This window comes from Ips typographus, linkage group LG5 (genome assembly GCF_016097725.1).
Source record: "Ips typographus isolate SLU linkage group LG5, UJ_Ityp_2.0, whole genome shotgun sequence".
Taxonomy (NCBI): Eukaryota; Metazoa; Arthropoda; class Insecta; order Coleoptera; family Curculionidae; genus Ips; species Ips typographus.
In genome coordinates, this window is record NC_138426.1 from 2,890,207 (window position 1) to 2,948,863 (window position 58,657).

At 37.6% G+C, this 58,657-nt stretch overlaps 4 protein-coding genes across 5 annotated transcripts; all 4 read left to right on the plus strand.

Moving 5' to 3' along the window:
• The first annotated feature begins 8,786 nt into the window (after nt 1-8,786).
• Nucleotides 8,787-9,512, plus strand: LOC145729266 (uncharacterized). The gene has a single exon (XM_081979947.1). The coding sequence runs from the start codon at nt 8,787-8,789 to the stop codon at nt 9,510-9,512; it is 726 nt and encodes a 241-aa protein (XP_081836073.1).
• Nucleotides 9,513-19,489: 9,977 nt separating this feature from the next.
• On the plus strand, nt 19,490-36,671 carry LOC145729001 (glutamate receptor ionotropic, kainate 2-like). The gene is made up of 14 exons (XM_081979598.1): nt 19,490-19,660; nt 19,720-20,010; nt 20,185-20,392; nt 22,918-23,116; nt 23,719-23,848; nt 23,908-24,032; nt 24,089-24,310; nt 24,363-24,563; nt 34,808-34,892; nt 35,099-35,375; nt 35,428-35,635; nt 35,695-35,920; nt 35,981-36,096; nt 36,147-36,671. Exons 1-14 carry the CDS (start codon nt 19,591-19,593, stop codon nt 36,540-36,542), a joined length of 2,754 nt encoding a protein of 917 aa, XP_081835724.1. The 5' UTR covers nt 19,490-19,590; the 3' UTR covers nt 36,543-36,671.
• Nucleotides 27,236-28,802, plus strand: LOC145729002 (dynein regulatory complex subunit 5-like). Its single transcript, XM_081979600.1, has 2 exons — nt 27,236-27,769; nt 27,824-28,802. Exons 1-2 carry the CDS (start codon nt 27,319-27,321, stop codon nt 28,756-28,758), a joined length of 1,386 nt encoding a protein of 461 aa, XP_081835726.1. The 5' UTR covers nt 27,236-27,318; the 3' UTR covers nt 28,759-28,802.
• Nucleotides 36,672-38,440: 1,769 nt separating the features above from the next.
• On the plus strand, nt 38,441-48,393 carry LOC145730005 (uncharacterized). 2 transcript variants are annotated; one of them, XM_081981028.1, is made up of 8 exons: nt 38,464-38,521; nt 38,583-38,665; nt 43,584-43,739; nt 43,806-43,901; nt 43,956-44,107; nt 44,154-45,122; nt 47,703-48,201; nt 48,254-48,393. In XM_081981028.1, exons 2-8 carry the CDS (start codon nt 38,623-38,625, stop codon nt 48,340-48,342), a joined length of 2,004 nt encoding a protein of 667 aa, XP_081837154.1. In that variant the 5' UTR covers nt 38,464-38,521; nt 38,583-38,622; the 3' UTR covers nt 48,343-48,393. The 2 variants fall into 2 exon arrangements, with proteins under 2 accessions (XP_081837155.1, XP_081837154.1); XM_081981029.1 differs by having other exon boundaries at nt 38,441-38,665; nt 43,965-44,107.
• The last annotated feature ends 10,264 nt before the right edge of the window (nt 48,394-58,657 follow it).

The following is a 58,657-nucleotide window of genomic DNA, read 5'->3' on the forward strand; positions in this document are numbered from 1 at the left end:
AACTAAAGAACATTTATGTAGGGCCTCGACGTCGGCTTTCGGGGAGGTTCCCACCTTCTGGAGGAGGGTGGACTGAAACTGAAAGATCGGACACAAATTGGATTTCATGGAGGGCCTGGACATCTCGAAGGAAATAGCGTCCAACAGGCATTGTTTGAATATTCAAATGAACCTCAACAGATGTTATGTCCCTCTTCACTACAGACTCATGAACTAGAAATTAAAATATCGATTTTTGATAGGCGGTACCATGTTGGTTGCAGATCGATCGCAACTACCACTCTCGGTCAACTGCTTCTTCTCTTAAACAGATGGAGCGGTTATCGCAGTCTATTGATTTCCATTCCTTTAATTTTGATATGGTTCTGAATTTTTCGATATACCCTTTAATTGACCCAGACGGTCTTAGATCAGGATTAGAACCGGCCAAGGTTGCCCTTAGGATAAATTGCCCTACTCCACAGGGTACACATGTCTGTCACCTCTGCGGGGTGTCTGTACCACACGACATATACCGAAAGTTACATACAGGTCTTGTAAACATTAAGCATCCACGAGTTTGGTCACCAAATTTTTTTTGGCAACGTCGCATAATCCACAGAAGGTCAACTTCAGATGTCATTCAATGTTCCTTCAATTATGAGGTTAAAGCATAGTTGCCGCCTTTTTCCTTTGTTTACAAGAAGGGTGAATCAATCACATAAGTGTGTTCTAAGTTACTAATGAAGCAAACAGCTGATTTATGTTATTAAGTGATAAAATTTTGTCAAATCTTTTGTCAACTTCACTTCTCTTTAGAGACCCTATTTTATCCGATTTTGGAGGACTGTAAAATGTTTTTTATTATACTTAACAGAAAATACTACATTTTCAACTGTTTATAAAATACAGTAAATATGACATTTTCGGAACAGCGCACGGAAATTTTTTCCCGATCCCTCTTTCCGTGCGCTTAATAATAAACATAGATATCCATGATACTAGATATCCTATGGCAACCCGAAGAAAAAAAAGAAACGAGTAATGTGTCTATAGCAACGATTTATTTATTAATGACAAATTTTATTTTCTGTTAGTGAAAATTAAGTATTTATGTTTTTATTACATTTTGCAAAAATGAATTCAGATTGTGAAGAAAATCGGGATATTCCCGAAAATATCTTACAACGAGCGGCAGAAGTGAGTGCAGATTTATTACCAGTGAAATCCAGGTTGAGATATGAACAAGAATATAACAGTTTTACCGAATGGCGGACTCAGAAACGAATCAAAATTGTGAGTGACGATATTCTTTTAGTATATTTTTCTGAAAAAGCCAACACTATGAAATCCTCCACTTTATGGAGTCGATTCTCTATCTTAAAGAGTTGTTTGGCAATAAAAGAAAATACTCACCATCAATATCCAAAAACGATTGCTTTTTTGAAACGACAAGCTGTAGGATATATACCAAAGAAATCCAAGATTCTTACAGCAGAACAAGTAACCAAATTTTTATGTGAAGCTTCAGATGGAGAATATCTACTAGCAAAAGTAATTTTAGTGTTTGGCATCTTCGGTGCATGCCGCAGAGATGATTTAATACGTTTGAGTTTAGATGATGTGGAAGATAATGGGCGTTTCCTTGTCGTGTTCTTACGAGATGGAAAAACTCACAGGTCAAGAAGTTTTACCATTACCAATGAAAATTGCAAATTCGATCCCTGTACAATTTACCGTAAATACGCAGATCTCCGCCCTAAACATATGGAGAGTAGAAGATTATTTGTTGCATACCGAAACCAAAGATGTTACGCTCAACATGTTGGGTGCCATACTATCAGTGGTATTCCAAAACTTGTTGCAAAATACCTAAAACTAAAAAATCCCGAAGAATATACCGGACATGGGCTAAGGCGCTCTTCGGCAACCATGTTGGTGGAAAACGGCGGTGATTTGCTCACTTTGAAAAGACACGGAGGATGGCTTTCTTCCAATGTAGCAGAAGGATATATAGAAGAGTCCATACAAAGAAAAATTGAAGTATCACGGAAGTTGTTTAGCCCTTGTAACTTGGAAACTACAACATCTGTAACAGTCAATCAAGAGAACCAAAGCACACAGGAACACTCCGCTTCAACATCTTTAGCAGAGTCTTTAGTTCAACAAAAAGAAATGCAAAAGGGATTGAGCTCCAACAATAATACGAATTGTACAATAAATATTACTATTAATAATAACGGTTCTGTCCAAAATTAATTTTCTTAGAATTACCTACTTGTATTTTTTTTGTTAATTTGAGTTGTATGTACTTACATTTTTACTGTTTTAAAAATAAAAATAAATATTCCCGATTTTCGATTAATTTTTTGCGATATTTTTTGTTTATGTTGATTTCAGGTACCTAAGTATAATAAAAAATATCGTTCATTACTCGTCCAGAAATGGATTTTCCGTTCTTGCATGACTCTCGTGCCTCACACGAGAATTTGTCACGCGCGCACGGAAAAATCCTCATTTCTGTACTGGTAATGAAATATACTATTTTGCGCTTCTAAATCATTTTTGATAGTCTAACGTAACCTAATTGTGTACAAAGTTATCATCACGCTTAAAGTGATGTTCTTTAACGCTCATTAAATGGATTTAGACAACGAGAACAAATCAGCCTCTTCCTAAATATGCAACTTCAATTTGAAAAACCACTGATCATCTATGCAAGAATTTTGTACTAAAATAAACTATTAAACTAGTTTCGATATTTCTATTCCGGTCTTTTATCTTAAATACGGTAAAGTTTATTTGATGACCAGTCAATTATGTAAAACCGGAATAATCTCCGGCTTTTATCACAAGCTACCAGACCGACATTCTTCAAAGTAACTAGTCCTGTCTTAATCAACAGTGGCCGATCTGACTTTGAAAAAGAAAAGAAAGCAACTCCATAACAACTTAATGAATTAATCATCGTTTTACCCACATAGTTTTTGAAGCAGATGAATGAGTGGACCGGAGAAACCATGCATTAACGCATTACAAGCGAAATGAAAGAAAACAATGGAGGTCTAATAAGTAAACCTTTTAACCAACTGGGTTGATTTCTGTTTGATAGATTTGTGAGATGATTTTCGGTTAAAGATGATTATTTTTAAAAAGAGTCACAGGAAATGTCTCAGAAATGAATTCATTATATCTTGTGCAGCATGGAACAACACCCCAGAAATAGGTAGAAGAACTATCCCAAGGAAATACGACATCTTATAAAAGAGAAGAGGAGAGCTAGAAAAGAGTGGCAAAGGTCCAGAATGAGAGAAAACAAAACTGCCCTAAACAACCTGACCCAACCACTAAAAAGGGAGAGAAATTAAAAATCAGTCAATAAACCTGAGAGATCTAACTGATCATCAGAGCTCAGAAAAACTCTGGAAAGCCACCAAGAGATTAAACCGACCAATACCTCCAATTCCAGAAGAAAGTGGCACCTAGGCTAGAGACAACAAACAAAAGGCTGCTCTATTTGCCACATACCTAGAAAGTATTCTCCAACCAAACAAGAAACAGGCAGAATGTCATCAAACAGAAACAACACAAAAAAAATCAAAAATCTTCTTCTTCTGCTACGTGTCCATTGATGGATATTTGCGACCACATTTGTCCACTCTTTGTTGTTCTCAGTCCTGTCCACTGCCTAACGTTGCGGAGCCATGACATCTTTTTCCTGCCGATTCCTCTCTTTCCCTCAATTGGTACCTCTCGTTGCGTATTACGTGGCCCAGGTATGCTGTTTTTCGACGTTTAGTTGGGTTAACAGTTCGCGGTCTTTATTGATTATTTTCAACACCTCATCGTTGGTTCTTCTTGCAGTCCATAGAATCATCAGTACACGCCTATAGACCCACATCTCGAATGCTTCCAGCTTGTTCATAGTGCTCATCTTCAGTGTCCATCCCTCCATGCCATAAAGCAACACACTGTCCAAACATAGCATTTGACAAATCTAATTCTCAAGCCAAGATCGAAATCAGTATTGGTAAGCACTTTTTTGAATTTCATTTGGCCATTTTCAATCGGGCATCTGAATTCTGTGTATGATTTCCAGTTTCCACGCAGCCACGTTCCTAGATTTTTACATTTATTTACTCGCTCTATGGGTTGATTCTCATATGTTAGGCTTGAGTTTTGAAATTCTTGTGGCTTTCGCGTAATTATCATGAATTTAGTCTTCTTGGTGTTGATATTGAGGCCCATGTTCTTACTTCATTCCCCGACAGTCCCAAGCATATCCCGCAAATCCTCCACGTTATCTGCAATTAGAACTGTGTCGTCCGCATAACGAATATTGTTGACCCATACACCATTCACCTTTACGCCCACGTTGCGTCCTTCTAGGGCTTCCTGAAAGATGGCTTCAGAATATAAATTGAAGAAAAGTGGGGAGAGAACATACTCTTGTCTGACCCCTCTACAAATTGGTCTTGTTTCTGTGAGATCGTTACCAACTCGGACTTCAGCCATTTGGTTCCAGTATAGGCTTTGAATGCAGCGGATGTCTTTTTGGTCTATGTCCAATCTATTTAGGATTTGGATCACTCTATGATGTTGGACTCTGTCGAACGCCTTTTCAGAATCGATGAAACATAGCATTATGTCCTTTTTCTGATCGTTGCAGTTCTGAATCAGTACTTCAGTCGCAACTAATGCTTCTCTCGTACCTAAATCTCGTCTGAATCCAAATTGTGTGGATCCGATGTTTCTTTCGCTCTTTATTGATATTCTGTAATGAATAATCTTAAGGAATATCTTCAGTGTGTGACTCATGAGGCTGATTAGTTTGTGGTCCTCACATTTGGTTGCATTCTTCCTTTTCGGCAAGGGGACAAAATTCGATGTTAACCACTTGGCGGGAGCAGTTCTATTTTACAATATCTTATCCATTTACTTATGCTTGAAAAATATCTTTGCAAGTATAAATGTAATCATTATGAATATGAGAAGAAATGCCTATACTCCTACCTTGTTCTTCAAATCCTCAACCCTAGTTAAAAACCTTTATGCTCACAAGGATTTTCATCAGTTTTTTCAATACAATCCATTAAATTAATGTAATCTCTCATTGCAATAATGGCTTGCTCTCTCTATTTCTTTTCGTATATTAGAAATGACAGTACAGGTGGTCAGGCTCTAAAAACATTTAAAGATAAGTATAGTTGTTATACGTGGATGATGACTAATTCTAGTTACATAATGTCGATATTGATGGATAAATTGTAGTTGTGCAACTTTCACCTAAAAAAAATCATTCACAATCCATATAATACGAGAACCCCATAATTATGGATTCGGTAATAAAACGTTAGTGCCGTGAGTGCAACCTCCACGCTGATTTACAACCGTTAATGGCATACTTGAAGCGAAACTAAGAGGAAAGATAAAAGAAATCTCAATGGTAGCGACTCTTCTTTTACTTCCAAACTGCATTATTTATCACCTGGGTGCCGTATAAGAAAAATGTTAATGTCGAACCATTGTCCGGCTTTTACCCATTAACTTGGTTCTTTGGGAGCTCAGACGCGTCCAACCGTATATCTTGCTACTTAAGTACATTTGCGAGAATTTTTTCTGATAATTTTGTTGTGGCGTTCCACTTATTTCAAATTACCTACTTTTGTAATTGAGAGTAAAAATTGCCAGTTGGTAATAATTCCGAAACATTTTTGATACCCGCATTAGTTTTCAACAAAGAAAGTGATTCCCGCTAATTAAAAGTTAATTAAAGTGAATTTAATAATAGTTCGTAGAAAGTATGTTTTACAAAGTTGTGAACTGTGTGTGATAGATGCAAAGAAAATATAAAATTCAAGAGATAATGCAAGCTAATGACACACGTAGTTTGAAAGCGATTATTTTAGAATTTAGCGGTTAATTAGACAATTCTTACTCCAGATTTGTTCTACTTTGCTGAATCATTTGGATAAACAAATATTTGAATCTTATAATATAAAGATTATCTTTATGGTTTCGTTCCTTAACCTACGTTACCTTAGACGTTTAATTTAAAGGTTCTTACATCCTTCTCCCAGGACATCCTTCTCCCAGGACAGAGGATGCCGATGGTATAGGTCTCGGTGCTTCCCTCACAGTACTCGTTTTAGTTAGTCCGTCCGCAACGTTTTACGAATAGAGCTGATAGCACCTACTCTACCTTGGCCACTCTCTTAGTTTTTACTTTGACATTCAAAGCACTCTGCTGAAATCCGCATCAGAAATGATCTTATCTGCCATGCTTCTACATCTATGTGGAGAAGATTTTGATTCGGAAGGCGTGAACGCTAGAATAAAAGTAAACAGCAAACCCATTAACAACGTTCGATAAGCGGATGACACTGCGATCCTGGTTAGTAATCTGTAAGATCTACAAGATACTAGATAGAATTACAAAGATGGGTGAGCTGTGTGGTCTGAGCATTAACATCACAAAAACTAAATTGATGGTCGTCAGTAAACAGGAATCAAATTACATCAACCTTACAATCAACGTGAAGCAGTTGAAAGAGTCTTCTTCTTAGAGTGTCTATCCGTTCCGGATGTTGGGTATCATGTTAGCTATTTGAACTTTGTTAACAGCAGCGCGGAACAGTTGAGTGGTTGATTGGTTGAACCACGTTCTTAAATTTTTCAACCACGATATTCTCCTTCTGTCCACTTCTCTAGCACCATATACTTTGCCTTGGAGGATCTTTTGTAAAAGGACATATCGGCTTTCATTGCGCATTATATGTCCCAGATATTGTAGCTTTCGAGTCTTAACTGTATTCAGGACTTTTTCCTTTTCCATCCTTCTCAGCACTTCCGTATTGGTTATTCTCTTCGTGGTGATTCTTCGGTACAGCCACATTTCAAATGCCTCAAGTTTTTTGGAGGTGGCCTCCGTAAGCGTTCATCGCAATAGGCGAATTTTCGTTGCCAGCTATAGCTGTTTCATCCTGATAAATGCTGTTCTAGTTTTTCCAATACGCGATCTGATCTCCAGAGAATGGTCCCAGTTATCATTTACGTTCGTGCCCAAGTATGTGTATTTGTTGACCTTTTCTAAAGGAGTTCCGTCTACCAATAAAAAACCGCGGGTATTTTGCTTTTTACTTATTATCATGAACTTTGTTTTGTTGGTGTTTATTTCCAGATTTTTTGTATATAGCAAACGCTAAATAAAGTGCATTATTATTATTTCCAAACCATATTGTCGACTGTACGATGTGACTTTGTCCATTAGAAGTTGCAAGAAAGCTAGGTTATATTGCAAAAATAACGGTATCATCTGCATACCTTATGTTATTCAATCGTTCTCCATTTAGCAGGATTCCAGCTTCAATATCTTGCAGGGCTTCTCTGAAGATATATTCCGAGTACAGATTGAAAATTACAGGAGACAGCCTCCCTGCCTTACACCACGTGATATTTGTATCTCTTCCTTTGGCTCTCCGTCTACCCTGACACAAGCTCTCTGATTCCAGTAGAGATTTCTGATGATTTTGAGGTCCTTCCCATCCAGGCCAGTTTTTTGCAGAACTTCCATAATTTTCGTGTGCCACACTTGAACTTGTTGAAAGAGTGTTCACATTTAAATACCTGATATGTTCCTTACGCGCGAAAAAGAAGAATTAGAACTAAAATTCTAAAGGCATCAATCGTTTTTGAGATGAAGTACTTAATATAACCAAACTTTGGCAAAATAAATCATATAAGATGGATACAATATTTCAATATTATTTGTTATGCAAATTTCATATAACATGCACTCCCTTTTATAATATAAGCCTTTTGTTCGTTGATTGAACTACGCCAACACAACCTTCCAGGTGATTGGTAATATCCATTGTCTTTTAACTACATGTCCTTTGATCGTAATCGTTTACAGTTATATTCAAATTGTTAATATTGTATATTGTAAAAATATAAAGTGAGTCTGAAATGTAAAAACTCTTAATTACCTTTTGTTCGTGGTGTTTTTAAGATTTTTAGGACTGAAACGGAATATAAGAAAACATTTCTTCCAGTTGGAGATATGTTCTATATGTTTGTTGAGACGAGTTACTCATTTTTTTCTTTGTTTATTGGGTCTTCTGTCTCACACAAAAAAGGTTTGTTGGGAAAATGGAATTTCGCACTATTTAAAAAAAAAAAAAAAAATTTCTTCCAGTGTTCCTCAATGATGGAAATTTAAAATTAACCGCTTCATTCAGTGACAGCTAGCTTAGTTTGTGTTTCTGTCATTTTAACTTTGATTTATGAATGTTTACCTACGACCTCAGTGTAAATAGCTAATTACTCATGGTTTTCCGTTACGTAATGACCCTCTTAACGCACAGTTGTAGTTTGCTATTGCAGTTTCAATATCTACTAAAAAAATTCTTCGAAATATGCTAAACTTATGGTATATTTTGGTAAAAGTGATAACCTGAGTTTTCTCTTATTTCAATCACATTTTATCGAAATAAGTTAAAACGAGTAAAAGCTCCAGTAAACACTAACTTAAATAGCTTAGTAAATGTTTTTTTTCTATTTTCCTTAACCGGTAATTTACACATATACTTTATTATAGTTCATCCATTAATTCTCAACATATGTTTGCTTTAATAATACCTGCGGAGTAAATTATTAAAATCTGTGTTTTGAAAAAATAAATAATTCGGCTTTTCCATTGTTAATGGTAATGGTAAACTTCAGGATCTTGAGTGGGTCTGTTCGAGGTATTTCTTCCACAGCCAGCTGGGGTGCAGAGACTTGCATGTCTTTGCATAACGGGAGCAATGAGATCGACTCCCACGGCAGCAGTAGAGGTAATTCTCGACCTCACACCGCTCCACATCATGGTGAGAAGAACTGCTTGGGGAGCACATCTCAGGTTGGATAAGGCCGGATTTAAAAGGAGAGCACACAGTGCAAGGGACTCACTGCCTACTGACAGTGCACACCTCGCCGATCTCCCAACCGACGAAATCATCAGGAAGTTTAGTTTCGAAAAACAATTTCGAACGGACCTGAGCATCAAGAGAGATTGGAGCAGAGAATCCATTCAAACATTGGGAAAAAACACCATAATATGGTATACGGACGGATCTAATACTCCCGAGGGGACTGGAGCAGGAGTCTACAGGCCTCGCACCAATAACTCAGAACCCATGGGCCAGTTCCCTAGCATTTTTCAAGCGGAAATTTACGCCATAGAAAGGTGTATTCAGTTTAACCTCAACAGGAAATGCCGGAACAAGGAAATTGCCGATAGCCCAGCAGCCATCAAAGCGTTGAGCTCATCTAACATCAACTCGATGATGGTTCTGGAGTGCCTAGAAAAACTCAATGATCTAGGAAGTAACAACAAGGTAACCCTCCTCTGGGGTCCGGGGCACGTCGGAATAGAGGGTAACGAACAAGCAGATACTCTGGCAGGAAAAGGAGCATCAGCGCCACTGATCGGGCCAGAACCATTCTGCGGCCTTAGAAAGCAGCATATGTCCAGGCTGGAGCTGAACTGAGAGCAACGCACTGGCAAAGACTACCAGGACTGAGGCAGGCCAAAGATCTCCTAGGCAATTTTAACCGACCAAGATCGAAGACACTGATTAACCTCAGCAAAGTTAGTCTCAAGGCATTAACGGGGTTTCTAACGGGTCATTGTCGACTCAGAGAACACCTAAGGAAGCTAGGCCTAGAAGAGGACAGTACCTGCAGGTTTTGCGGAGAAGAACCAGAAACTCCCCACCACATCTTGCTGGAGTGTTATGCTGTACGCCACAGAAGATTAAACCTCACTGGGATTTCCATTGTTAAACGGGTCTTACCAAACGAAAACCATTACATAACGATGACTACTTATTTTCAATGTCAAAGCATCACATAATCGCTTGCATATAAGGCAAACAATGCACTTTCGTTACAAAAATATGAAAGCTTTCGTTTTCGTCGACATTGTTCTATGAAGAACAATGACCGACAATCAACAATTACTCTGAAATTAGGACAAAATTTATTATTGTAATTTGTTTTATTCCCTTGAGATTCTTATATGGAAAGACGACTCTTAACAATAACAGGATTAGTCAAATTTAGATTTTTCAGATTTAAAACTGAAGTTTGAAAGTGTCATCAAATGTCTTGTTGCGACCTTTCTGGTATATTATTTACTTGGTTTGTGTATGTTATGTTATGTTTATCATGAGTGGACAACCCAAGGAGGACTGCCTTTCAAGTCGATTTTAATGTATTTGTCCTTAGCTAAGTGGAAAGCAAATTCTCCAACAACAGATGTATTGTTTGTATTATTAGGGGTATAAGTGATACTTTATGTGACATAGAATTTTATAAACTAAAAGTAAAAAAACACACAAAAAATAGTCATAGATAAAAATCACGCAACAAAACAGACCACTTAATAACAAAAAATAAACAATTTTCAAATTTATTTAGAAAATCGCTCATAATTTTGTCAAAACTACCGTGCGCTTCTCCCATTTTCCAAATGTGCAACCCAGATGATGATCATCTTGTAAAGCTAGTAACCCAAATTCTATTCGCAACATCTTCTATAAGGTGACTGGACACAGCTCTAATTGCTGTACACGTGAAATTGATTCATTCGGGTCCTCCTCACACTACACACCAAAGCAGTAACAACTTCTCCAGTATACACTGTACGACGTCTCTGCGGATGCATATTATCGCTCACAAGAGTGTGTATAGTGTGAAAACGAGCAATTTTTATCTAAAAAACTTGCTCGGATGGGTGTTTATGTCGACCATAAAACAAACGGCAAGTAAGAGAAAATAAACAGCAATTGCCGAAAAAATGTACACAATTTCCAAGCATTGTTCTGGTGTAAGAAGGTTAATTTTCATTTACTTAGCACAAATCAGCTTTTACCGGTCAAATTGACTCTAACCAGAAACACTGTAGTCTGATCAAAAATCAAAGCTCTAAAAACACCCTTTAAAAGAGTCTATAGGAGACAATACAAACATGAAGGTTTTAACCTTCACTGAGCAAACTGCATTGAGCGATTGTTTGGCCAATGGAAAAGAAGATTGCTCATACTAACATTTAACAGTAGTTTTGGAAAATATTTACAGGAAGCAGATCACTTTATTGATGGAGAAGTACAAGCTGCCGTAGATTTTGACAATAATGTAAATAAACAACAGAAAAGCAGGTTTGTAAGCTTGTTACTGCATCTTCGTGTTTATCGCCCACAGCCATAAGAGCAGTATCATCAGCATAGCCTGCTGATCCCAATACACTCCCCTGATTTAGTTTCTTTTACGTCAGAATAGAAGTCTTGTTTTGTTTTATTCTAAATGTTCTCATCAGAAATCAGAAAAAACAAATAAAATCAGAAATGTATGAAGCAACAGTGCAAATAGTTTTGACAGAAACTTGGTTAGTTTGCAATTGCAAAGTCCTTCATGCCATACTTTACCGAAAGCATCTTTTGAACAAACTTTTTTAACAGTATTTTCTCGAATAGTTTTGAGATTGCTGGTAGTCAAAAAATACGACAATATTTCTGTTTACGTTTGGAAATCATAATTACTACTTCAGCTACTTTCCATATCCTTAGTACATAGCTCAGTCTAAATGATGCGTTAACAAAAATTACATAATTTTGTAATTGTTTTTCGAGAGAGCAGTTTCAGAATTTTACCAGTAATTAAGTCAAATTCGGGTGATTTCTTGAGGTTAATAATTTCTTGTACTACTTTCTTTGGGCTAGTGTCCTTGATACTGCCTTCAGGTCCTAGGAAAGGTTTCCAGATTGTCTTTTTCATTTGGCTGAAAGGTATTTTCTAGATGTTCAGCATATCAGCGTGCATATTCTTGAATCGAGGGAAGGGAGTTATTAGGAGAAAGACCTGTAGAATGTGACAGTCAACACACAAAAGTTTGGTTAATTGATATATTCTTCTTTTTTCAGTTTAATTTTGCAGCGTCGCCAAATTGTTTCAAAGATAAACTAATCGGTAAAAAGAGAATGTGGTGCATAAGATATTATTATCACATTTATTTAAGCTGGATACTCAAATCGGGATTAAAACAAAAAGTGGTCCATACAGCTGTAAGATAGCAGCTCATTAATAATCTATTTTAATTGCTTCTTCTTCTTCTCTTCTTATTCATATTTAAGATCTCGCGATCTGTTAGTTTTGCAGGTTCCTCTGGATCAGTTCCTGGGAGGTGGACTGCCAGCTGTCCTTCCATCTCTTAGGTGGTCTTCCGGGTGCTCTTTTTCCTATTGGTCTTCCCTCTTCGATTCTTCTCACGTGAGCGTACCAATATCTTTTTCTTTGTCTCTCCCATCTTACAATGTCTTGCCCCCCCATATTGTTCCCTAATGTCAGTATTCCAAATTCGGTGTATTCTTGTTTTTCCCATTATAATCCTGAGCGTTTTCATTTCGGCTACTCGAAGCATTCTTTTCGTTTTGTTGGTTTCTTCTCTGGTTTCTATTCCGTATGTCATGATTGGCCTGATACAAGTCTTATAGATTCTAACCTTGCTATCCTTTCGCATGCATTCGTCCGCCCATATTATCTGCCTTAAGCAGCCCGACATGGCAGACGCTTTGTTGATCTGGCTTGTTAGGTCCTTTACTAGGTCGTGACAACTCGACAGATCCATAAGCAGATATTTGAATTGTGAGACTTGCTCGATGATTTTGTCCTCAACTACCAGCTTACATCTTACGAGATCTTTAGCAAAGGTTATGCTTTTCGTTTTTTCTATAGATATGGTCATGTTCATCGCTTGGCTGACCTGGCAGAATTTGTTTAGATCGTTCTCCAGTTCCGCGAAAGTAACTGTATCATCGGCGTACCATGCTGATTCTTTTATTCTGTCCCATTCGGTATCCCATATTTAGTGATGATACTTCCTCTATAATTTTGTCCATTAAGAGATTGAACAGAAATGGGCTAAGGCTGTCACTTTGTCTGATACCTCCTGGTGTCGGTATCTCTTCCGTATAAGTGTGTCCTGCCTTTACTTTAGTCATGTTCTTCATATTGAGACTGCGGACTGCTCTTACGATGGTGTCTAACGTTTCTTTTGATATCAGTATATTTATGATGTCGGAGAGGCGAACCCTATCAAATGCCTTGGTCAAATCGATGAAGCAGACATATGCTGGTGGATTAAATTCGTTTGATTTTTCTTTTAGTTGTTTGATAATAAATATGGTGTCAGTCGTGTATCGGTTTCGTCTGAATCCTTGTTGTTCTTCCCCGTTTGTTATTTGTGTTTCAAATCTTTCCTTCAAAATGCCGGTAAAGAGTTGCATGCTTGTGTTAAACAGTGTTATGCCCCTGTAGTTGTCGTGGGTCTTCTGTCCTTTCTTGAATATAGGGATAGTTATACTTTTGTGCCATTCCGTAGGTATTTCCGATGTTTCTAAAATTTTGTTGTAGAGGATTTTTAGATGTTTTCCTAATTCAGGTCCGGCATATTTCAGAAGTTCGTTTCGAGCTTTTCTGTTTTTCAATTTTTTTATTTTTGCCATTACCTCTTCTTCGTTCAGTGTTATTTGATGGTTTGTCTCGTAGTTTTCGATGCTTATGGCTTCTTCGGTGTTATAGAGAGTTTCTTGAAGTGTTTTTCCCATACATCTTTGGTGACTCCTTTGGTTTGCACAAACTCATTTATTGCCTTTTTCCTGTTTTTGAGCATCTTCCAGACTTTCTTCTGTGCTCCATATAGGTCGTGATTCATATCGTTTGTAAATTTTGCCCAGTAATCTCGTTTTATGGCTTTGATTCTGGAATTGATTATTTTTATCACTTCTGTAAGAAGTAAAGTCTATCAGGAGTTCTCCATTTTCGTTGGTTATCTCTTCATTGAATTTTTGTTTTATGTCTGGTATTTCTTTCCTGACTATTCTGGCGTTCAAATCCCCGTTTGTTTCCTACTCGAGTGCGGTAAAGTGCTCTTTTCTGTACTCATTTGAGTGCGGGAAGGAGTAATTTACAACTTTTACTGTTACAAGCCGGAATTGCAGTCTCGTGCGGGAAAGTACCACTTTCCGCACTTGTTAGGTAAATAACTATTACAGCATCCTTCTTCTCTAGTGGCGTAGAAGTTAAAGGCAAAAAAACATTGTCAACACAAAATCTCCGCCATTTTATGCAAAATCAATCAATTTACGTTTCTTTCAATTCAAATTTATAAAAACCTATTATTTTTTCAACTTTGACACATCGAAAAAGGGGAATTTAAGAGAGTATGCTTGTAAATAGACACTTTTTCTCGTGTTTTGGTTGCACTATGTTTCATTGCAGTTTGTAACACCAATTCATTGACATCCTGTATACAACACTCAAAAATATAGAATATTATGTACAATGTGGTGACTGCGGTTATTGCGTTTTCTTTATACCTTTGGATTTATTCAGAAAACTAAAAATGATTGACGGATTTAAAACAAAAAATTATTAAGTATTATGGTTAGAAGGAATAATATCTAAAGAATTCTCGTAAAATCAACGTTGCCGCATCTACATGAAATCAGTAGCAATAACCAGTGCATGTTTGTAATAATAATAATAATAATCTTTATTTAGCACATGGCTACATAAGAAACATATGGTATAAGTAGTGAGAAAATAAAAAACTGCAGAACTTAAAATAACAGACTAAAAACACTAAAACTATTTAAAACAAAATATTGTAAAAATTCAAAGTTACATTTATAAAACTGTATATGAAAACAAAACTAGTAAACTAACACTAATTACAAAGACCTTACATGCGCTTTAACTAACTTTTTAAAAACATTCAGGTCCCTGCAGTCCTTGACACTCTTTGGCAACATGTTAAAATTATACACACCCCTATGTAAGACAGAGTTAAGCATTAGATTCGTATTACACTTATCCAGTAATACAAAGTCATCACAGTTTCTGGTACTATGGTCATGTATATCCCTAAAAGCTACAAATCTATCACAGATATATGAAGGCAGCATCTTGTTTTTTAGTTTAAAAATAAACACATACGAACTAACTAAAATATTTTCTTTCACAGATAACATATTTGAGACATTAAGTATGGTAGCAATTGGTGTATACCTATTACATTTCAGTACCGTTCGCATGGCTCTGTTTTGGACTATCTGTATTTGGTCAATTTTGCATGCCGGCAAACCATACAACAATGTGGAACAAAAAGAAAGATGAGGTGCAGCTATGCTGTTGTACAGTAACAATTTAGTTCCCATTGACAGCTGGTCTCCTATTCTGGATACAAAACTAACTTTTTTTGAGAACTTCCTAGTAATATACTCTGCATGCCGACAGAAATTCAAATTTGCATCCAAAATAACCCCTAAATATTTTATATAACTTTCGTGCTTAATTTGATGCATAATTTGTTAATGCAAAGCCACTCGAAGATTCTTTCCAAATTACGATTGATAGTTTGCTGCATACACTCCAGATTTCTCCCAGCTAAGTAAATCATAGTATCATCCGCAAACAACTCTATACTACACCCGTCTATGACACGCACAAGATCGTTAATATATAACAAAAACAACAGAGGACCCAACACTGTACTCTGAGGAACACCGTGCCGAACATACAGAGACTCTGAAACACAATTTTTAAATTTAACTCTCTGTTGCCTGTTGCTCAAATATGACTTAAACCAACTCAAAACATTGTCTTTAAGACCCATACAGCTCAGTTTCTGCAACAAGATATTCCGATCCACCGTTTCAAAAGCCCTTTTAAAATCTAAAAACACTGCTATTACGTAATTACCCCTATCCATCTCCCTTTTAAAAATATCACAAGTATTGACTATTACAGTTTCACATGAGTGCTCCTCACGGAAACCGGATTGATTGACAACTAAAATATTATTGTCATCACAATATTTACATAATTGCTCTTTAACTGTTATTTCCAAGACTTTTTCATAAATTTCAACTGTATTTATTGGCCTAAACTCCTTATAATTCTTTGTATTGAGTATTTTCGCAACAGGAATGACAATTCATTCTTTCCATTTATCCGGAAACTGCCCCGTTGAGAGGGACGCATTGACTACATTTAACAAACGGTTACCCACTACATCACATACATCAAGCAACACCTTCTTTGAGACTCCACTTAACCCACCACCAACGTTTTTCAAAATTTTTAAAATGCGTTTTAACTTTGTCATAGTAAGTTGGTCATATCTTGAGAATTCAGTATTCAATTTGGGGATGTCAAAAATAGCTTCATCTAAGTGAGCACATTGCGGAATACGACTTACGATTTCCTCGATACTATTTACAAAGTATTTATTAAAGTTATGCGCGATAAGCCCCTCATCAGAAGTAGTATCATTTTCGAAACAAATTCCATCTGGTGCTGACAAACATTTTTTTTCGGGCAGAAGCTGTTTTAAATTTTTCCACATTTCTCTAGAGTTTTCTCTGTTATTATCAATCACTTCTAAAAAGTGTCGTTCGTTCTCAGTTCTTATCGGTCTAACTACTTTATTTCGCATTCTTTTATATTCCTCCCAGACTTCACTATTTCTTTCATTCACTGCCCTCACATATAAATTATCCCTAACTTGCATATTTGTTTTAATATCACCCGTTATCCAAACTTTATTTATATATTTCTGCTTAAAAACCCTTTGCTCTTTAGGACACATAATATTTAAAATATCAGCCACGCTCTCAATAAAACTATCTGCTAGAACATTCACATCGTTGCTATCATTTGTCCACAACGTATTCAGCATACCATCCTGCAACCTGTCAATATTATAATTTTTCATAGATCTCGAAGTAACCAAAACATCGCGATCCCTTTGTGCTGATTAATCTACTAGACAATAATTATTGTTCTAATAAGTCCTTTTATAAATGTTGTAGTTTTTAAAATATGGACTATTAAACATTAAAATTTTCAATAATAATTGTAAAGTTATAGCAGACACACAGTTAAGGATGATCAAGCAAAACGGTTTTTGAAAAAAATAACGTAAAATCTGGAAAGTGTAAAATCTGTTTCTTTGAAGTGGGTGTTCAAAGGTTAGTTTGAAAATAATTTTAATGTAAAATCACCTAACAGGCAAAATTATACCAGGTGTCCAAGAGCACCCTGGACATAGGAGATTAACATGGGAAAATGGTTTTGATTTTTTTGCGCCTGTACGGTTCATTTAATGGAAAAATGCTTTAGAAAAAAGTTGTAGAGCACATTTTCGGCAGTCAACTCGTAATTTTTTCTATACCGTAGAATTGACCATTAAGACGAAAAACGGATCTAAAATTCGGAAATTTTAAATCTCGCGCCAAGCGGTCGCTAAGAAAAGTTTATATCCGGCCGTGCTACCAACCTTTCAAAATCATAACAAATCGCTGTCAGTCATTCTGTATTAAAAACATTCAAAACAAGTTTATTTAGTAATAATTTTGAGTTACTACCCACATAATGCAAAGAAAATAAAAATAAATCGTGATAGAAATACTTTATCAGTATCCACAGCCCAAAAATCTGGTAAGTTGCGTTTATAACCTCATTCAATGTCTCTACTCAACTTATTTACTTTGTAGCAAAATTCTTTAAGAATACACTGGTTTTGCTTGCAAATATTTAATGAGGATGACCGAATCACCTATCTCAAGCCTCTTCATAACACTACCAAACGATTTAAAGTGATGAAAACAGTGGACAATGAAGCCAGATCTTTGAAGATAAGTTTCCTACTGTACAGGGACAACAACAAAGGGGCCAAATACTTCCTTCAAAAGTGGTGTAATTTAGCTTCAATGTGCTTAACTTCAGGGACTATCATCAGCGAGGGTCTTCATCAGTGTTGCAACTAAAACTTAAAATGATTCAGAGTTGATATCTGACTTAAATCTCACAATTTGATGGGACTGTGAAATGTGTATAATCTTAAACTAACTATAAAACCTCTGAGAAACCCCTTCTAGGAACATAATATAGACTTACACAGTCAAATTATCAGCCAGGTGACAAAAGACCAACTTTTCAATTGAGCTATCTACATGAACTGTTCAATTTTAGGTTTAGGTATTAACATTATAATTGTTTTCTTTTTTCCCACACACTCAATTGTTCCAAATAAAACTTTGTACACTGAACGTTTATATTAATTATTTATTCACAGTCCAAGGTACAGTATACATTTTCTTCAAGTGAAAAGCTTAGGTACAATAGGTGGCAAAGAAAAGTGGTCTTACCACATAAACAGTGATTGTTCCACATATTGAGTGTGAGTGGGTGAACCTTTCACCATACAAGCTATGATAAAAACAACTTTGTCTTACTAACCTAATGTTTGTTTGGATAATAGTGGAGTTCCAAATTAGCAAAGGTAGGTGAAATGTAGTGATTGAAAGTCTCTAAAGAGAAACAACTAGCTTCTAATTCAATACACCATTTCACAGGACATACCTTTACTAATCAGATGTGAACTCGAGTTACACATTACTTGCAAATAAACTATTTTTGGTTAGTAGACATTTTACAAGTATCCTTGTAGGTGAATGATGTTCAAGTTAACTAATGGAGCTAATTAAATATCAGTACTTACTTTACCCTGTAGAACTAGGGAAAAAACATTGACAATCAGTTATTAAAAATGCCTTTTTATTAACATCATACAATGTAAAACCACTTAAACACTAAGGTGTTGATAACACTACAAAACAGAAGGATACAATAAAACTATTAGTCACATAGGTCACTAACATGCATCACTTTTGAGGGAAGTATTTACCCTATTTTGTGGTCCCTGTATAGTAAAGCAACTTATCTTCAAACATCTGCAGGCCTTCCTAGTCCACTGTTTCCATCACTTAAAATCGTTTGATAGTGTTATGAAGAGGCTTGAGATAGGTGATTCGGTCATCCTCATTAAATATTTGCAAGCAAAACCACTGTTTTCTTAAAGAATTTTGCGACAAAGTAAATAAGTTTAGTAGAGACATTGAATGAGGTTATAAACGCAACTTACCAGATTTTTGGACTGCGGCTACTGATAAAGTGTTTTTATCACGATTTATTTGTATTTTCTTCGCATTATGTGGGTAGTAACTCAAAATTATTACTAAATAAACTTGTTTTGATTACAGAATGACTGACAGCGATTTGTTATGATTTTGAAAGGTTGGTAGCACGGCCGGATATAAACTTTCCTTGGCGCGAGATTTGAAATTTTCGAATTTTAGATCCGTTTTTCGTCTTAATGGTCAAATCTAACCATTACCAAAACCATTTTCCCATATTAATCTCCTATGTCCAGGGTGCTCTTGGACACCTGGTATACCAACTTTTGATAAAAATTGACAAACTATAATTTTAACTTCCTAGTTAACCGAACATAACAAATTTAAATTGAAGAGATTTGGCATTGAATACACGAAACTTGTACGCAAAATATCTGGAGGTTAAATTTAGCCCAAACTGTTTCGGCCGAGATTATTCCAAAATAAACTGGCATGCCGGATCAGCTTTAATGTGCGCTTGAAAACCGTGTCAACACTTTACGGTTCTTCTGGAAAATTTTCTTGATTAATTAGTGTTTAAAATGTTATAATGTTACAGATACTCTTTTTCGCTTATTTACTTCATTACGTTCCAACCATTAATGCAGAATTCAACTTAGGTAAGCGATCAGATGACTAAATTTCCCATAGATATAATAATGCAACCAACAATTTGCAGTGGCGTTTTTTGAAGAAAATGAAAACGACGTCAACAAAAAAGCATTTGATCTTGCCGTTAGTCTAGTGAATCAAAAGAGAGAGGAGTTTCAGCTTACTCCTATCTACGATGATTTAATAGCCCAAGATCCCTTTAACGCTATTCAGAAGACATGCAGTGTTATGAAAAATGGAGTTCTTGGTATATTTGGACCTAAGTCAGCATGCAATATTAATGCGGTGCAATCGGTTTGTGATGAAAAGGAATTACCGCACATTTTGACTAGATGGATGTACTACCCTCTAAGACCTGGTAAGTAAGAAAAATATAAACATTTTCATACTAAACAGATTTTTGGTAATTTTCAAAGACGGTATAACTTAATAATACATTTGTTTCATAAATAATGGCTATATTCTCTGTTTATCATAAGCTTGTGTGGAAATCCTGCATTTCTCAACCCTCAAGTAAACAAACTATTTTTAGGTACTGCCGTAAATTTTTACCCATCAGCTCCTTTATTAGCTAAAGCGTACTGGGAAATCATTGATAAATGGCAGTGGAAAACATTCACAGTTCTCTATGAAGATGACGAAAGCTTGTTAAGACTTTCAGAACTTATCATTACCGCTAAAAATGAGGGCATTGTTGTGACAGTAGAGCAGCTTGATCGAGAGGGAAGCGGTAGTTACAGGTATTTTTAAGAATAAATTAAGTTGAAAACTGAAAAATTCTGATTGAAAAAATCAGATTTTCCTTAAAGAAATGCTCTTTCAAACTTTTGTCCATTAGCTTACTGATAACATGAGTGACTGTCCATTCAGTTTGAATGCACTAGTCACTCTCAACTTTAATTGTTCCCAAACCACGCCCTCAGTACTCATTATCTCCCCCACAGTTCCTCCCTCTATCATCTACCACTCTTTCCTCACATGTCGTATGATTTCTTCCCCCTCACCACATTTACACGCCCCGCTATCCCGTAGTACGCTCCAGGTAGGCGGCCAGATTGTTGTGCCCTGTCAGAAGCTGACTGCCCTCGAAGAATGCACCTCCTTACATACCTGGTACACCTCCCTTCCCTTGGTTGAGGTGTCCCAGATGCTCTGCCATGATCTATTTTACCATTCGCGCTTTAATCCTTCTTCTGTCCCACAGCTTTAACCTCTCTTATCTCCCTGGCTCTCTCTCCCACCTTGCCGTTCTGTCCTTGTCATTCACTCTTCCCTTCCATTCCAGACTCACTCTGTAACCCTTACATGCCAATTTCCTTGCCATGCTCTTCACTTACTCTACCACCCTGTGAAAGCTCGGTTATTTTAGGAGCTCTACCACGATAAGGCAGTCAGAGCAAACTCTAAAAATCCCTACCTCCCTTGGCCCTCAATGTCTCCCCTATCTCCAAGATTTCCGCACTGAGACTATTCCTCTCCCCATCTTACCAGAAACTTTTGTTGAATCCCCCGTATCCCCATACAGTTTGAACAGTCAGATAGTGTTAATATTATACTGGAAGACTTTTATGCCAAAATTGGTAAAGAACAACGCACTGATATAGTTGGTAGTTTTGGACTTGGTGGCTCCAACGAGAGAAGACTCTACGAGTTTTGTCAGGACTCAGGGATGATAATTGCTAAAACGTTTTTCGATCTACCCAAATGAAGACTTTATACTTGGCAAGCCCCACCCAGCGATGTAAATAACTCAACACCAATTAGAAATCAGATTGAATACCTACTGATTAATAGGCGTTTTAAAAATATAATAAAAAATGCCAAAACTTACCCTGGGGCTCCCCTTGTAGCTGAACTTTCGTTAAATTTGAAATCTAAAAAGCAAACACACCCAGCTAGAGCAGATGATGTAATGAGACTGAATAACCCTGAACTAAGACATATTGTTGCCGAAGAAATAAATACTAGGTTGACAAGTCTGCAGGAGAGCCAGCTCCAAGATATAGAGACTCTTTGGAAAAATATGAAGAACATATCATTGTGGACACGTGTAAATTACATTTCCTCGTGACCGTTATACCTAAAAATAAGTGGATGAGAGATTACATTCTCATGAAATAGCAAAGCCTGACAAAGAACAAAATAAGAAAAACTCATTAGAAGGGAGATCAGAGAAGCCAAGCAGAGATAGATGGATAGGGAATGTGCAGAAGTACCTCTGCTCCAAACATATGATACTTTTAATATGTACAGAAAAGTAAAGGAAGTGTACAGAAAAGTAAAGGAAAAAAGAGCGACTATGACACTTACAAATGATCGTGACCAACTAATTTTGGAAGAGCAAGAATTAAAAAACACATGGACCAGCTATAGAGAGGCCAACTTTGGGGATCATAGAGCTGATGCGGTATACGTACTATTCTTAAATTCGAGGTGATACATGCATTCTCTAGAGCAAAAAATAGGAAAGCATCTGATCCTGACGAGATTCCGACCGAGGCTCTAAAGCTCATTACAGAGATAAATATGGGCTTGGTAGTTCAACTATTTAATAGTATCTATGACAGGTGAAATATCATCTGACTGGTTATCATCAACCTTTATTGCTCTACCTAAAAAATATCAGCCAAAAAACTTTGGTGATTATCGCTTAATCAGCCTCATGTCCCACACGCTCAAAGCATTCCTACGGATCATTCACGCTCGCATCAGACGTGGGTGTGAGGAAGATCTTGATGATTCGCAATTCGGCTTCAGAAACGCTTTCGGAACGCGTGAAGCACTTTTCGGTATGAACCTTCTACTCCAAAAATGCCGTGATCAGGGGAAAGATGTTTTTGCATGCTTTATCGATTACGATTTGCATTGCATGCTTTATCGGCATAAGAGTGGCTGGTAACTGTTTCGCTTAGCGGAGGACCGTACATCCTTTGCCATGGTGATCGCCAACGCCAGTGAGACCGGACAAGGCACATCCAAGAAGAAGGAAGAAGTAGAGGGGTATCAAAATTTAAACTGCCAGAAACACAGTATTTGTTTTTTACCCATCACTAAATATGTCTATAAAGATAGTAAAAAAATGCTATACCTAGCTGTTGTAACAATGTATTTGGTATCTGTACTCAACTCTATGTAACTGTAACTAGAGTAACTAGAACATATTGGCGAAAAATCATGCTGTATCTTAGATTTGGGTTCGCTTTGTGTGTTTTAACTTATTAAGTGGAATTTTTGTTTAATCTGCTACAATTTGTATCATTTTTAGGGACGCATTAAAGAGAGTATGGAAAACCAAGCAAAAGTATTTGGTTATCGATTGTAATATAGGCAATTTGGTGGAAGTGCTAGTTCAATGCCAACAACTTGGACTAATGACGAGTGAATATAGTTACTTTCTGACCAATATGGACGCTCATACCAAAGATTTATCTCCGTTTCAATGGAGTGAAACTAATATTACCGGGGTAAGACAATATTCAGTAGAATCTACTAAAATTAGGCCTATTATATGATCTGCAAATTAAGGTCAAATTAATCTTCTTCTTCATCTTACTGATATTTAAGATCTCGCAATCTGTTAGTTTTGCAGGTTCCTCTGGATCAGTTTCTTGGAGGTGGACTACCAGCTGTCTTTCCATCTCTTAGGTGGTCTTCCGGGTGCTCTTTTCCTTATTGGTTTCCCTTCAAGTGGTTCCTCTTCCATTCTTCTCACGTGAGCGTACCAATATCTTTTTCTTTGTCTCCCTCATCTTACGATGTCTTGCACCCCACATTATTCCCTAATGTCAGTGTTCCTAATTCAGTCTATTCTTGTTGTTCCCATTATAGTCCTGAGCGTTTTCATTTCGGCTACTCGAAGCATTCGTTTCGTTTTGTTGTTTTCTTCTCTGGTTTCTATTCCGTATGTCATGATTGGCCTGATACAAGTCTTATAGATGCTATCTTTTCGCATGTATTCGTTCGCCCATATTATCCGCCTTAAGCAGCCCGAAAATTGGCAATAGACATCAAAATAATGAAAATATAACTTTGATATTTAAGAAGTAGAATATTGTTTTTTTTTCAGATAAGACTTATTAATCCTGAATCCCCTTACGTGCAAGAAATCAGCACTCAGCTATTTGAAGGCCAAGATTTTGGCGACATTGGCGTTATATTAGCTTCACAATTAGAAACTGAAGCTGCCTTATTATTTGGTATTTTTAAACTAGTCTGTAAGCTTTTTAACGGTTTTCCAAACTATCTCTCATTGTAGACGCAGTTCATATGTTTTCCGAAACCCTCAACAAACTGCATATTAGTGAACCGCCTCAAACTTTGGACTGTGAGCAATCTAATAGCTGGGAACTGGGATATTCTCTAGTTAACCTACTGAAAACTGTAATGTAGTTTTTTTAATGCAACGTTGTAGTTTCTATAACTTTTAAAGTTTTTAGTCTAGTTATAAAGGCCTAACGGGTCCAATTGAATTCAACAACGAGGGACACCGAAGCTCGTTTGGATTACAAGTGTACGAGGTCAGAGAAGGAGGCATTATTAACGTCGCCACTTACAACTCCACTTTAGAAAGGCTTAATGTCACTAGACAACATCACGAGGAGGACATCTATGATGAAAACAGTATGCGAAACAAAACTTTTGTGGTGATTATATCTCTGGTACATTTTAAATTTCTATAGTGGATGAGTGAGATAATTGATTTTATTTTAGACTGAGCCGTATGGAATGTTAAAGGAAACATCAGACAATCTCGTGGGAAACGAGAGGTATGAAGGGTTCAGCATAGATTTGATCCATGAGCTGTCCCTTTTGGAAGGGTTTAATTACACGTTTACGGTACAGCATGATGGCAAAAATGGAAATAAAGAAAATGGACGCTGGACCGGAATGATAGGAGCTGTTATCGATGGTGTAAGTATAAATTTACCCACGTTCACTGCCACCACTAGCCAGACAATGACCAACTCTACTTTGCGTTGGTAACATAACTTTGCGCAAGAATTCAAGTAGAATTCCAGTGATTTCTTTGCGAATGTTTGCCTTTAATGCATCTATCATCTGTGGGCGATTAATGTAGACTTTACTTTCCAAGTATCCCCATACGAACATAAAACAAGTGCAAGCAATCGCTTGGAGTTGGAAAGGAGGAGAAGTTGAGTGATAGTACTAAGAAGTTGATGGAAAAAGGAAGAATGGTACTGTACCAATGTATTTTACCAGTACTAACTTACGGAGCCGAAACACTGACTCTAACAAAGAACACCGCGAAAAAAATAAGAGTAGCGCAAAGAAGCATGGAATGTTAGGCTTATCCCTGAGAGATACAGTTCCAAACAGAGAGGTGAAAAGGAGAAGTGGAGTAACAGACCAAAATAAGAGTAGCGCAAAGAAGCATGGAATGTTAGGCTTATCCCTGAGAGATACAGTTCCAAACAGAGAGGTGAAAAGGAGAAGTGGAGTAACAGACCAAAATTAGAGTAGCGCAAAGAAGCATGGAATGTTAGGCTTATTCCTGAGAGATACAGTTTCAAACAGAGAGGTGAAAAAGAGAAGTGGAGTAACAGACCAAAATAAGAGTAGCGCAAAGAAGCATGGAATGTTAGGCTTATCCCTGAGAGATACAGTTCCAAACAGAGAGGTGAGAAGGAGAAGTGGAGTAACAGACCAAAATTAGAGTAGCGCAAAGAAGCATGGAATGTTAGGCTTATCCCTGAGAGATACAGTTCCAAACAGAGAGGTGAAAAGGAGAAGTGCAGTAACAGACCAAAATTAGAGTAGCGCAAAGAAGCATGGAATGTTAGGCTTATTCCTGAGAGATACAGTTTAAACAGATAGGTGAGAAGGAGAAGTGGAGTAACAGACCAAAATAAGAGTAGCGCAAAGAAGCATGGAATGTTAGGCTTATCCCTGAGAGATACAGTTCCAAACAGAGAGGTGAAAAGGAGAAGTGGAGTAACAGACCAAAATTAGAGTAGCGCAAAGAAGCATGGAATGTTAGGCTTATTCCTGAGAGATACAGTTCCAAACAGAGAGGTGAAAAGGAGAAGTGGAGTAACAGACCAAAATTAGAGTAGCGCAAAGAAGCATGGAATGTTAGGCTTATTCCTGAGAGATACAGTTTAAACAGATAGGTGAGAAGGAGAAGTGGAGTAACAGACCAAAATAAGAGTAGCGCAAAGAAGCATGGAATGTTAGGCTTATCCCTGAGAGATACAGTTCCAAACAGAGAGGTGAGAAGGAGAAGTGGAGTAACAGATGCCGTCACAAGAATATCGACTCTAAAATGGAACTGGGCGGGTCACCTAGCCAGAATAAACGACGGAAGATGGACCAGAAAACTAACTGAATGGAGACCGCCCACTCGTTGGTCAGATGACCTGAAGCGCATCCAAACCAACTGGTTAAATGCAGCACAGGATAGAGGAAGATGAAAATCTTTACGGGAGGCTTATGTCCAGCAGTGGACGAACGTATAGCTGTTTGATGATGATGATGATCCCCATAGGAAATAATCTGGTGCCGTCAAATCAGGGTAATGAGGTGGCCACTCAATATCTCTCCATTTTTTGATATCAGCTTGCCAGAAAAAACGTCTCTAAGATGAGGGTCCGTTTCACGAACTGTTTGACAAGTAGCGCCATCCTGCTGATACCAGAATTTTTGTAAGCCACGTTCTTCCAAATGCAGATGCAGAAATTCATGTATCATTGTTTGATACCGTTCTCCATTAACAGTAAATGCATATCCTCTGGCATTTTTAAAAAAGAAAGTTCCAATGATTTGATCCGAGCATATTGCGCACCAAACAACGACCTTTCGATCAAACTGCACGTTCTCTTGAATAAGGCGCGGGTTTTCTATTCCCCAAAACCGATCATTTTGTTTGTTAACACGACCAGAAAGGCAATAATTTGCCTCGTCGCTCATTATCAAGTTTTGACAAAAATTGGGTTATTGCAAACGTCTTTGAACATCAATTGTCTGTAGTCTGAATACTGTTTGAATTTGGATAGAATCATATGCAAGTTTAAGTGCAAAATTCTTCTTGTATATCTTTTTATCCTCTTTTTAATGGCGTTTTAGTGAAATCTATAACAGTTCAAATAAAAAACTTACAATAATTCAAAAATTGAAAAATGCCATTTTTGCAAAAAGTGCTATTTTGGAAATTTTTAACTTTACTCCAGGAGGGTTTTAATGCACAGCAAAGGTGAAATAAGTACAAGAAAAGCACTTTAAAATGTTTCATTTTTCAAAAAAATTAAAAGAAAGTTTTTTACTACTTTTTGAAATTCAATATCTTGGTAACATGAAGAGCTGGAGAGGCCAGTTTTAGCTCATTTTGTAGTATTTTTTATCCTCTTAATAATGGCGTTTTAGCGAAATCTATAAGGGTTCAAATGAAAAAGTTCAAAACTGAAATGGATGTGCGGAATTAGTAGGTTAGGTTAGGTAGTTTGGTAGGTAGTTTGTGATTGGTCAAAAACAGGTGATACTTAACTTGTCCCTTTCTCTTGACCAATCAGAAACTCAGAACTATGCGATGCTGTGGACTTACCCTTAGACTCTAGTGTCAGAGTCGACATAAAGTTTGATCGTTCTCATTTTAGTCAATCAAAGTCAAATTTATCGGCTTTTTAAGTTTTTAATAAAAATATCCTTCAAAATGAAAATTCCATACATAATCAGCAAAGCCGCCATAGATATCTATAGTCCTTCGCCACAATCATACAGCTTAGTTTCGGAAAACCTTCGTAAAATCCTTGGTGAAAAATTTGACTGGGATACAGGCCACTGTCCGAGTTTGGAGGAGTGTTGCATTCAATCCATTTCCAAAAACTTTCAAGAAAAACCACTTTTAAACGAGTTACCTTGTCAAGGGCATGCTCTTCTTTTGGATGCCCTGCCCTTGGACATACCTCTTGAGTTTATGATTCCCTTAGTAGAAGATGAATATTATTGGGAAAGACGGTACAAAGATGAATTCCAGAAAACCTGGAGGGTAAAACCTCAAGACTGCAAGTGGAAAAATTGGTATTTGGAGCGTTATTGCCAAAAGCTGGTGGAAGAAGCTCAACCCCAATACGCTGATGAGGAGACCTTTGACGAGATTCTCAGTAGGGTTTCCATAAACGTTATTTTATTATTGATTATCTAGGGAAAACTTTTAGAGCTGTGCAATCCGTTTGTTAAAAGGCTGTTTATTGAGCAACTGCAATCCTGGAATCCACCATTAACAATGGAAAATGAAGACATTCCCACTGTATGGCCTATAGACCACATAAATTTTAATCCAATTTTTAAAAAACTAACCGGTCTCGAAGAAGTCAGTCTAGTATTCGGTGTAAACAATACTGGTGAAAGCTTTAGATGGGAAATGTTTAGTCTCACCAAGGAAGACTGTCAGAAACTAGGCAAAGCCATTCAGGAACTAACAAAGTTACGCAAATTAAAGATTCACAAAAGCAATCTGGAATTTAAACATTGCCAAGCTTTAATGCGATGCCTGATGGAATGTAAACAATTAGAAGAACTTGACTTGTCTCACTGCAAAATTTCCGATACAGGAGCTTTGTGCGTATGTCAATATCTTGAAGCAGGTGTGAATTTAAAAAGTTTAAATCTAACAAACAATGGAATAGGCAAAATAGGTGCGGAAGGATTAGGTTATGCCATACTGAAAGAGGGCTGCAAAAATCTAGAAGAATTGAACCTGCGTTTAAATCCTTTGGGTTTGGACGGGACAATGGGCATTTTAAGAGCAATAGTGCGTTGCTCTATACCAAGAAAGCTAGTTATGGCCGCTTGCATGCTTGATGAAGAAGCAACCTTAAAAATCAGTCAGATGATTAAACTTAATAACACTATTCATACATTGGATGTAAGCTCAAATTATTTTGGAGAAGAAGTCGGTGATTTTTTGGTTGAAGCTATAAGAGATAATACAACAATTCATTGGCTCGATGTAAGAGAAACTGACATAAGTAAGGAGCAACAAGATCAAATTACTAAATATCTTGTGAGAAACAGAAAAGCGGCAGCTTTTAAAACTAGGCATCATAAAAGACTTGAAGCGGAAGATGAAATTTTTTCTTATTTATATTGAACTGTTCAATTTAGTGGTGAAATTTTATAGAATGGTAAAAAATGTCTGGGTCTTTATTTAGTAACTAAACGCTGCCCAACACGTTTAGCTACAAAATGAAGGTTGAAGTAGTAGTTCCCTCAGTGGAGCTGTACATGTACATGTTTATTAGTGCCTCAAACACTTTTTTTAAAAATGTCCCGACTGTCTTTTCAAACAGTGTTTCTGTCAGTCCAAACTTTGGCACCGCTTTTCTTTCTGACTGTACCAAATTTTGTATTGGTTTTTCAGGTTATTGGATGGTGAATTGAATAACGATTCCTAAAATGAGCTTAAAACTGTCATTTTCTTACTCCAAATGTATTTTACAGACGATTTTCTCCCTGACTGTCTTTTCAAACTGTGTTTCTGTCAGTCCAAATTTTGACACCGCTTTTCTCCCTGCCTGAACCAAATTTTGTAGTGTTTTTATAGGTTATTTAATTGGAAATTTAATGACGATTTCAAAAATGTGGTTAAAACTGTCAATTTCTCACTCCAAGTGAGTTTTGCAGGCAATTTTTTCCCTGACTATCTTTTCAAACTGTGTTTCTGGCAGTTCAAATTTTGACACCGATTTTCTCCCTTACTGCACCAAATTTTGTAGTGTATTTTTAGGTTATTGGATTGGAAATTTAATGACGATTTCAGAAATGTGGTTAAAACTCTCAATTTCTCACTACAACTGGATTTTACAGGCTATTTTGTCCGTCACTGTCCTTTTAAACTGTGTTTCTGTCAGTTCAAACTTTGACACCGCTTTTCTCTTTGACTGTACCAAATTTTGTAATGTTTTTTCAGGTTATTGGATAGGAAATTTAATGAGGATTCCAAAAATGTGCTTAAAACCCCCATTATCTCACTCCTACTGGGTTTAACAAGCAATTGTGTTTGTGACTGTCAAACTGTGAGTGTTCTCAGGATTTTATTTTGACAATATTGACCGAAAATGACTTGAATGGCTAATGAAATTAATGACAGGAAAATAATATTTTTCAAACAAATTTCTATAACCATCAATTTACTGGTAAAATTGGTTAACTTTCCTGTCACACTGAACAATATGTATCTGGAACTAGCAAGATGGCCTGCGAGCATCCCTGATTTAACTCCCCTCGACTTTTTGATGTAGGGTGAAATGAAAAATCGATTATAAGAGAGTAGAAAAATTAAAATTTGCTTTGACTGAAACTGTAAACTATAACTTTCTAACTGATTTCATAAATAAAAAAAATTTCTTTTATTTTTTGTATTTTAACCCGTAATATCCAATTATTAACATTAGTTTCGTTGTTGATGTGTAGTAATTCTAAGAAAGTACATAGAAAAGTTGTAACTTACTTAGAAATATGCATATTTTCAATAACATTTTATGAATTTCAATCAAATACATACCAAACATCCGTGAGTTGATGTATGTCTGCAACATTGGTCTGAAGATGGTCTTTGTTGTCCTTGTTTCTGAAAACATGAGTAACTTTTAATTTTTTGAATAATTCCTTTGCACAAATACGTTAAATTCGTATTTACATTAATTTTGTTTATACTTTTCAGAAAAAAACGATTGCAAATTTCTTGTTATGTGAATTTTTAGTGAAAATTTCATTTAGAAAATTTGAAAGTTTGAAATAACCTGATTTAAAAAGTTGTTTGGTAAATATTTCAAAATTAAATTTAAAAAAAAAATTAAATAGTTTTAAGCTGAAATTTCACTTGGTGGATTTAAAACTCGAATTAAAATTACTCAACTAAAGTAATATGAAATTCCAATATGTTTCAAATGCTGATATCGAATACTTTGTGATATTATCTGTTTCATTGACGATATTTTAAAAAATATTACTTTAAATTACAGTTAGAATATTTCAAATGATTTAATTAAACTGTTTTAGTGATAAAATTTGAAGGATTATTAGTGGAAAATTTACAAAATATTTAAAATTAACTGACTGATAAATATGTTTATTTTAAAATCTGAAATCGACAGTTTTATTAGTGAAATTTGAATGGTTTTAAACTGAAATTTCACTTAGTGTGTCTAACCTAACCTAACATAACTAAACCATCAGAGTAATGATATTGTCATGTTTCAAATGCTGAAATCAAGTATTTCGTTAGTGAAATTACTTATTTTCCTAATTTTGACTATTATTAGTTTAAATTTTAGAATCAGGAATGTTTTTTTAATATTTTATATTACTTAATTTAAAATATTAACCGATAAAATGACATATTTCAAAATGTGAAATAGACTGTTTATTGGTGAAATTTTAATGGTTTCAAGCTGTAAAATAATCCAACTGAAGTGTTGGAATAATAATATTGCAATGTTTGAAATGCTGAAATTAAACATTTTATTTGAAAATCCACTGTTTTATTAGAAACATTTCAATGGTTTCAAGATGAAATTTTTTCTTAGTGAATTACCTAACTAAACCATTAGAGTAATGATATTGTCATGTTTCAAATGCTGAAATCAAGTATTTTGTTAGTGAAGTTACTTATTTTCTTAATTTTGACAATTATTACTTTAAATTTTAGAATCTTAAATGTTTTTTTTAATATTTTATAATACTTAATTTAAAATATTAACCGATAAAATGGCATATTTCAAAATGTGAAATGGACTGTTTATTGGTGAAATTTGAATGGTTTAAAGCTGTAAAATGAAAAAATGTTTGAAATGCTGAAATCGAGTACTTTATTAGTGAAATCACTAGCGAAATTGATGAAATTCTACAGTTACCAACTGAAATAATTAATTACTATACTAATTTATATCGATTGTCTTTTTAAGGTTAAGTTTGCTCATTTTCTGAGACTCGAACACGTCTCCAGCGCAGTAACAGCTCATCATCAAGCTTACCTCTAAGCTAAGCTAAGCTCCTAGAGGGTAGGTCATAGGACTGGTATGAAAAGCAATGAATACGAGGGGATAATGTTGGTAGATAGAGTTAGCTTGTGAAATTAGCCAGTCTCACTCAATTGTCCTATATAGAAAGCTTCATAAAGTCGGTATCTTTTAACAAGGAAGCTAGTTAGGAACACGACGCCAATTTAGGTCTGTCTTGTCAGCAATATAACGCAACTGTACCCCACGAACTAGCTCTAAAAAAGGTGTAATCTAGATCTAGCAATTCGAACCACAAATTGGAAATGTTTAGACTGGCCAAGAAAGTTGGTTGCGTTAGGTTTGCCAAAAAGAAAGTTACATGAACACTGATCAGGCCGTCGAAGATACAAAAAATCTAAATTTTCCTTAAGAACGTGAGTGATTGGTAAAATTATAAGGGTTGTTTCGTTTTTTGGAGTAAATATAATAAACGTGTTTTCGAGACTGGTAGATAGTAGATGGATAGGTTAATATAATAGAGGATGCGAATGGCAGCCTGAAAACAGACTTGACGGAGATAACGGAGGTATGGAGAGCTTATTGTCAGACTTTATATACAGAAACAGACCCATAGTAACCAGACAGCCATAGGCGCCGAGATGGAGGAGCCGGATATCCTGGCAGAAGAAGTGAGAAAACTAAAACATAACCAAGCTTTCGAATCGGATGAGATCTCTGCAGAAATCCTTTAGGCTACAGGAGATGTGGGCATTGAAGTAATGCGCCAGCTGTAACAAAATCTGGCATACGAAGCAATAGCCGGAAGACTAGACTAAATTCTCAATAATAACCATTTCTAAAAAAGGACCCATTACCAAATACAATAACTACCCAACCATGAAATGCTTCACATTCTCAATGAAAGACTGAAGGCCTACATCCAACCTGAAATACTGATAGAACAAGCAGAGTTGTGCAGCAAGGGACGAGGTACTTGAGAGCAAATCTTAAATATCCACCAGATCATAGAGGAAGCCAGAGATTTTAACAATACACTTTATCGGTATATGCTTTATAGACTACCACAAAGCCTTCGACAAAGTCAAATAGGCACAACTATGGCAGGTTTTGACAGAGTATCACATTTGATGTCCCTAATAACTAATCTGTATATGAAGACAGAAAAAGACACGTCAGAAAAGATCAGGTGAAATCAGAAGAGTTCAACGGTCGCAAAATAAACAACCTGCGCTTTGCGGATGATACAGCATTACTAGATAACTCGGAAGATTTAATACAGCTCATATCACTAGTGGAAATTGAAAGCAACCAAATGGGCCTGGAGCTGAACATCTAGAATTAGAAGTCGGACGCAAATGTGAGCTAGCATTTGACCAGAATATGGAGGGATAAATGAGTATCAGTCGCGCTTCAAAAACGGCTGGTATGCTGTTTGGTTTTTCCAGTTTAACGTACGGCTCTGAGTCTTTGAACATGCTACAGAGCGAAAGGAAAAAAATTGTCAGATCATTGGAAATGAAGAAGGAATTGAAAAACTCAGGGTACCACCACCCACAAGATGGATCGATCAGATCCAGAACCATTCCATTGAGGTAGTGAAAGTGAAATTGAAAAGCTTTGGACATAACTGCAGAAATTATAACAAAGACCGCCATAAGTGTCTTTGGAAAATGTAAAAGAGAGAGAGCAAAAACGTGGTTTGACGAGGAATGTCAAAAACAGCTAGGAAAAAGACAAACAGAAAGGAAGAGAATGATACAACTACAAACGAAAGTAGAGAGAAGTTCGCAATTTGTCGAAAAGAAATAAGAGCGAAGACGACAAAAGTATGAAGCAATGGAAAGAGATCGCCACAAACCAGGCTCGAAGAACGTGTGAGAAGAAGAAGAACAATGACGAAGAACTAATTGAAGAATGGAAAGGTTATTTTAAAGAATTCTAAACGTGAAACAAGAAGAACCACACAAAGAAGAAACATACACCCACCCTACGAGGAAACCCAAAAAGCACTAAATAAACTAAAGAACTCCAAGGCACCTGGCTCGAACGAGATACCGGCAGAACTTTTAAAATATGGGGAAGAGGCACTACATCGCCAAATCCACCAAATACTAACTCTTATATGGCGAGAAGAAGTAATACCAATAAGATGGAAAGAAAGCATCATCATACCAATCTACAAAAAGGGGACAAATCAAAATGCTACAACTATAGAGGAATCTCACTTATAAACATATAAAGTTCTATCAAACATTCTACTAAGTAGACTAACCCTAAATGCAGAACACCTCCTGTGAGAGTACCAAGCCGGATTTAGGACAAACAGATAGACCACCTCTTTACAGTGAGGCAGCTCCTAGAAAAAGGATGAGAATATAATAGAACAGTACATAACCTCTTCATATACTTCCGACAGGCGTACAATAGCATAGAAAGAAGTCAAATCTGGAACGCCATGGCACAATTCTCTATATCAAAGAAGCTCATTCAGATGACTAAAGTTTGTATGGAGGGCGGAGTATCTAAGGTACGAGTAAATAACAGTCTATCCAGCAGTTTCCAAATACACGGTGACGCCCTTTTTCCTCAACTTTTTAACCTCGTCTTAGAGAAAGCCGTGATATCAGCAGAAATAAAAACCGAATTGCTGATAGTGTCCAAGAGATTAAATCCCAATGACTAAGATGGGCAGGCCACGTACACAGGCTGGATGACGAAAGACTTGTAAGACTGGTGCTAGAGGAAGTTCCAACAGGAAAAAGACCAGAATGCGTTAGAGAGACAACCTTAAATCAGACCTCCAAAAAATGAATATCCCTTTTGACCATATATTGATGGAAAACCGAACTGAGTGGAAGAGAGTGGTGCAGTCATCCAAGACCCACTCAGGGTTGTAGCGCTAAAGCGCTAAATGAATTAGTGAAAGAAACTCAAAAGAGAGAAAAATGGAGGAAAACGGACTGAAGAGAGAGAGTTTAGAACTAGAGCTGTTTAGTTCCCTTGGGCTTTAACCAAAATACACATGGTGGTAGATGTATATTTTCACATTAAGAGTAGCTTTACTAACAGAATTATATTAAAAATCTTATCTTAAAATATGTCCCAGGAACAGTGACCAGCAGACTTAAAATACCGATAGGATGTTCACAGAAAGGCATAAGTTGTAATTTTTTTCAGGTTGCTGATATGGCAATCACTGACTTGACCATTACCTCCGATCGAGCTGAAGCTGTAGACTTTACGTCGCCATTTATGAACTTAGGTAAGGCAATCTTTACAACAATAATAAAAAAATTATGTTAATGGTAGAGGTTTTGCTAAAGTGTAGCGTTGTATCATTTGTTCCACAAGCAAAACCGTTTAAATTTTTAAAAAGTTTATACAAATACTCTACTTGTGCTATAACTGTATTAGAACATGAACAGTCAAAGAGATACTCAAAATATTTGTAATTACTTTCATATTCAGGTATCAGCATCTTATTTCAAAAACCAACGAAATCTCCTCCAAACTTCTTTTCTTTCGCTGATCCATTCGCCATCGACACGTGGATCGCTCTTGCCATAGCTTTTGTGGTAGTATCTCTCTCCTTCTTCCTGCTTGGAAGAATATGTCCAGATGAATGGAACAACCCTTACCCATGCGTTGAAGAGCCGGAGTATCTGATCAACCAATTTACAATGTCGAACTCAGTTTGGTTTGCTACTGGCGCTATGTTGCAACAGGGTTCTGAGATTGCTCCAATGTAAGTAAAGGTTTTATTTATTAATTATTTAGTGTTTGACATATTCTTCTAGAGCAATTCCAACAAGATTAGTTTCTGGAGTATGGTGGTTTTTTGTTCTCATTATGGTTTCATCCTACACTGCCAATTTGGCGTCTTTTCTGGTCAGCGAAAGTAACATTGAATTGATTACCGATGTTAACAGTCTGGTGGAAAATGCAGAGAAATATGGAATTCGGTACGGCTCGAAAATGAAAGGGGCTACCATGGATTTTTTTGAGGTGGGTTTTGAGGAAGCAAAATTTGCGTCGCATACTCTGTTACAATTTTTTCTACACAGAAAAGTGCCAGCAATGAGTTGTATCAAAAAATAGCACAGCATATGAGAGAGCATCCGGAAGATATGCCTACAGAGAACAAAGATGGAGTAGCAATGGCTGAAACTATGAGATACGCCTTTTTTATGGAATCAACCTCTATCGACTACAACACTCAGAGGCATTGTAACTTAAAGAGGGTGGGCGATCAGCTGGATGAAAAAGGATACGGAATAGCTTTGAAGAAAGGTATTAGGATGCAATAGGAATGTACTCGAAGCTAATTATCCAACTTTAATTATTTTGCAGACTCTCCCTATCGAAATAAACTTAGTACCGCAATATTAAAATTGCAGTCTTCAGGAGTGATAGATAAGATTCGGAAAAAGTGGTGGGAAGAGCGGAAAGGAGGTGGTCAATGCACTGTAAGTCAACCAAAAAACCCACCAACAGAGCTTTTAGTTTTTTTATTTAGGGTCCAGCCGAAGATGCCGAAGCCACTCCTCTAGATCTACAAAACGTCGAGGGTGTATTCTACGTCACAATTTTTGGAACCATTTTCGGTGCGGTATTAGTGCTCTTTGAATATGCTTTCCACATATTGAAAGTCAGTAAAAAGAAAAGGATTCCGTTAGGCCAGACCGTCAAGCAGGAGCTGAAATTCTTTTTCAAATTTGGAAGTAACGTGAAACCTGTACTCGAAGGATCAGAGGAGGATGACAAATCTGAAATCGAGTCCCATCCTAAATCAACAAGTGACAGATCTAAATCTAAATCGGAAAAATCACGAACCACTGCTAATGGAGATAGTATTAGACCTTATGGGTTTGTCATCAGTCCTTCTTTAGATCGATTGACCGAAACGCCATAATCATTAAAAGAGCAATGAAGATGAAGGGTCTCACATTTAAAGAAGTTTTTTAGTTAGGTATAGAACGTTTTGCAAGCTGTATAGCGGATATAATAATGTTAGATAAATAAAGTTAGCATGTTATTAACATTTGCTTTGAAATTTACTATCATCCTACTTACTGCCCCACTTAAAATTCTAAATCTTTTCCCGCGCTGGCAAAAAGTATCTACACAACACAGTTACACAAATGCACACTAAAGTCTTCTAAAGTCGATCTGATCCAAACATGGTCCATAAACCACATCGCAATGATTGACAACTCACCAAAGGCAGCAGCACTTCTTCTTTCTTCTTTTTTGTCAGCCCTCATATGCCCACTCCTGGACATAGGCCTTTCCTAACATCTTCCTTCCCAGATCTGTTCTGAGCCACCTGATACCATCGATTACCAGAATCTGATTAATGTCGTCTATCCTTCGCAAGGAGGCTCTACCGACACTCCTTTTTATCTCCCTGGGTTGTCCATCTCCTATCCTTCTGTCTTGCGATGTGACCCGCCCATTGCCATTTCAGTTCCGCAAGTTTTTCCACTACGTCCTTAACGCCCGTTTACAAATCTCTTCATTCCTAATTTTATCTCTGAGAGATGATACAAGCATCGACCTCTTCATTTCCTCCAATCAACCCAAAGGAACGAAATTCATGTACTGCGTTTGTAAACGTATATTGTCATGCACAGAGATATTTGAACATAGTTTTGTCTATTTTAGAAATTTTAAAAAACTTGACACTTTTCCTTTTCACTTAAATGATTCAAGTGCATGTTTGCTGATACATGCCGAGTATGTGTGTGACTGATGCAAAACTGAAAATTTAAAGCGCAAGTTGCAATGGCGAATGGAATAGTTGCTACAATGAAAGTTGATAATCAGTTGAAAGATTCTTAAAATCTTAATTAATGGGTGACTTCGATAACATATCGGAAGACTATCAAGCTATTGTCACGAATGGAAAATCAGTTAATTAAAAAATGGACTTATTATTTAAAAGTATAAATTCATTAAATTAAAGAAGATATTCGGAGATGACAATATAATAAAATAATAAAAGGTTACAGTCAGAAAGAGGAAGCGGGCTACGTGAGCCAATCCATCGGGTATAAAATAAGCTCGACATGCGTTGGTAAGGGAGACGGGCGGAGACTCCGCCTCATAACACCATGATATAGTCGTCCCGAATTCTGCAACCCGCATCGGGATCGGAAATTAATTGAATAGTAAACCACAAGGGTTTTACTGCCTTGTCTGCAAAACTGACGTTATTTCTTAAATTATAGTCACTTCAGAAGGAAATTCCTTTAATAGCATTCTCTCTAATATTTGTAAATCATTATTTAAACATGGGACAGTCAGCATATTTAATAATTTAAGTTAATAACACGATTTGCTGGTTTTTCTAATAAAGCAACCTACTTTTATATCTGCATTAAACATCGTTACAATGTAAATTATTTTACTTACACTACAATTATCATAACAAATAGGACTAATTAGAGTGAAGCACAAGTATCACGCTCTCGAATTGAAAGGTTCTTTAAAGCAATATGTGTAAGTAAAATAGCGGTTATTGACATGAAAGTTGTTGTAAATTTGCCTGTTAGTTTTGTGTTATAGCATAGCCCTAAATGCATTAATATGAATAAAATATATGAAAAAAAAACATAAAAGGCTACTTATTTGCCTATATTATGACATGAAAACCAAAATTAGTAACAATTTTCTATCAGAAACGTGAAATCTTCGCACTTTATATCTGATCGTAGATTACATATACGATACCCCTGGTAAAAGTAAATTAACGAACCAGAAGTTGCAAATGCAAAAGAAAGCCTTTTATGCTGTTTAAACTCGCTGCTGAAGCCATAAGAACGTTGGACGCACTTGGTAGCGTTTCTAGTGTAAAGCCGTATCAGTTTTCATATAGAAACAACAATTTGTGTATGAATTAATTAATTGTAGGGAAAGGTGTTTTTAATGCTAACAAACATTTTTCTGACAGGAATAGTGTGAATTATGTGTCTTTATAAAGTGCAGTTATTATGAATAGGGAGATGGTGCTTGGTGATTGGTGTAACCTTTTTGGTGAGTACGTTTTGAAAATTCAATTAATGTGTTTTCGATATATTGACTATTAAACATTGGAATTTTTACTATTTGGAAGGCTGTAACAAGCGAACGGTTGAAGATAGAGCAAAACGGTTAACATCTGCTCTCTTACTTTTTTAAGATCTATCTTATAATGGTACTTTCAAAATTTTTAAAAAAATTTAAATTTTACGATACGCCAAAGACTTAAAAAATGTTTTTAAACCATTTCCATCAGACCTACTTGCAGATGAGGAAAAAGAAATAGAAGATCGCTTGAGTTTGCCCACTCAGTCGAGTAGGTACTCAACTTGATTTGCCCCACAATAAAAATTCAAAATCACAGACATCAAGCAAACTATTCTAAGTGAAATCAATATAGAGAAAGTTCCTGGTATTGACTTAATTAAGTAATGGTAAATAATTTAATAGCGGAATTATGGGACCAAAATAATTCGTTTTAGCACAACTTACCTTAGACGAAATGTCAACGGAAACAGAGAAAACCATTATTTTTGAAAAATGTTTTTTTTAAACAACTCACGACGAGATTTTTGGTAAAATTATGTATTTGTGGGTATTTGAAGACAGAAAATTTGCATATCAACGCAGTTTTAAGTCATCACGTAGAGGTCGCCATCTACAGCAAATAACTCGCTTTAAATTCGACCTAATTTATTTCTGGTGACAACTGGAACCCGAATATCTGTTTCCTAATATCTTCTAGCCAAAAAAGGTATACCCAGTAACTGTCAACGAAAAATCAACGATTTTCGAGATATTTTCTATTAAAATATTGAGCTTGAAGCATCATCATCATCAATTGCTCAATTCATATTTAGCAAATAAACATTTCTTAGTTAAGCAAGGCAACTCATACACCAAACAGCACCCTATTTACTCAGGAGTTCCTCAAGGTAGCGAACTTCCGACTCTTCTTCAACATCGACAAGGAGGATCCTCGGTGATACCCATCAAGTACTGATGACGACTCAGCTGGCGGAGTCCAAGCGGTCTTGAAACAGCTGCTGAGCTAAAGATTTTAGCGTCTGGATTACCTTGCTATTGGCGATCTCCACAGTTGGCTCTGGACCAACAGACACTTTCTGCCCAGTTTTACCAGTCGATCCGCCTCTTCATTTCCCGGAATAGCAGCATGTCCCGGAACCGACACAAGACGTATGTCGTTCATTTGGGCCAGCTTTTCCAAGGTTGTTTTGCACTCCAGAAGCAGTTTGGAGTGCACTACCTCAGCACTGATTGCCATGATGGCAGCTCGGCTGTCAGAACAAGTCTTAATTATGTCCTCTTGTCGCGGGCTCTATAGTAGTTCTAGCCCACAATGCAGGATCGCAAACACCTCAGCCTGGAATACAGTAGCGTATGTACCGAAGGCAACGTGCTTTGCTGTTTGGCCTGTCGCGGCGTAGACACCTACACCGGTCAGCCCCCCTTTGCTGGATCCATCCCTGACCCAGTTGGATCAATCGCGGACGTCCCCCGGATTACAACCTTGAGAACTTGTAATTGGTCCATAGTACGCAGCCTATATGCTGCCTTTATGGCTTTCATTTTTATGTGAAGGTCCAAAGGCACGAAGTTGAGCAGCACTTCAATTGCTCTCGTGGGGGGCAGTTCTCCTGTTCTCAGTTCCTCTGGCTCTCATGCCTCCAGTTATCGTAGTGCTCGCGAGCTTTTGTAACCTATCTAATTTTGTGCGCACGTCACTGCTTTCCACACATGGCCACCTTACAAGGGCCCCATATGTTAGTATAGGTCTGACCATGGCGCAGTAGAGCCAGTAGACAACCTTCGGTTGAAGGCCCCAGGTGCCGCCGCAAGCCCTCCTGCAAGTCCACAGTGCGAACGAAGCTTTCCTGATTTTACAGGATATGTGCTCCCTCCATAACCATTTAGCGTCCAGGAAGATACCCAGTTACTTAATCAATTGACTGCAGTTTTCTGGTCGTGTTCCTTGGTCACGCTTTTTGCTGAAGAGCATAAGCTGGGCGTTTGCTGGGTTGGCTCTTTTCGGGTTGAACCCGACTAGGTCGCACCAGTTATCGACCATTCGCAGAGCCCTAGCTATAGTAGCGCCGCAATGCCTGTCTCTGGTTTCGTTATAAAGAATAGCTATGTCGTCTGCATATACCTGTGCATACAGGCCAGCAACGTTCAGATTCCATAGTAGTTCGTCCACTACAAGGCTCCACAGCAGAGGGGGGAGTACTCCTCGCTGAGGATAGCCCCTTGCGGCAACCACCATGAACCGGTCTCTGCCTGAATACTGCGACTGGACAGCATGAGACGATACGGTGCAGCCTTTACCCATTCGCGGACAAAATTCCAGGAACAGTCAATAATGACGCCCAGGGCAATCAAGGAGCTAAGACCTAGCAGACTAGTTGGCTTTTTAAAGTCGACTGGACTGCTGTAGCTCCCAACAACCGGGACGTGACGGACCCATATAGGAGGCATATACGCTTCAGGAGCGCTGCCCCCCTGGTTTGCCAATCAAACAAACAAGGTAGCATACTTGGTCAGATACTTTACCCAATGTACAGGGTGCTGCATTTTCGATGGTTTTACGGGGTACAGAGAAAACGGTAATAGATAGAAAAAAAGTAGCATACGTGTTCCGATCTCATTTTCTGAGCTGAGATGATTGGCGAAGAGTGGGCTGCGCAAACTTCTTTCGTTTCAAAGATACGGGGGGTTTTTGAAAATTGGTCATTTTGGAACCTCCTCTGTATTTCATTTGCTATTAAAGTTATCAAAAAAGGAAAAACGGTTTCCGGTAGAAGTTTTGACGTAGAATCCAATGGCGTAGTCAGTTTTTTTCTATTACGTTTAGTTTCTGACATATGACACTAAGTTATATTTTTTTTAATGGAACACCCTATATATTTTTAGGTCATTTAATTCTGTTGATTTTTACTATTTCAACGGTGTATTAAAACATATAAGTTTGTAAACGTTAATCTTCGTAATTAGAAAAAAAGCGTTTCCTTAATAAAAAAGTGCTAAATAATATGTATAAAAATACCCACAGTCGAAAACAAATTTGGCTATATTCATATTAACATGTTACATGTCGTTTATAAACAGTTTTTTTAACTTCTACCTTAAAAATAGTAGAAAATAGAAATGGCCACTTTTCTTATTAAAGTGACGGTAGAACTGTTTGTAACTTAGATTTTTAATAAGATTTATTAAAAATATTTAATTTCCTGTTGTGTTAGCTTATACGATTTCCGATTTTGTTTGGTATTTTAGATATTGGTTATTTTTTAGCTTAGCAAAGGTCCTTTTTTTAAAATAACAGGATTAACCTCTACAAACTTATATGTTGTAATACACCGTTGAAAAGGTAAAAATAAACAGAATTAAATGAACTAAAAATATATAGGGTGTTCCATTTAAAAAAATATAACTTAGTGTCATATGTCAGAAACTAAACGTAATAGAAAAAAACTGGCTACGCCATTGGATTCTACGTCAAAACTTCTACCGGAAACCGTTTTTCCTTTTTTGATAACTTTAATAGCAAATGAAATACAGAGGATGTTCCAAAATGACCAATTTTCAAAAACCCCCCGTATCTTTGAAACAAAAGAAGTTTGCGCAGCCCACTCTTCGCCAGTCATCTCAGCTCAGAAAATGAGATCGGAACACGTATGCTACTTTTTTTCTATCTATTACCGTTTTCTCTATACCCCGTAAAACCATCGAAAATGCAGCACCCTGTACAGGGTGGCCAACCAAGAATGTTCGAGGTTCTGTATCTCGGAAACCAAGATTGATACCTGTTTGAAACAAAAATTCTATGAAGTAATATGGCTATAAGGAATACATCTAAAATATTTTCGTGATTCCAGCGTTCTACATCTACATAAAATCAGTGGCAACAACAAATTTTTGTCTGACAACCCTGGTAACTAATGGAATTTCTTGATTCTCTTGATTAACCTAAGAAGTTTTTACTCCAATCAGTTTTTCTCTAAATACTGTCGAGATATTGACTATTAAAGATTGGATTTTTCACTACTTGGAAGACTGTAGCAGGCGAACGGTTGAAGATAGAGCAAAACGGTTTACATGTTCCTATTTTACTTTTTTAAGATCTGAGATCATGTGATGGTATTTTCAAAATTTTAAAAAAATACTAAAAATTTGATTTTTTCCAAAGATTTCTGTTTGGAATCGTTAAATTATTTTAGATATATTCCTTATGGCTATATTACTCAATAAAACTTTTGTTTTTAACATGTATCATTTTTGCTGTCCTAACTACAATACCTCGCATTCTTAGTTGGCCACATCAGCAGTCCTACCAACAAAAAGAAAAACTTCTGTAGCAACATATGCTGACGATACTTTTGACTGACTTCTACAAAACGCAAACAACTTGGACATAAATTGAGAAATGTGTATTGGCAGATCAAAGCTATCTCTGGACAGCAAAATATTGTTGTACAAATCCATTTTCAAGCCTGGACTTATGGAATTTAACTATGGAGTTCTGCCAGTGCTATTCTTCAGAGATTCCAAAACAAGGTTAAGCGCATCATCGTCGATGCGCCTTTCTACATCACCAACTAACCGATCTTACATGACATGACAGCCCAATGGAATCAGTATTGGATGCTGTACATGTACATCGTTTTGTTGTTACTTATAGTGAAGGATTTTCAGTTCATCCTAACACACTAGCCAGACAAAGATAGTGCATTAAGTCAATTTATCATCCAACCAAACGCTTATTGCCTCTTGAGCCGATTTACAAGGGTATATCAAAAAACGTCAAAAATACTTTAGACCATTTACTGGGTACTTCTTATTTACTGTGGTTTTGAAGATCCCCATAAAGTGCATTCTTATCATAATTTTATTGTGTAATTGCGTAAATTTTTAGGTTACAAAAGCAACGGAAGCATTCCTGATGATGACTGTGAAATGACCGCAATGCTAGGGTTTTTATTATTGCCACTCCTTGGATTTATGACAGTCTTGTTGCGTACAGAAATTTTTACCAGATTTTTAATACCAGTGGATGGTGTTCATCTTCCAGGTAAGTTTCTTCATAAGCTTGATGTTATAAAGGTAATAGGCATCTAGTTAAGTTAACATTTTTCAGTTTGCTGTCCCAAGATTGGTCGAAAAAGGACTGTGGTAAATTGGGCCAGAAGACGGCTTCCGCAAAAATGGTCATCAAAGTCATTCACACTTTCTGGTAATGTGTTTCGTTGAAAAGTTAATTATCATGTAAGGTGATTTACTTTATTAGGCGGAATAGGTGATTTTTGGAAAGACGGTTCCCTATTTTGCACTTTAATCAATTCTGCAATACCAGGGGCTTGTTCGAACCCCTACAGACACTGGATGAGCCCTCCGATGCATGCACAAGAAGTAGTTCATAAATATCTAGGAATTGCTCCGGTATGTATAAATAACATTGTTCAGTAATGCTGAAAAATCCTGTCAGATTTTTAGTGAAGAAGATTTTTCTACTCACCTGACATCGCGTCTTGAAGGAAGATTACTCAAATATCTAATACTGATATACAAATCCATAAATGCCATGGAAAAGGAAAAGATATTTTTGAAAACTGTCGGTTCGAAATTTGTGGCAAAAGGAATGGGCTTATACACCGCAGAGCAATCTAAAGAAGCAGAATTTTTCATTTACTCCAAATACAACAAAATCCAGTTCTTTAACCTTCAAATTGAAATTCGTGGACCTCATTTGTCACACTACAAAACAAACGTGTTAGACTATCTGGCTAACGAATTTACAAAGAATGATTTTTTCAAAAAGTCCCCTGCCAGCATTTCCCTAAAAGTGGATGTAGAGAAAGACAGGTTACGTATAGTCTACGTTAGTAAATTTGGTGGAATTCATGAGATTATCATTAGCTCCAACAATGAAATTGTAGTAGGAAGTCCGTTTTATGTAAATGTCATGAATTACACAGTAGCATCTTCTAAAAAAAGCGTTAATGAGTTTCACAGTGAAGACACCTTTGGAGTAAATACACAAAAAGCTTCAAAAGAATCTATAGCATATGATGCTAAAAGCAACAGGATGAATAACAGTGAACCAGAAAGCAAGTACCTATTGAGCACAGAAAAACCATTGAAAATCAGCAAATATTTAAAGAATTTAAGCATGTTAAACAACCGACAATTAATCACTACCACTAATACAGAAGAAAAAGCTTTGTCGGAACTTAAATCAAATCTGAAGAATTGCAACTTCTTTTTCACGGACGAAAGCTATTCATCCTTTCAAAAGTTTGCGAATAGTTGCTTTAGAATTCCATGCAAAATTACTAGAGCATCGCCTGTATTTTGTAACAGCCACCCAATTGAATTTTGTAGCGCTTCCCCGGTATGTAGAAAGCATATTGATCCAGAAGACTTTGGTAAACAGAAATCGACGGGAAATATACAGGTAGGTGGATTAAGCGAACTGTTTGATTCTAAATGATGATTTTCTAAGCTAAAAAAAATACAGTGCGGCTCAGCTTTTACTTAAATTTATTTATGGAGGAAAGCATTAAAATTACCAATAATTTTCATATCTGGTTAATTTCAAAATCTCGAGCGGTATCAAGTGAGTTTGTTTTGTGCTATCTATACAATTTGCGTTCATCTAGCTGATCTGGAAAATTTTGGTGTGGTAACTCACCCATAGCCCAGTTTAGAAGCTTTTATTTCCGGCCCAAAATGGTATTAATATTAAGCAAAAATAAAATCACTTAAGCAAAAACACACTTAAAAGTTCATTTCGTAACACTGTAAAGTCCATTACCTAACACTCCCCTTCTAAAATTGACTGAACACTTGGACCAGCTTCGGGTGGTACGACCTTAATTCTTACACGTGGTGGTCTTGCCGTATTCTTTGGCCTCCATTTCTTATTTGCTTCTCAACGTTGTATGGTCCCATCTTCTGCAACCTGGCCAATTTTCCTTCGTTCCAAACAGGTGTATGTAACCAGCCCAGGTCACCTGTTTGGAACTTCTTCCAAACTTGTTCTTTCCTCCAAGTCGTTCAGAGTTCTTTTCAACAAGTGCTCTTAAGTCAATCTCTTGACGAGGATGTGTATCCAATATTTTCTCTGTCCGGACTGCTTTACTTTTTAAAACCACTCTTCTGCATGGCGCTTGCAGTCTTCCTGAGAAGGTCTTGCCTCCATGGCTCTGGGCAAGTTTTCTTGCAATGTAACCTTTCTTGTTATCTGTTCGACCATCTTGACACTAAACTCGTCTTTATTAGTCTTGATGACGCTATTTTCCTGGTCCAAATGGAATTCATGTTGCTTGATAAGATCCAGAGACTCATCAGTACATTATCGGTTATGAGAACCAAATGATTGAATTCATGCTGCCCAAACTTGATCTTAGCTTCATGGATTCCCAATACAGGTATGGTATCTCCTCCGGCTGTTTTCAATATAAACTTTGGTCCGGCATCACTATGTCTGGTCTTACTATGGTGAAACCAGTTCCAGTGTCAACAACTTTTTGACAATTCCTTCCGCAAACCTTGCCATTCACTACGAAGCTGGTATTGTTCTGCTGAAGACGAGCTATCTTAGTAACTGTAGGTGAATGATGATTTTCAGTCAGCTTTTGCTTCTGATGAACATTGGCTAGGCTTTCTCTTCCATAATTCACCATCCCTTTTGGTTTGGAGCACTGATGTTGCTTATGTCCTTCTTCGCCGCAGTTCCAACATTGCAAGAATCCTGCAGGCGGCTTCCTTTGATAATTTTCATAGTTTTGCCTTCTCTTTTCTCATCTTTCCTGGTTCTTCATTGAGGTGGAATGTACCCTTTCTCTTCACAGTTCCAGCATTCAAAAGAACGTGAAAATGGATGCGTTTGTTCACTACGATTGTTTTGTCTCTTTACTTATTGTTTGGCATCTTACTTGGCGCACTTGTGCATGTCCTCGTGACACTTGCCTCAAACTCCAAAGCGTAGGCTTGTCTTAAAGCTTACTCAGTATCACGATCTTTTACGCCTTTTATGTCCTGGGATGCAGTTGAGTAAGCCAGATAAACTAAACGGACAATGTCAGCCTCGTACTGCTGCAAGGTTTCTTGGCTTTTCTGGCTTCTGCTGACAACTGTGCCTCGTAAACTTGTTCCAAGTGCTTGTTTCCAAACCTCGTTTCTAAGTGCTGGATCAAGTCGTCATACTTTTTGTAATGGCTTTCATCTAAGGTCTGCAAAAGCTCCAGGGAGTGAAGCCACTCGATGTCCAGTTGTTCGCCTCCGCGGCGACCTCAAACTGTTTTCTGTAATTTTGCCAGAAGGTCTTATCATTACAAACTGGAGGCTTAATATTATTCGAACAAGCATTTGAGATGGCAAGTATTGTTGGTTTCAGTGACTTTTCTTGCAACTTTTCCACTTTTTTTTGTAAGTTCTGGACAGTTTCTTCCATTCCTCCTATTCTTCCCGTAACTTCTTCAATGGTCATCTAGGAATCTTTGGAGGATAAGGTAATGGGTTACCTTTTTCTCCAAGGATTCAATCCGGTTTTCTATTTTGCCCTTTATTTCATTTATCACAAAATTTAACTAGTCTTTGATTTGTCCTTTTATGTCCTTCAGTTTACGATCTTCCTGTTCCTCTGACAAGTTGCACCTCCACCTGAATATCCCTGGAATTCCTTTGGAATTTTTGATTTACGCAAAACATCTTAGTAGTAGTAGTAATAATGCGGGGGGACCCTAAAAAAGTCCGACGAGTAGGCCTTAAGGCCCTTTACGCCGTTTACTTCTTGAAAAGTTAAATTTTTGTTTCTATTCCTCGCGGAATTCTAGAATTTGAATGTCGACTGACAAAAACTGAAAATATTTTCTAAAATTACATGTTTTGTGGCAGATAGTAAGTTTATATCAATCTTAAACTTATATTGATTATTTTGCTGACATTTTTTACTATATTTGTTTTGTGATTTATAAGACTTTTTCTTGTGAGGGCAATAAGTACACAATTATAATAAAACTATTTCTTTTAGGAACATTTGCAAGCAGTTTCATCTCCAATTGCACACTTGAAGTCAGGCTATACACTAGACTCTTCATTTCAGACTCCAAAAAATACCAAAGACCACATAAATCAGAGAAATCAATTAACGAAAAACAGTGGCGACAAATTGGTTCAATCAAAGAAACTATTTTGGGAACGAGCCTTTAATAGCAATGACGATTCAGATTCATGGTCCTTCAAGTCTCATAAACCGTTCTCGTCATTAGAATCTATAACCTTCCCCAAACAATCTAACAAATCGTTGCTTTATAGTAAGTTGAAGCATGTGGATTCACTATACCTGTTAAGGAAACGCCCGGTGTCTAAGTCGTTGAGTGATTGGCGTAAGAGTGAGAAAAATAAAAAACTGCTGGAACGCAGAGTTTTGGATGGCAATTTGGATTTATGCAGTAAAATCAGTTTGGAAAATCGATTGAACAACTACGTTAACCATGTTCAGTTTTTTGAAAAAGGTTCTGAATCTGAAGGTAAGGATTGTTGAGTATACAATACTTTTGACTTAAAATTAGCTCTTTTTAGGTATGAAAAAATCAACAACCAAAAGTACAGCTGATTCAAACAGAGAAAAAGATGTTTTGAGGCAAACTCATGCAGTTAAATTGAAATAAGCAAATTACCTAATGTCACAATGGCAATTAATTAAACTTTTTTGTTGGAAATGGTTTATTTGGAGACCATATCTGATAACTTTCCTTATTCCTTTTGGATCAAACAGTTTTAGTTCCCAAGTATCACGGTTGCAGTGACATTTCACAAAATTGATGTTATAAGATGTTTGAAAATCAAACACATTATCTAATTAGGTGTTTTATGTCACTATGAAAAAATGCATCGTAACAATAATTTATAGATTTGTTGTTGATTGATACATATCCCGTTCAAGCACTAGGCATAGCAAACTTAAGCTAATACAAAGGTATTATCACTTATTGACTATATCATCCTTTCAATACTATCTTTCCAAGAAGAACGGATTCTTTTTTTGGCAAGCAAATTTTGATCAACAACCTTTGAGAGATGTTGCTCTATGGTCTTATTAAATGTCTCGACCAGTCCATCCGACTGAGGATGAAGGGCGTTGTTCGGGTCTTCCTAATGCCTAGAAGAGAATATCAGCGACTGTGCTGGCTTCTTGATTTGGAATTGCAAACGCCTCAGGCCATTTGCAAGTAATCCATAGCAACAACAATACACAACATACTTGTTGCCTCTGTTGGTCTCAGGAAAAGGCCCAGCGACGTCTATGGTCAAACGTTAGAATGGCAGTCCTACGTTGTACTGCTTCATAATTCCCCGGGACACCAGTTGTCGACACCATGATTTCAGGTATTTCACCTTTAGTTCACCCAGTAAAAGCGTTGCCGGATTTTGTCCAAAGTCTTATTTACTCTCAAATGAGCACCAGTCTTTCCATTGTGCATTTCCTCCAGTACGTTGCCGACTCTTCCTCTGGGAACTACCAGCTGCTTCCTTATCTCTTTTCCATCGGCACTCTCCCAAGCTCTTTTTAGCAAGCCGCCTTCTACCACAAGCGAGTCCCACTGAGCCCAAAGTGCTTTGAACGTCAGGCCTTTGCTACAGATTTCTTGCCATGTTGGTCTTGGCTCGCTTTGTTCCTTTCTCAACAACAATGGGCCTATGTCGCTGTCTTCAAGTTGATCCTTCCTAATTTCATCGGGACTCCATTCATCATCGGTCTTCAGCTGAACCATTCTGATGGACACAACTCCTTCACGTTGTTCCGCTTTCTGGCAATGTTTGCATTCTTCGGCGCAAGGTCTTCTTGATAGAGCATCTGCGTTATTATGCAGCTTTCCGGGTCGATGCTTGATGTTGAAATTATACTGCTGGAGTTTTTCAAGCCATCTTGCTACTTGTCCTTCCGGTTGTTTCATTCCGAGGAGCCACTTGAGTGCCGCATGGTCAGTCCTTATCAAAAATTCCTGTCCGTACAAGTACTTGTAAAAGTGATCCACTGATTTTACTATTGCCAGTAGCTCTTTCCTCGTTACACAGTAGTTCCGTTCTGCTTTGGTAAGTTTCTTACTGAAGTATTCTATGACATGTTCTTCTTCGTTTTGGATTTGAGAAAATAACAGCTCCAATACCAACATTACTGACATCTGTGTCTAAAATGAACTTGAACGCCTGATAACATTGGGTATTCCAACAGTAGTGGTGTTTTGTCCTCGGTAAGTTGATGTAGCGGAAATGCGATGTTGACAAATCCTTCCACACACCGTCTGTAGTAGGTGGCAAGTCCTAGAAAGCTTCTCAGTTCGTGTTTATCCTTCGGTACTGGCCATTCTCTGATTGCTTGGATCTTCATTCATTGCAGCGTCGTCCGTCTGAATTCCGTCGACCGATACCACATGCCCAAGAAATTCGACTTGCTTTTGGAAGAACCGACACTTTTTGGCGTTCAATCGAAGATGAGCACCACCTATTCTAGCAAATACTTCTTGCAAGTTGTTCAGATGTTCTTCAAAAGATTTTTCCATCACCATGATATCGTCGAGATAAACCAAGCAAGTCGTAGCAGGAGCATTACAAAGTCCAAAGGCATCACATTGAATTGGTACAACCCATTTCCAGTAGAAAAAACAGTCTTCTCCTTATCTTGTTCCTCAATGCCAACTTGCCAGTACTCACTCTTCAAATCTAAAGTAGAAAACCAACAGGATCCTGCCAAAGTCGTCAGTGTGTCGTCGATACGGGGAAGTGGATAGCTGTCCTTCTTGGTCATGTCATTCAGTTTTTGGTAATTCACACAAAATCTGCTTGATCCATCTTTCTAAGTGACCAGAACAACAGGTGATAACCAAGGGCTGCAGGATTCTTCTATAACTCCGTCGTCAAGCATCCTATCCACTAATTCCTGCACTTTCTGTTGTTTGGCTATTGGTAGTCTCCTAGGTGGTTGTCGAATCGGTTGTGCATTGACGGTGTTAATTCGGTGTTTTACAATGTTAGTTTTTCCCATATTGTTCGGTGTTCTAAAAATGCTAGCATGGTCCAAAATCAGTTGTATTATGATTGGTTTTAACGAATTCTATATTAAAAACATCTTTTAATCTCACGCAATATCAGTGATTTTCAAGCCTTGGAATCAAGTATTTCTGGAAACATTTCGGTACCAAACGATATTTTTAATTAAAGTTAGTTTGCTAAAAATACCCATTTTATGGTTTTACTTTACATTCTTTTACATTAAAGTAAACCTTAACCACCTGCAAGATGAGAAATTACACTGACTTGAATGCCTTTATGCGACAATATTGTTTGGCTGGGAATGCGGCCTCAGATAGATGGGTCAAGCAAGACTAGTGGTTTTTACCCTGCCATCGATGTAGACCAAAAGGATAGGTCTGGAAGAGGAAGTCGCTACAAGTCCAGGAATTTTCCGTTTCGTGAAGTTCTCAGAGTTGCATCGGCATCCTCTGTCCTGGGAGAAGGATGGGAGAAGGGGCTCTACTGACGCTCTTCTTGTCTTCCATTTCTTCTTTCTTCGTCAGCTCGTCCATCTCTGGTGGTCCTGGCAAACTATAGGATGTCCAAACAGCCGACTTTCGTCCGTCTGTTTTTACATCCTAAGATTTTGGGGAGTTAGGGTCTGGTGAGTGGGGGATGAAATTGCCAGAAGTGCAGTCAGAGCCCAGTTAGCAACGGGATAACTGCGGAAGGGTTCAACCCAGATTTTGAGAATAAAATTCTCGGCACCCGGGGGGAAGGTCTGGGGAGAACTCTTTTTGGCTGGTTGGTCCTGAATTGTCGTCTATCTGAAACAGAAAGAAAAATGTATTAATAATTAGCCGTTATCCATCGGTCCAATAACTCATCAACACAACATCCATCCAATAACTGGTATCGGGGTCGTTTGTGGGATGCTTCTAGCTTCGGGTCGTAGTTCACTGCTTCTCACAGTAACTGATTTTCGCTGCTTTCTGCTTTTGGAATATCTTCACTGCGCTCTGCTTGATCATTTCCGTTGCGTTGGTGAACTTCAAATCTCGCTGGATGTCCACGATTCTGACATACCACGGGGCGTCCACCGCTGTCCTGAGCGCAATGTTTTCCACAGTTTGGAGTTTCTTCAGGTGCTATTTGACCGCGTACCCCACGCGGCCGCGCGTATGTGCGGTTGAAGAACCGACTTGATGAGCGTCACTTTGTTCCAAAGTGTTAGTTTCGATGTCCTGCTTGTCATGGGGTACAGTTTTGCTCGAGTCGCTCTGGCTTTCTGTCTGGCGTATTCTATGTGGCTTCCCGACGTGAGTTTTTTTCTCCATCTTGACCCCAAGGTACGTCGCCTCGTTGCTCGACTCGATGTCCACCTAACCTAACGTTGCCGTCTATCCTCATCTTTGGTCTTCTTTTGAAGACTATTGCCTGCGTTTTTTCCGCGTTTAGGCCGATCTTCCATTTGTTGTACCATTTCTCCAATACTGTGGTCTCCTCTTGCAGGTAAACGGTCAGGAGTCGGCTCCTCCTGTTCCGGGTCATAATCGCAGTGTCATCCGCGTAGAGTACTAAGCTGGTTCGCTGAGTTCTAGGCGGATCTGAAATATAAATGTTATAGAGAAATGGCGATAGTACTGCACCTTGGGCACTCCTGCCTCCATTTCCCTATAACTTGAGTAGACGCTGTCGATTTTGACTCGAAAGCGACGAGCTGAAAGAAAAGATCTAATTAGTTTTACCAGGCCGACTGAAAAGCCGGCATCCAGCATCTTGATTAGAAGTCCTCCGTGCCAAACCTTGTCGAAGGCCTTGGAAACGTCTAGCAGCACGGCTCCTGTCGCTTCTTTCTTGTTGAACCCTTCCGTGATGTACTCGGTCATGCTCAGGACTTGGAGTTCCGTTGATAGTGTCCTCCAGAATCTAAGTTGCTTATCGGGGATAACGTGCAGGTCCTCTTCTTGCTCCTTTAGCCTCCTGAGGATGATAACTTCTGCCACTTTTTCCAAGGATGGCAGGAGGCTGATGTGCCGATAATTCTGGGGGAACAGCGGAACAGGATAACATCGGCCCTCTTACAGCCAGCAGGAAAGTGCAGCAGTCGAAGTATTTCGTTAACCATATTCAACAGCTAACAGTCTCGGAAGTTTTCTGAGCGCAATGTTTCCTATCTCGTCCCATCCTGGTGCCTTTCTGATGAGGTGCCGCAGGATTTCCTGTAGCTCCTCTGACGTAGCGTGCCGGATTGGTTGGTCGTCTGGCAGGGTTGCCTTTATGGTCTCTTAATATAGCCAGTTATACCGTGTGCCTCAAATTCGAGTCTCTATGGTTCATGTTGGGGAACCGCAACATTGGCTAAGTTGAGTTTAATGGCAGTTTAGAAAAGTTTAGACTGTATTAATTTGCCTCTGATCTGTTACATTCAAACCTCAACTAAGCTTAAGTTGTACTTAAAGTCATCTTGGAAGCGTCGGGAAAACAAGCATATATTGTGTGCTATCGGAAAGTTACGGAAAGATTAAATGGTAAAATCCATTGTTTCCTGAGTTATGTTATTGTGACTTTTGGATTTTTCGATTTTCCAAAAGAGCGACAAATTTCAGTTAAAATGACATTTCACAAAATATTAAGATATCAAGCATATCAATTAATACGTTCACAAGAGCGAATAAATGTGGAATTGTCGGAAGACAAAAATTTTAGCAGGCGGAAGGAAGCCTCGTGGTTAGCATCCCACACAGCTTTAGTGTCATCCAAAAGTAAAATACTGTAAATTTCTGCATCAGAGATTTGAATTTAATGATTCGGTCAACCATGGTAGTTATCAAAAGTTTTGGGTCCAGGTAGTCCAGGAGAAAAACTATCGAGGAGATGAAAGTCAAGGAGGTGGGAGTTGTCAAATAAGTCAAGTGCGAAATTAGTTGTATTCTCGTCTGTGGTTACAAATAAAGCGTATCTTAGACGCAAAACAAATCCTGAAATAAGGCATCTCTTGACCGTAGTTTTTTAGTAGGTTTTTTTGTTCTCAGAAGGAAAGAATAATATTTAATTTAGGAGATAAAACCCATCACATTTTTAGAGATTGCATTTCGAGGTCAATTTACTTTAAAAATAATACAAATTTGCTTGATGGCCAGGATTAACAGTAATCCATTATGAGCTTACGAAATATTAAAAGAAAAAAAAAAAGAAAAAATATTACAGTGTCAAGATTAACCGATGAATGCATTATGATAAGCACAATTAATAAACAGAGAAAGCATAGATACAAGGTTTTGGAAGCGTATAGGGATTATCAAAATAACCCTAATTTGTCAAATATTGTAAAATAAATTTTTATATTAAATTTTTAAGTGCCTCCTAGCGGAGATACAGAACTCCAAAGAACATAACAAAAATGGTCCCAATAGTTAATTGGACCCCATTTTGGTACGTTGTTTATATCCTTCTTTATGTGTTTGCTGTTATTTTTTGCTCAGTTTCTGCACTAATGTTGATTCGATTATCTCCCTTCCACTCAACTCTCGGAACCTGAAAGCTGCGGCAGCCACCAAATTCCACGGAGGTGTGCCATTGATGACCCTGAGGGTATTCGTGGCAACGGTCCGGTAGCACCTAACCTATGCCAGCTAGAACTTTCTCTTCGCAGCCCCCATATACCTCTTCACTCTACTATCATGTGCCCTTTCACACCAGATATCGCTGCCGAATAGTGCTGCCGGTTCAGCTGCTCTCTCCATTATTGCCCTGACCTTTCCCTTATCCATCCTTTCGTTGTTGCGACACAAGATCGCGTCATTTTCGTCAGAATCTCTCATATTTTCCTATCCACTCTCGTTCCTAACCATTCATTGCAATACACACGCTCCTCAACCGTTCATACATATGAGCCATAGAGAAGGTCCCAAGCTGGACCCCTGGCACTCCCTCCCTGGTTTCTTACTCTCCTGCCCACTCCTAACCGGCCTGTCTTTCAAAAGATAGGCAATCCTCCAGGCACCCCGTATACCACGCTACGTGACCACCAATACGTGCTAGTTCTTCTCTCTGTACCCATCCAGAATCTCAATCACACTAGCAAGAGCAACAACCGTGTTGCTTGCCCTCCGGATACCTAGCTCTCTCTTCTTTTTAGTACCAATTCATCAGACTTGCATTCACAACTCTGTCTAATAGCTTCGCAAGAGTGCGCAACAGACTTATTCGCCTAAATCCACCACTTTTCTTGGAAAGCCACGTCACTCTCGCCTGTTTCCACACCTTCGGAAAAACTCCCCTACGCAGACAATCAATATACCCTTTCAGCATTTCGTTCTTTCAATACATTACACTCCCCTGGAACAGAGTTTACCTGTTTAAGTATTATGTTCTTATGAACATTAAACATGCGACAAGATTGTTTTTAAAGCCGCTCATATACGCCACGATCAGATGTCACATGCGCAGGGTCATCGTACAATGCAAAGCGTGTTCCACTAGACTTTACGGTGTACTTATGCAGAAAATGAGATTTGAACGTCTTTCCTCATCATAACTGACCATTATGAGTAATGTTACTAGTTCAGTTTTGTTTAATTGAAACATTTTCTATTCAACTTGAAATGCAAGTAAACACATCAGAAATGAATGCCATGACAATGTAAATGACAAAAAAACGATATTTTATATGGACAACCGTATCTTTCTTTAAAGAAGCATTTTTCAGAAAAATTTCATAACGCATGTCAACTTATTTTTTACCACCATCCATGAGGAACTTCAGCGGAAGATGAAACTTGGAAAGAATCAACTTTAAACCAGATTCGATCTCGGAGGCAGTAGCAGCAGATGCCAGTTTGGTGAGAAGGTTTGGCGGCATAATTCACTTTCGAAAGAAGAAGAAGAAATCATGGAAGAGGTTTCACGACGTTGTGTGAATGAAGAAAGTCGTCCTCAGAACACAGCGAGAACCTCGAGTAGAAAGTTGTTGCACCTTATCGCCCATGCAAGCTGGTCAAATTGATGAATTGTAAGATTAACTTTAAAATGATCTTCCTTGACAACCATTCTAAAGAGAGTTGAGAATTTACTTGTGTTGAGACAATTAGAGGTTATTATTATTTTCTACCCGGATAAATTAGTACGAAATTCTAATCATTTTAAGTGGTTACTTTCACAAAAATGGGTCGGAACTTTAAATTGTATTCGAAAACAATGCAACGAACATCATCGTGTTAAATATAAAAATATCCTTGAATAATACGTAAAAATAATCAGAATTTAGTGATCGTCACCTTTCCAAAAACACTGCTTTTTATCAATGCTAGGTAAAGCAACATGACTTTCAGACGTACTCAAACAGAACATCAACACCTTAAAGTATCAAGTGGACTCTTCACTTTTATTTGATGTTAAATTTTCAATTGATAATAGTCAATAAGGAAGTGATTTCAATCAGTTTATCTGAAGACGTACTTATAAAAATTGTATATAAAAGATTGGTGTTAAAGGCAGACATCCACTGAACTACTTCTACTTATTTCGTTCAAATAAAGTGTAAATTAAAAAGAAAAATGGTTTCCAAATCAGTATTCCTTATCTTCAGCTTGGTCGTTCTTGTGAATGTTAGCTTTGCCAGGCATGTTTTCCCAATACTAGGTAAGTTTTTTAAAAAATATTTTACCACTATTTTATACAAAAATGGTCAAAAATTAGCGCAAAATGATTTACTGTAGCATATTCTACGACAAAAAGAATAATACTTCAGTATCGTTACTTTCCTAACAAGTGCGGAAAGTGATATTTTCCCGGAGGGAAAAGCTATAGTAGTCGGAAAAGATTCTTTCTGCACACACTTGCATCTTAAAAAGCTTCATGAAATGGATGTTTTAACTTATTTTGTTGTAGTTTGTCCTACCGGGGACAATCCAACCCGTGAAGCGGTCTTCTTGGCCAACCCATGGGATTGTTCGTCCTACTACGAATGTTCTAACGGCTCACCTTACCTTATGCATTGTCCTGCTGGTTTGTTCTTCGATATTGAACTGACTACCTGCAACTATGAAGACCAAGTAACGTGCGGATGGAGGAGGTCCATCTCGCTGATGGCCTCCATTCAAAATTTTCTTGGTCCATCTGTCGTCAGTTATTCTTGCAATGTGCCCTGTTCAATTCCATTTTAATGTGGTTATTCTTCTGACGACTTCCACTACACGTGTTCTTCTTATTTTGTTGTTCTGGATTCGAAAATGGCTCTCTGCATAGCTCGTTGTGTCAGCGCAAGCACAACGTAATTAACAATAAGTCAAACAAAATTAGTTTAGGCAAAATATCAGATTATAGCGTTTTAATTTAACTTGTAGTGTGCTCAGTGTCAACAATTTCAGTTTAATGCTGTCTTAGCGGAAAAAGTAATTGAAAAGGTACATATAGGATATAATCTATAGCAAAGAATTATTGAAAGAACCTAAAACTTAATTAAGCAATAATGCAGTCTCACAAGTTCAGAAGGAATAGTGTATTATAATAGGTTACAATAACAGTAAAAAAAACATCAAGAAGGTTTATCCCGAGGGGATGTAGGACTGCATTTATTACCACGGCTGAGGACATTGGACAGAGAGTGGCAGAAGTTATCATCCTCAGGAGGCTAAAGGAGCAAGAAAAGGACCTGCACGTCATCCCCGATGAGCAATTTGGATTCCGGAGGACACTATCAACGGAACTCCAAGTCCTGAGGATGACCGAGTACATCACGGAAGGGTTCAACAAGAAAGAAGCGACAGAAGCCGTGCTGCTTGACGTCTTCGACAGAGTTTGGTACAGAGGACTTCTAATCAAGATGCTGGATGCCGGCTTTTCAGTCGGCCTGGTAAAACTAATTAGATTATTTCTTTCAGGTCGTCGGTTTCAAGTCAAAATCGACAGCGTCTACTCAAGTTATAGGGAAATGGAAGCAGGAGTGCAGTACTGTCGCCATTTCTCTATAACATTTATGTTTCAGATCCACCTAGAACGCAGCGGACCAGCTTAGCGCTCTACGCGGATGACACTGTGATCATGGCCCGGAGCAGGAGCGGCCGACTCCTGACCCGATACCTGCAAGAGGAGACCACAGCATTGGAGAAATGGTGCAACAAATGGAAGGAATTTTGCCTTCTGTCTCAGATAGACGACAATTCAGGACCAACCAGACAAGAAGAGGACCACAATTCCCCCCAGACCTCCACCCCTGTATTCTCAAAATCTGGGTAGAATCGTTCCGCAGTTATCACGGTGCTAACTGGGCTCTGACTACACTCCTGGCACCTTTTGCGTAGGCAAAGCGGGGAAAAACCATCCCTCACTCACCAGACCCTAATTCCTCAAAACTTTAGGATGTGAAAACAGACGGACGAAAGCCGGCTCTTTGGACAACCTATAGTTTACCAGGACCACCAGAGATGGGCGAGCTGACGAGGAAAGAAGAAATGGAGGACAAGAAGAGCGCCAGAAGAGCCAAAATCGTAAATTTGTCTCCTTAACTAGATAATTAATTTTTGTTTTGTCCAAGATTTCTGGGAAGTTTCTTCTAAAAGTCCAGAATGGTAACTCGCATTGTGCATAATTATAAGTGATTTTTCTGATAAATTTGGGATAAGTTGATTTTTAAACCAGTAGTTCGTCGCCTTTTTTCGAACCGCTTTTAAAAACCAAACTCGTATTATTATGAAGCCATTTTCATTTCCGGCGTGAAGTACTATACAGGTTCTCCCTGAAAGGTATTTACAACGCTCTGCCGCAGTTAGCTGGGGTCAAAATAAAGCGATTTAGCCATATTTGCCTTAATCCAAAAGTTGATAATTACAGAGCTACAGGGCGGCTCTTTCGACAAAAAGAGAGTCCCTTGGAGCATTCTTGGACATAGAGGGAGCATTTGATAACACCTCCTTTGACGTCATCTGTGGAGCCTTGGCAGGAAGGGGCGTAGAGCCCTGCCTGCTGGAG

Excerpts from the sequence above, each read along its gene's own strand:
- LOC145729266 (XM_081979947.1), top strand. The coding sequence starts at position 8,787 with ATGAGATCGACTCCCACGGCAGCAGTAGAGGTAATTCTCGACCTCACA.
- LOC145729001 (XM_081979598.1), top strand. The coding sequence starts at position 19,591 with ATGTTACAGATACTCTTTTTCGCTTATTTACTTCATTACGTTCCAACC. Across the intron at positions 24,564-34,807 it reads TAGGAGCTGTTATCGATGGT|GTTGCTGATATGGCAATCAC; the intron begins GTAAGTATAAAT and ends AATTTTTTTCAG. Across the intron at positions 34,893-35,098 it reads GTCGCCATTTATGAACTTAG|GTATCAGCATCTTATTTCAA; the intron begins GTAAGGCAATCT and ends TTTCATATTCAG.
- LOC145729002 (XM_081979600.1), top strand. The coding sequence starts at position 27,319 with ATGAAAATTCCATACATAATCAGCAAAGCCGCCATAGATATCTATAGT. Across the intron at positions 27,770-27,823 it reads GACCTTTGACGAGATTCTCA|AGCTGTGCAATCCGTTTGTT; the intron begins GTAGGGTTTCCA and ends GAAAACTTTTAG.
- LOC145730005 (XM_081981028.1), top strand. The coding sequence starts at position 38,623 with ATGAATAGGGAGATGGTGCTTGGTGATTGGTGTAACCTTTTTG. Across the intron at positions 43,902-43,955 it reads AAAGTCATTCACACTTTCTG|GCGGAATAGGTGATTTTTGG; the intron begins GTAATGTGTTTC and ends TTACTTTATTAG. Across the intron at positions 48,202-48,253 it reads AAAAGGTTCTGAATCTGAAG|GTATGAAAAAATCAACAACC; the intron begins GTAAGGATTGTT and ends AGCTCTTTTTAG.